Raw genomic sequence first — 72,089 nt, 5'->3', positions numbered from 1 at the left:
ATCTAGAACAAACCAAGTCATGACAATTATTGATATAATATATTACTTTGGCAGACTTGCTCATACCTAAGTCTTGATATTAGAGGTAAGCCAATGCGAGTTTCGTTGAGGTCAAAGGCAATGTACTGTTTAGACAGAGGATCTCCTGACATCCGTGGTTTTCTTGGAGAATACGTCTGAAACACACAACAATGTTTCCGTGAACAACTTAAAAAGAAAGGAAAGTAAACAAAGGATTTTAATTTGAAAAAAAATAATCGTGTACTAAAACAAAAACAAAAAAAAAAAGAAGAGGAAGAAATAATCGTACTTGGCACCAATCATCATTTAAGTTGTACTTAACTTTAAGTATCTCTTGAGCTTCAAAAGAAGATGTAAGGATAGAGGTGATATGCAATCAATGTGAAGTAGCACCAAAATAAAGACTCGCATGATTCATGAGACAAACGCCACATTTATATAAATAAATAAATAAACGAACACCAATGATATCAGCTAAATTTGGACAAACCATATGTAATAAGCTCAGCCTATCTTCCCAAACAGACCCAAAAAAATCAAATAGAATTCAAAAGTTGTGAAGTATTTTTTTATTCATATCTCCAGAATACCAAACAAATCCAATTCTTGAGAAAGCACTTTGTATTTACTATCTCTTCTCTTTTCAAAATGAAGAAATTAGACCACTCAAAAATCACAAATAATACGATTGCCTTACAAACGTATGATTGTTCAAAATGATTCCAAAATTTCATGTCAAATCAACGTACTCGCCACTTCCTCATAAACAATATCATTTTATACATAAGTCAAACCCATCAGGTAAATACTTCTAAAGTAAACATCAAAGCTGACCACCATTTCAGCGCCACAAAAACTGAATACTCAATTCCAATATCAACATAGGTTATATAATCAACATGCCCTACTACATACATCTAGAATTCAAGTAACCTTTTAAGACCTCATTATAACATAAATACCAAAACAAACAACTACAATTTTATTATAATAGTAATTACTAAGATTGTCCAAAACAGCTATAATAACTTTGACAAAGAGTCCCTCTAAATCAAAACCCCATTCTTCACTATTTATAAACACTCACAACAAATGGTCTTAGAAAATTACTCCTCATTTCTTTTGATCGAATCTGATTGATTTATGTATTTTATAGTATTCTAAAACTGAAAACACTATAAAAGCTTACAATTCAGAATTAAAACAACAAAAATATTAAGAACCCAATTATTTTTAGTTATATAGTTGAAATTTGGTGTATGCAACATAATTATACTTACACCCAACTCAACATAAAAAGAAATTGACACAAAATTACATCTTTTATAAAACCCGATTTATCAAATCCCGCCCGTAGGGCGGGCCTATCCTAGTATAAAGTAAACTCCAGAGCCAACTTAACTAAAATGTGAAAATGGAAGCGTCCACTTGAAGAAAACATCAAGTGTAACTCTTATTGTCGTTTTATGGGAATGAATATTGAATTAGTAGCTGCTTGTATCAACAAAAGTTTGAATTGAATCCCTCATACCTTATACTAGATGACTTCCTGCAATATCGCAGGATATTATAATTTAAATATTACTTGCATAAGTAAGTTTTGTATATATTTGAAATTTACAATAGTTTCAATAAAATAAATTTGTTGACAAAATATAGATAGAAATTTTGATTAATTAATAATGTAAGAATAATATTAAATTTTATTACATTATACTAATCATCTTAACACAAGCATCTCATAATTATGAAAAAAACAAAAACTACCATATATGAGGTGTGATATATATCTAATATTTATGTCAAATTCAGAAAATAATCAGTTTGAAACAAGTATATTATATTACTTGGATATAATAAAATTTAATTTTGGGATTTTAACAAAAACAATTCATCAACAAATATTAATTATTAGGTATATTTTAGTTGTGTACACGATTAAAAAACAATATAAAATTAATTTCAAGATATTCTGAAATATAATGGAAAATAGTTTCCTAGCTACATGAAGTTTACACTAATATGGTGGAAACCATACACTAATATGGTGGAAACCATCCAATATATGAGAATGTGTCAATAACTACACGAAGTTTATGTTAATACATGTCACATGTACGAAATAAATAATAATATGGTGGCAACATCACATTCGGGTTTAATTGATTTTAAGCTAAGTTAATGGGTCAATCTGTAATTTACTAAACTTAATTGATTTTATTAATAAACTTAGTAATTTAATAAACTTTAACTTAATAATTAATTAAACTTAATAAATTTATTAAATTTATTAAACTTAATAATTTAATAAACTTAAACTTAATAATTTATTAAACTTAATATATTTATTAATTTTATTAAGTAAGTTTAATAAATTATTAAGTTTATTAACAAAATCAATTAAGTATATTAAACTTAATAAATCATTAAGTTTATTAACTTTAATAAATTACGGATTGACCCCATTAACTTAGCTTAAAATCAATTAAACCCGATTGTGATGTTGTCACCATATTATTATTTACTTCGTACATGTGACATCTATTAACATAAACTTCGTGTAGTTGTTAACACATTCTCATACATTGGATGGTTTTCACCATATTATCGTAAACTTCGTATAGCTAGGAAACTTTTTTATATAAGAATCTCGTAAACATTCTCAAGACATCTATATGCTTATTTATTTTATATTAAATAAAATACATTATTAATAAAGTTAGGGTTGTAATCAAAGTATATTTATAAATATAGATGATTTGAGGAAACTTCAGGAGATAGAAAATTTTGTTTGCTTATGGCTACAGATCCATATTTATGATAAAGATGAAAATCATGTAATCTGCAATCAATATAATATCATTTTCTTATAACAAACTTAAATTAGCTATTAAAGTATAATAATACAGATTAAAACATTAAACCACATATTTTATAAAAAAATACTATTTTAAAGAGTGGCTCAAGCATAATATTAAATATAATATAATACATAATTCTTTTTGAAGATAGACTCATATAATTTTGTTCTAATCTTACTTCTACTTATTAATTAGTTATATATGTAATAAGAATACAATACGTATTATACTTATTATATTTAAAATTAACCTAACACAATATAAATGGAACTTAGTTTATTGGTATATTTGTATATATATTTTATTTAAGTAAGACTGAAACATAATGATTAAATTACGAACACTATATAGTATTTTCATATGATAGATTTTCCACTAATTAAAACCTCTTACAAATTGATTGATGTATATTATACTACATATCTTATAAAAATATGATTTAGGGTCGAGCAAAATATTTTGATTATCATATTTATTATTTATACTTATTTAATTAAGTTCAGATAATTTGATAAATTATAATTGATGATTATTCAGTCAAAATCATAAGAACATGACAAATTATGGAGAATATGACAAATACGTAAAATCACTTCTAATAATAGTATCGATACTATTAAAGCAGAATTTCTTATAGGATTATGTCCTTAGTTTTTGGAGTTATTTACAATGGTATGTCATTTTTTATATTACCATTAATATTATTAATTAAAATCGGCCAGCCTAATAAACCGATCAAAATGCAAAATATATTGGTCTTCTATACTATTAAAGAAGAATTCTTTATAGGATTATATTCTTAGTTTTTGGAGTTATTTGCAATGGTATGCCATTTTTTCATATTGCCATTAATATTATTAATTAAAATCGGCCAGACTAATAAACCAATCAAAATGCAGAATTGGCTAATAACATTGCAGCAGCATTTATCAACATTACATATTCCAGAAAATCAACCGAAACTCTATGATACAATTATTAATTTTTTTTTAATGTAAAAATTTCTAACTATACAAACCATAAAAGCATAATTCTAAACTATCATTATTATTTAACCTTATAAATTTAAGATTTATTGTTTGACTTAGTGGTACTGGTTAATGATATTTTTGACATGTTTGATGGCAACACTCTATAAATTTTTGTTTTACAAAGATCATGAAATATTAAAGTAGTCCAAATAAATATATAATGTGATTACGAAATAACGAATACCAGTCATCATTTTAAGATATTTTCATAATTTTTTTGTTTGTTAATTCATGACTTTAAACCTTGGGTAACAAAAAAATCAATAAATATTGCCAACAAAATCATAAATATCATAAATAATAATAAAAACAATTATTTTTATTTTACTTTTCATTTTTTACCAAAAAAATCATTAATATCAATTTCAAGTTCCTTAATAAATGGAAACTAAGAATATTCTGGAGTTTAATTTAATAACCTTGGCCAACAATCTCAATTGTATTTAGGAAAAATGGAAAGTATGAAAAATATCTAATATATGTTATCAGAATAATCTCACCCAATTTGCTCATTATTAATATAGGATACGCAAAATATTGTCCCGAATAACAATACTAACTATATTTTGATTTCATAAAATAAATCAATCATTATTGAATATTTTTATTATAATTTAAATATGATGAATTAATTAAAATATGTATTGCAAAAAACGTAAATGTTTATACAATCTATAATATAACAGTTTATTAGTAAGTTAAAATTAAAACATATATATATTTATTGACTAGAAGTATATCGTTTTAAAATATTTAACAAAATCAATTAGTATTTTGGAAACATGACAATCATTTATAAAATAATATAATACAAAAGAGGACATGTATATTGAAATTGATATAAAAACATAAAATATATTCAAAATAATAATAGTAAAGAAAGAAGACGGTTTATTGAAATTAACTATAAAAAAATAAAATTTATGAAAATATTAGATTAGACAAATATTATCAACTTTAAAATAAAACTAAAAATGATACGAAAAGAGAAACATCACAAGGCTTATGGGTTACTTTTGCATTTGATTCAAGTTTAGGTATACTTTTGCAATCAAAATCAAGTTTTGAGTCATATTTGGTAAATTCCCCCTAAATATATGCTATAATAATTATTAAACTAAGCATAAATTAATTATTAATGTACAAAAGGAAATTTCATTCTTTCCACAAATAAAATCTACAGAATTTCTTAATATGATTAAAATATATACTGAAATTAATGATTTTGAATAATAAAGATTTGGTAAAAAAATTTATATAATCAATTTTTATTTATTTTATATATTAAAATAAATTGAACAATAATATTTAACATATAATAAAATTTATAATTTTTCGTATATGTTATATTTTGAATTTTTACAAACAACTTTAAATTACTAAAATTGTTAACAGTCTATGATTTAAGAATTTGTGATCAATGGTTTAAGTTTTTGTTATAATAAGATACAAATGATAATAAAACTATATGAATACAAATTCTCATTTAATATTTATTCATATTAAAAGTATATATTTTAAAATTGTTTAAATTAAATTATATACCATATAAAAATAAATATTTTAGTTAAATTTTCACTAACAAGTATTGAAGACTTAATATTTTAATTTTTCAATTTGCATTGAATTTTTAAATATGATTATAAATTACAAAACTTATTAAAAGACCACATTGAAATTTTTCTTTCCAGCAGTTTAAAATTTTTGTTATAAAAAATACAAATGATTATATAATCAAGTAAGTATGAGACCTTATTTAAATATAACCATATTAAAAAGTATATTATATATGTATGTTAACATAATTTAAATTTACTATATAACATAGAAAATAGGTAAGTATGATTTTTTAATTTTTTATCATAAAAATATTGTAAATAAAAAGAGTGACTATTTTAATTTATGTTTGATGCTAATTTACGTATACATGTAATAGTTACTTGCTTCTCATTTATTTAATATATATTTATTATTTTATAATATATAAAAATGCAAAATAAATAATCTTACACATAGTATTATAGCTTACAGTAATCTCCATTTGTAAATGTCCATTATTCTTTGATTAATCAATATAAAATTTAATCAAAAAAATAATCTTATACATACCAGATTTGTAAACGGAATGTTCATTCCGCACAAGGTGTAGAACTCTTTTTATTTTGTATTTGTTAAGTCCCACTTACAATTATTTTTGATAATATATATCTTTATACAAAATATCATATATTGTTTGAAGTAGAATCTTTATATTATATAACTTATATCATTACTTCAATTGTTTATCAATGTGATATATTTTCTTTCAATGGTGGTATATGTATTTTTACTTTAATGGTGATATATTAGTTCGCAGTCATTACTTTATTTCAAAAATTTTGCCAAAAGTAAATCTTTACAAATGTAATCTATTTTGATGGTGATATAGAATTTTTAGTGCCATATTTTTATAACCTTTCGAAAAATGCAAACCCTTTTTTTTTATGATCCCGGTATCTGGAGCCTCGAAAGGATCCGATTAGCGCCAATGATCGTCCACCGGAGCTTAGCCGGAGAGTCCGCCGAGGCATCCAGGAGGGCTGGTGATCACCCCATGTAAATCCCACCAGTAGCCACATGTTAGGCTTCTTCGTACTAGGTCCGAAGGTCCCTCAAGATAATCACCTCCCAACAGCACTCGAACCCATGACTTCCCAGATTGAGTTTAACCACTGGACCACTAACACGCGGTTAAAAAATGCAAATCTTTAAAATCAAATTGTACATGCCACAATTAGGTTGCTGTCATGTCATTTTTTTTGAAAGCAATGTTATTGTTTTTCTTGTAGTGAATGCTATAATGATGACACATATAATTTAAAAAATCACTCCTCGATTAATATTTAAGATATTTTATTTAATTTTTTTTAGAAAACAATTCCTTCAAAAAATTGTTGGGAATAATTCTGAACAAACATTTTTCCGACAAACGTTGATCGTCAAGAAATTTTTGATGAAATGCATAAATTATGTTAACAACGAAAATTTCAGATTCACAGTCGTCCAGGCGGATTTATAACGTTTTTCGACAATATTAGAGAGAGCCAGCGAAATCTTAAGATATAGCCTATTTTCTTGTAGTGGTTTATGTTACTATTTAAAATTACTTTAATCTATTGCTGAGGTGTTTGGTTTAGTGTCTAGCATGGTGCGGGTTTGAATCCTTTAAACAACCCAATTTAAATATTATCTTATGTTAAAATGATGCACTATATTGTTACAATATAATATGTCCTCAACCGAATTAACGGTTGACTAACTTATGATATCAATATAGATTTAAGCATTTAGAAAATTCATATATATATATTTTTAATTATAATCGGGCTGAAGTCTATTCAGTACAGATATCTTGTTTGATCGTATAAAGCACGATGGAAATTGTTAAGGTAGTAATAATTTTTTTTTCTACCAACATCCATCGGTAATATTATCCTTTTAGTACACGAGCAAGAACATTTGTGGGATACTGGGATATATAATGTAACAGCTGCCACTTCACAAGTAATACAAGACTAAATTTTTAACTAAATTGTAACTAAAATGTAACCATAGCCACCATTTTCACTGAAATGTAAAGAAGTTCTTGGTGTATGTCAGATCAAGTGCAATATGAATAAATTTTGTTGTTGTTTGTGTATCTTTGACATATTTTTGTGTGCTTAGATTAGTATAGGCTTGTGATAGTTGTAGGGTCTCGTTCAGAAAAAAAATGTGATAGTTGTAGGGTGTTCCTGTGTCGTGACAAAGTCCATGAATGCATTCTCGTTGGTAACTTTTAGTTACCCAGCCTATAACATCTTTGCCTTTTTTTCTTTGCATGTGTGCGGTAGATGAGTAATGTTGTGGTACGAGTTGGTGTGGTGTTTCGGGCCTTTTTCTTTCTATTTTCTCAAGTTTTAAGTTGGTTTTGCTTGTTTACAAGTCAAAGTTGTTCTTTCTGATTTCAAAGTTCAATTTCAGTTTATATAAGGTATTCTAAGTTAGGAGTTCAAAATTAATTATCTAAGGGTATTTCAAAAGTGTAAGGATTATGTCCTTGGCAAGCAAGGGGCATGTGTTACACTTTTTCTATCAATGATGTAATTAATCAAAGATGTCTTCTTCTTGCATAAGGCATTGCCTGTTCCTCGCGGTGGCAGCAAACTTGTGTCTTTCCACCCAAAGTAGGAGACATCTGCATCTCATATGACAGTGGCTATGCTTCTTTTGCTATCTCCTTGCTTTTTATTTCCCAGCAAAGAAGGGGATTAATGCCGTTTAGAAAAAGAACGTTAGAAAGCAAAGTTTTCTTTATCAAGTTATTCCTATTAGATAATAAGATAAAAACGCAATTCAGAAGAGAGCCCATTTATATTATTATGTCATATAATGAAACAAATTAAGGATTCTACATGAACATAATTATGAAATGGGAAATTTAAAAGAACAAATATAGGCCAAAATAAATTCAGCCATTATTATTGTTATAATAAAAACTAGTATAGTTTTAAGAATAGAAAGAACCAGCTACATTTTTGCACAATCTGCTGGCTTGAATGAGACCGTTTTAGAAATGGTATCGTAACCAACAAGGAAGTTCATCTGTGCTATATTCCCGTAAATGGCCAACTGGTCGTCCCCACGGAAGGCGAAGCAAACCAAATCCTCAGAGATTTGTATGAAGGCATTGGAGGAGTCTAACTTCACATCTGCTCCATCGAAATGCATAGTAATGACTGGAACATTCAGCTTAGCGGTTGCGCTGTAACACAGACTCAACACGTTTTGTGGATCGTTCATTCTCTCAGCATCGATTGAGGACGCAACCGCATCTTCGAGTTCGGAGTAAAAGTCGGTTGAGAACATGGTCAGAGTTGTGCCAGAGTCGATGATGATGTTCCCCTTGCCGCTGCTTCCATAAGAATCTGATACCGATGGGTATTTGATATTCTTGCTACCCACACTAACGGATTCTAGGGTTAGGTAATAGAAGGTCGCTTGCGATTTTGTGATCAATGGAGTTGAGACAGATCCATTTCCCGACACAACCGCATTAGTTCCAAAGTTGATCTTGCTTGTTTTATCATTTTCTGAAGATAGAGGGACCAAGCAGTATGAGAATTTGCCATCGATTGAGTCTCCGAGTTGCGAAATGAGCGAAACCGAACCGCCACCAAGTCCAATTATTCCAGAGCCCTTCTTGCTGAATGTTCCAGCGTTATTGTGACCACATCCAATGACGATATTTTTGAGCTGCACGGGGCGGTTATCAGTGGAGCCAAGCGTTACGGTATCGGCGGCAACATTACCCTTTGTGTAAGACTTGTCCCCGTAAGACAAAGTGTAAGAGCAAGTGTTGTTTTCTGTCGAACAAGTGGCTTGACTCTCAAGGGCAGTACATTGGCTGGAGGAGCAAGAAACGTCTTTGTATGTAGAAGATGCTTTAGGGTCAAAGAGAGGATCATCCTGAGTGTAACAGTCATCGCATGGCTTGCACTGGGTCCATAGGAGATCGCTTCCCGTGTCAGCGATCGCCATGATCGGGAAGGGAGGAGTCCCCAGTGATACATTCATGAGATATTCACCTCCATCTGAGGTTATCTCAGTTTGAGGTGAGTTAACTGATGCATCTTTTCCGTTGAAATGGACAACACGGTTTACGGATCGGTGAACCGCGTTTCTTAAACGCTGAGCAGAGGTTTCTGTCGGATTGTAGAAAGGCGATTTAGGAGAGTCGCGGTGGATCAGATCCGCGCTGAAGCCAAGTTTTGAATGAGCATTTGCGTTTAGGAGAAAGGGTGAAGAGAGTACTGATAGAGCCAAGAGAACTGAAAATAATATAGAGGCCATCGTCTTTGTATTTGAAGTGAAATGATGAGTTCTTTGTTATTCGTTGGCAATCTAATGTGTTGGTATATATAAGATTTGTGGGATAGTGGTAAACTAATTGCAACGCGCATGCTGAGATTTTTTTAAAGATTTAATACAATCTACAAAATTCATTTCCCATTTAGGCCTTATATATAAGGCAATGAAGAAATAAAATCTAAGAAATAAACACAAAGACTTGACCAAAGACTAAGCAGAAACTATTATAGAAGAGATTTTATCATTTTAATGCACATATTTTATTTTATTTTATCTTTCATTCATTACCAAGAGTGTACCATTCATCTCATATAGACTTGTTTCTTGAATATTTTAGTCTGTGTTTTCTTTAAATGCTAACATATATTCCTCCTCTTTGGTTCCTATATTATTCTTCAAAACACTCAATAAATCTAGACGGATATTTTCATACATTTGTGATTTACAAAACAGTCAACATTTTAAATGTTCTCATTTGGATCATGTACCATTTCACCAAGTATGAATTAATTTTTTTCTTATAAAATTTTCAAAATAAACAAATCGACAAAACACTCAACATTTGTGTTCTCATTTGGGTTCATGTACCATTTCACCTAGTATGATTTTTTTTTAATTTTTTCATATTAAATATTCAAAATTTTAGTTCAGCTATATTTTATCAACAAAATTATCAAAATAAATAAAATATTGATTATCAGTATCTTACAGTTTACTTATGATTAGGAGCGAAGCCAAACCTTTCTCTTAGTGGGTGCAAAACAATTAACATAATAGAAATGTGAGAGAATCGAACCTGGGTTGTTTGAAAGTTATGGGTGCACCCTTGCCAAATATGTGATTTCTAACTAATATGCATAATGTAAAAAATAAAATTTCTAAATACTAATGGGTGCACGTGCATCCCTATACCTTAACGTAGTTTAGCCCTTTATGAAGCGCATATTTTTGAATTTTTTTTATTTTTGAAATGAATTGGTCATTATCTTTTCATGATAAAAACCAATACATTAAGATATATAATCTAACACAAGTCAACTAGTTAAAAGAGAAGTTAATGTACATTTTCACTCATATAATCTTAAGTTAATATTCTACTAGGTGACCGGTCCGCACTCTGTGCGGGCATAACAAAATTCAAAATATGGAATAAATAATGTATAGTTTTAGAAGTAATGGATTTTACATCATAATATCACCGCCTTTGCGAGAAAGCATCAGCCATGGAGAAAAGCTGGTATTCAATATTTGACATGGACGAGAGGGAACAAAGTAACTTCAGTATCAAGAGGCAGTTATTGTGTGTATGTATAATTGCAATGTCTCTAATTTGTGTGTTTAAGAAGAAAATTTCAAGAGGGATTTTATATTGTAATAAGGTAAGTCATTACAAACGAATTAAGAATTTAAAAACATTAAGGTAAATTGGCATTTAAATTTCAATAAATGTGATAATAACTTGGGCAAGAAATGTTTAAAATAAATAAAGTAATTTACATTTAAACTATTCATAAGTTACTTTGCAACTTGTACATGTCAAATCAGAAAACGACATGTGCAATAGGAAAAGAGCTGAAGAAAAAAAATGATGATATAGCTCACCTTCCCAAAGAACATATAGAACCTCTTATAATAATTTAAAACATCTGATAAGCCAATATAAATAATTTTATAAATTTATTTATAATTTAATAAATGATTTATAAAGCATGCATAGAATTTGTTAGACATTAATAGTTATTATGATACATTATATACAAATATAAGGCTGTCTATACGTATATAAAATCATTATATCAATTCAAATAATCATTTTTGTTTTTTGTCTCCTAGACTATATTTGCGAAGTGATTTATATACATGTTGTCACTACAATCATTCTCGCTGAAAAAAAGATGACATGACACTTGAAATAGATGACATGGTTTTAGAAAATAATGACATGACATCATATTAATTGTGAGATGTAAAATTTCCTTATAAAAATTTAATTTTTTTTTGTAGGGATTTTAAATATGGTAATAAAAATAACTCTTATACCATCATTAATGTCAATTTTCCATATAAATATTTATTTATGGTAAACTATTAAATATATTAATAATTCATATATCACAATTAAAATAATTGTATATATGTATATATGTATCTCACATTAATAAAAATAAACTAAATAAAGTAATACTAATCCAAAAAAAAATTGATAGTTAAATATTTAAGCATTATTTAAATTTATCTTTTCATCTTTATCATTTAAATTAACAAAAAGATTTTTCAGTTTAACTAAAACAAACAAAGTCTCAAAGAATGAAAGATCATAATAACAAATTTGTATTACTATTTCAGATTTGTATTACACAGTTAAAATCTCAAATTTATATTAAAAATTACTATTTCTGCGCATGGCGTAGGAAAACTCCTAATTTTATGTAATTTATAAATATATAAAAAATTTGATCACATTATTACTCTTTCATAGTTTCAACAATTAGTTACCATAAATAATTATTTCTAAAATTGTAGATTATTTGCAAAGTGGTAATTGAATTATCATTTCCTTTTACATATAATTATAATAAATAAATTTAAATATCATCACCCAATTAAATTATAATAATTTGAAGAGTTCATTTATGATCGACACGTAATAAAAAATCACTTATGTGACTTCTCAATCAATATGTAGTAGGTTTATATTTTTATAAATTATTTATAACATTTTATAAATTATTTTAAAATTCTGATAAATTTATTCTTTAAACAACGATAAATAATTTAAAAATAATATTAATAAACATGTTTGAAATTTGTTATATTTAAAATAGTTATTACATAATTATATTCGAATATAATTCATCAAGTAGAGTATAAAACTATTATAATTATCTTATATAAAATTTCGTTCATTATATTTTATAGTTTATAAATATTGAAAGTAATAAATAAAATATTATTAATCTTTCTATAATTTCGAGAATTAGTTTCCATAAACTATTATTTGTAATATTCTTTAGATTATATGGCAAGTAATGTTAAATGATTTTAGACTTATCTTAAATTTTTAGATCTAAATTAAATAAATAAAAATTAAGAACAATCGACCAATCAAATTAGAACAATTTCTTGAAACTTCACCTATGAGCGACACGTCACCAGAAATCACTAAAGTGACTTCTCTTTCAAAATATGGAATAAATAGTGTATAGTTTTAGAACTAACAGATTTTATATTATGATTAATTAGAATTGTATTGTATATGTGTTGTAATTCTTTATTTTAGGTGAATAACTGGACGACCTTCGCATTGCCCTCGGTTAGTTTCCCTTCAAATTGTTTGATGAGCTGTTCACCAACTGAAGCATGAATTTTCGTCCCCTACACGAAGATGAGATAAAGTTATATGAGTTGGATTGAAAACAAAAGACTAAAGACGACTATGAGTTGTAAAAAAATATAGTAATCTACTTCTTTATCAACAAAAACCATTTCGATGGTGTTTCCGGAATCTTTGTTGTAATTTCTCCACAAGCGAAGAATTCTAACCTCAATACGCCATGTATCTTTACATGGTTTTAATTGCCTGAAAAAAGACACTCGGTTTTTGGGAGCTTGAACCATTGCCACACTGTTTTTAAAAATTTGATATCTTCACAACACTGTATTGTATTGTATGTAAGACCTTGAGAGTATCTTTATATATAGTCGACTTTTCATAATAAATGATGTTTGAATATTTATTTTTTGCAATAAATATTGAAATAGATTAAAGAAAGATATTAACTCTACATTGTCATAAGCTAGTTTGCATTTAATATATAAGAACTTGCACAAGTAATGCATATTTAAAATAAGGTAAGTCATTAAAAATGAATTAACAATTTAAAAAGTTTTAAAAGTCGAATTAATGTGATACTAACTTGCGCAAGAAATGCTTATTCTCAATAAGGCAACTTTATATTGTCGATCTTTTAAAAATAAATGATGTTGCTATATTTATTTTTCACAATAAATATTGACATAGATTAAAGAAAGTTATCCCCCTATTAACTATTTCACCGGGGATTTTATATTGCAATAAGGTAAGTCATTACAAACGAATTAAGAATTTAGAAACATTAAGGTAAATTGGCATTTAACATTTTAATAAATGTGATAATAACTTGGGCAATAAATATTTAAAATAAATAAGGTAACTTACATTTAAACTATTCATAAGTTACTTTGCAACTTGCGCAAGAAAAAAAAATTATTCATAAGTTACTTTGCAAAATAAATAAGGTAACTTACATTTAAACTATTCATAAGTTATTTTAAACATGTTTGGATTTTGTTATATTTAAAATATTATTATATAATTATATTCGAATACAATTCATCAAGTAGAGTATAAAACTATTATAATTATCTTATATAAAATTTTGTTCATTATATTTTATAGTTTATAAATATTGAAAGTAATAAATAAATCATTATTAATCTTTCTATAATTTCGAGAATTAGTTTCCATAAATTATTATTTGTAATATTTTTCAGATTATAAGGCAAGTGATGTTAAATGATTTTAGACTTACCTTAAATTTTTAGATCTAAATTAAGTAAATTTTAATTATTATCCCCATAGCTATATATGGGCTTAACGAAATCGACAATAGTTTTGGACCTGTCTACATAAGCGATTGATTAAAAATAAAGAAAAAAAAAATTCTAAAAAATCAACCAATATAATTATAACAATTTTCCTGAGAAACTCTATATGAATGCCATGTCAGCAGAAATCACTAAAGTGACTTCTCATTTAATTTATAGAGGGATTTTATAAAAAAGGCAAACTCTCTTCAACTTTCTACCACGTTGGAACGTATAAGATTGATACGTATAAAATATAATTTTTGTTTGCAAGCATTTAATCATCCGTAATATGGATAACCCACATGTCAATTTCTGAAGTAGCAGTCAAACCGAACCCAAATATAAGACATTGTGAATCGATGACATAGATTTTTTGTAGAAAACATGGAAAATGTTAGCACATATTAAATATTAAACGAAAATCCAAATTAAGTGGTTTAATTGGTGAAAATGGCTTGTTTTTTTTTGTTTTTACTGTCATTTTAAATTAAAAGAGACATTGCTGCTTTGAAACTGAACTAAGGTTAATTAAGTCCCGAGTAGGGGTTCGGTTCTGATGTATATAAAACTAAAAATATCAAAATAACTAATATATCTAAAACGGATTCAAAATATTTGTACCAAAAAATAACTATATTATTCGATTCAATCTGATCTTTTGAATAAAATTAATTATATAGCGACACATCTAACATATATAACACTAATCATGAAAAATAAATATTAATTTATAAAAAAAAAACAATACTATCGCGGACGCGCGGGTCAAGCTATAGTCTATCTTATTAAAACTCAAGTAAAAATTAAGTTTGTTTGGAAACATATATAGCAATTTTTCAAAAAAAATTTGTTTGGAAACATAGATTGTTGTTTAGAAACATATGTCAGAATACATAAACTTAACATATAAATTATTTTAGTTCAAATATTTGGATAGAGAATCAATAATTATTTTAAGTATTTTTGATGTTTTAAGTATACTTTTACAATTTTATATATTTTCTATTGATTATTTGTATATATTTTCAGGTATTTAAACCAGTTTAAAAGTATCATATATATTTTAGATGTTGTTATATATATTAAATATAAAAATAATTAATATATATATAAGTTTATAAATCTATTTTGGATACATTAGGGTACCCGGAATACTTCGGTTCGGATCGGATTCGGTTTCCATTTTCTAAAATTTCAAATAATTCGGATATTTAATCAATTTTGGTTTGGGTTTGGTACTACTTTTTCGGACAGAGATCGGTTCGGTTCTTCAGATTCGGGATTTTGTCTAGCCCTTATATTATTGACATGAAAAGCAAATAGAAACATATTTTTAAAAAATATATCCGCGCGCCGGATATTTAATCAATTTCGATTTGGGTTTTGTACTATTTTTCGGATCGAAATCGGTTCGGTTGTTCAGATTCGGGTATTTTATATAGCCCTTATATTATTGACATGAAAAACAAATAGAAACATATTTTTGAAAAATATACCCACACGGACGCGTGGATCAAAATCTATTTTTAATTAAAATTACATACAAACAAATTGAAAATAAGCCGGAAGCCCAAAATCTTACTAACCATGAACCTTTAAACCACGAAATTAATATAAGAGAAGAAACCAAGGAAAATTCAAGGAGATACAGAAGAGAAGGGAAGAATGAAAGAAACCCTGAAACCGGAAACCCTAGAAAATATTTTTGGGGGAAAAACTAAAAGAATTATTGAAAAATGTTAACATATTATTAATTTAAATATTTAATTAAAAACAAACTAAGCGTTTTAATTATTGAAAATGGCTTGTTTTTATTTTTACTGTCATTTTAAATCTCGATCAGGGTTTTTCAAGTCAAATTTAGACTCATTATGTGAAAACCGATGGCTTAAGGCGATTCCATGACAATCCGTCATTTCAGATCTCTATAAGAGAACATCGACTGATTTTTTCCTTACAATTTCAATTTTTATTTAAGATGTGGTAGATATTGGAGTAATAGAGATGTGTACCATGACGGTGAAGTTCATGAACTGAAGTATGAGAGCAGCTGATGGTCTTTCCTTGCAATCAGCTTGCGGAATACATCGTTTATGAAGAAAACATGAACAAAATTTCACCGTTTTCACCTGAAACTCTTGAGAAGAAAGAAGACAGTATTAAAAACATGATACTAAGAAATTTGGTTCACTATGAAATTGGGTATGGGAAAATGACGTTGTTTATCGTTAGAGAAAATGATTCTTATATATGTAGGCATCATAATATGAGTGGGTTGTTAAATGATGATGAATATGCTAGTGGAATGAGGGTGATATTTAGGATAGAGCTGGAAGATCCTTTTGGTGCTAGTGAGTAAATTTGGTGCTTCTATGGTTGGTGATAATAAAAAAAATATTCATGTTGGGGCATTAGCTTTTGAGGGATATCAACGTTAAGAAGTCTGATAGCAAGCATGTTCTTTGTGTGAACCGAAATTCACACCGTCGATTTTTGTTAACGGAAAAAAATAAAGAAACCTCTACTTTCCTTGAGGTTTGGATTCTCTGCGAAAGCCGACGACATATGACCAAATAAATGCAGAAAATATGAAAAGATAACAAAATAAATTTAAAAAACAACAGTTCTTTATTTCGAATTTGCGTATAAGCATTTCAGAGACAAAAGCATACATGAAGCTTGTCTGGAAATGGGATTAAAATTGTATAACACAAACAGTGAAATGAGTCTAAGTTTACCATCATTACCACCTATATGAAGAAAACCTATGTGGCCGCAACTCGCTTAGCAATAGACGAAAAGACCAAAAAGGTTTAAAAGATTTCGGACTGGACCTTATGAATGGCTGCCTACTTACCCCTTTCGAGGATAAAACCGAACATAGTTCAATTAATATAATGGAACAAAAGATTGAACTGCATGGGCGAGTTCGTCTAGTAATCGAGTGTCAGTCATAGAAACCGAACTTGTCGAGAATAAAGCCTAAGGTTTCTAAGTGCAAAGAGTTTGTGGGAGTCAGCCCTCTTTTTTGCGCCTCTCGCCTTAACATCCCTTATATACTCATCCTAGGTCAGGTTTTGGCTTTCCTTTTCCGCTCCTAGTCGAGTTTATCTTCTCACAGAAATATTCTATTTCTGTCGATCTTCATGATTATCCTTTGAAACTTGACATTTATCTTCGAAACTTGACATTTATCTTCTCCTCCGAGAAAATATAAGCCGTCATAGTAGTCTTGGGCTCATTCTCGTCCAAAATCGCAAATGAGCTTTGTAGCAGCGTTTTTAGACCTCTGTGGCCATTTAACAACTTTAAGCAATTTTACGATTACTTAGAGAAATTGCCTTCGGTACAAAGTTGGTTTTATGAAAGAGTTTAAATCAATCGTATAGTCAAGGCAGCTGGTGTTTTAAGTTAACTGTTGCCGTTTTATATGATCGAGTCGAATTTATACAAAAAACAAGTCTTCGCAATTTTTATCGTATAGTTCCAACGGTAACTCCAATCGAGCCAAAACAAGAGACAGTGCGTTCACGGTTTGAAGAACGGAGCTACGAGGATGAGACGGGAAAGCATGATATTTATATGATGAGGTCGTAGTAGCCATACGGCGATTTGGCCAGGATCAACCCAACTCGCTATGGCGAGCTGGTCGGGACACTCCGACCTTTGGCCTTCTTCAGGTGGTTTCGCACGGTCGGGCAGTGTTGGTAAGCCTTTTTCCCGTTTTTTGTTTGTTTCCCAAGAGTTGTTTGTCAAAGAGATTCAACCTTCTAATTCGAGAACTTGTCGTATAACTTCTTTTAAAACTATACGAGACTTTTTGTTCCGAATAATATTTTCCAGAGCCTTTCAGCCATTGATTCCATGGTGACCGATTTTGAACCCAACAGTTAGTCCTCCAGCTCGTTAGAACTTTTACGATGTTCTTGCGAGCGGTAAGACAGGTTAGGTAAGTTAGGCGGAATTAATGGTTGAAAAGATCCATTGAAAAGGTCCGTTGAAAGTGGTATGAAAAGAGTGGAATGAGGTAAGACTGGGCCTGCGCCTTTTGAAGGATGCCTACGTACCCTTGTTGAAAGGATCAAGCTTTTTGTAGTTCGTGTTGGAGCTAAAGTTCTTATGACCATGTTTTCCAATGAAACCTGTGCGGTTTGGTTATGTATCGCATTGAGATTATCAAACAAGTTGCGGTCGATAGCATTTTGTATCGGACCTTTCTTGGCTTTGAGACTAACCTTGGACGCTGCATTGCTTTGGCCAAGTGTGGCAGTATTTATGTATTCGGGACTGGCCGCTGGTGGCTTCGAATCCTTGCCCATTAAGGGCTTTTTTAACAAAAAAATATTTAGCTCGAATCTATATGATTACGGTTTTATAAATCGAGAGAACTACCATTTTTCGGAGTTAGAGGGACAGGGTGTTAGTTGCCATCTCATTCCTGTCGCTCAGACGATCATAATCTAGGGTTTTTTCGGGGTTTTAAGGAGAGCAAGTTTTATTTTTCCGAAAAGTTTTTGAAGAACGTTTTTTGGTCAAACCCTTAAGCGTTGAGATTTCTTCAACTCGGTAATGAAATGAATTTTACGGGGTTTGATAGTAATTATCGTTGCCCTTTCTGTTTAGACAGAGAAATCACGATTTCGCTTTTGTGCTCTTCATGTGGTGAAAAGTCCTGAGTAGGTTTTTGATTTTCTCGAGCACTGCGGCGTTTGCGTAAGTGTTGGCCATAGTAGCAGTCGCTGCTTGAGTTGTTTTACCAGTGTTTTTGTGATCTGCGAGTTTGTCTTTCATATTTCCAGACGTTGCTTTGATCAAGCGTTTCGCGGCCATGTGAGTAAGAGTAATCTCCCCCCCCCCCCCTTTTAGCGCCGAACTGTGGGAACCGAAATTCACACCGTCGATTTTATTTAACGGAGGAAAGCAAAGAAAACCCTACTTTCTTTGGGGTCTGGATTCTCTGCGAGAGCCGACAACAAGTGACCAAATAAATGCGGAATATGGAAAAATAACAAAACAAATTAAAAAAAACAACAGATCTTTAATTTGAATTTGCATATGAGCGTTCCAAAGACAAAAGCTACATGAAGCTTGTCTGGAAACGGGATTACAAAGGAAATCGTATAATACAAACAGTGAAACGAGACTAAATTTACCAGCATTACCACCTATGTGAAGAAAAACCTATGTGGCCGCAACTCGCTTAGCAAAAGACGAAAAAACCAAAAAGGTTTAAGAGATTTCGGAAACTTATGAAAGGCTGCCTACGTACCCTTTTCGAGGATCAAGCCGAACGTAGTTCAGTTAATAGAATGGAACAAGAGATTGAACTGCCTGGGTGAGTTCGTCTAGTAATTGAGTGCTAGTCATAGAAACCAAACTTGTCGAGAATAAAGCCTAAGGTTTCTAAGTGCAAAGGGTTTGTGGGAGTCAGCCCTTGTTCTTGTGCCTCTCGCCTTAGCATCCCTTATATACTCCTCCTATGTCGATTTTGGCTTTCCTTTTCCGCTCCTAGGTCGAGTTTATCTTCTCGCGGAAATATTCCATTTTTTTCGATCTTCATGATTATCCTTTTAAACTTGACATTTATCTTTGAAACTTGACGTTTATCTTGTCCTGCGAGTAAAAGATAAACCGTCATAGTATTCTTGGGCTCATTCTCGTCTAAAATCACAAGTGAGCTTTTTCTGCGTTTTTAGACCTCTATGGGCCGTTTTTTGACCTTAAGCGTTTTTACAATTTCTTAGAGAAATTGTGTTCGGTACAACGTTAGTTTTATGAAAGAGTTTAAATAAATCGTATAGTCAAGGCAGATGGTGTTTTAAGTTAACTGTTGCCATTTTATATGATCAATTCGAACTTATACGAGAAAACAAGTCTTCGCAGTTTGTATCGTAAACTTTCAACGGTAACTCCAATCGAGCCGAAACAAGAGACAATGCATTCACGGTTCAAAGAAGGGAGCTACGAGAATGCATGATATTAATATGATGCGGTCGTAGTCGCCATATGGCGAGCTGGTCGGGACGGACCGAGCTCCCATATGGTGAGCTGGTCGGGACGGCCCGAGCTTGCCATATGGCGAGCTTGTCGGGACAGACCGAGCTCGCCATATGGCATGCTGGTCGGGACAGACCGAGCTCGCCATATGGCATGCTGGTCGGGATATGCCAAGTTCGCCATATGGCGAGCTGGTTGGAACAGTCTTAGCTTTGCCTTCTTCGGGTGGTTTCGGACAGTCGGGAAGCGTTGGTAAGCCTTTTCCCGTTTGTTTCCCAAGAGTTGTTTGTCGAAGAGATTTGATCTTCTAATTTTATAACTTGTCGTATAACTTCTTTTAAAATATAGGAGGCTTTTTCCGAGAATTATTTTCCAGAGACTTTCAGGCACTGATTCTATCGTGTGACCGATTTTGACCCAAACATTCTTCCAATTTGATAGAAAATAAATGGTCGAGATCCAAGTAGCGGCAACACCAGAGTTTTTGCTAGCACATACCAAGAGGAGCACAACTGCACATAGAATGGTAAAGTCTCTTGCTGGCGAATAGTAGGATTAAGAAAATCTACATTGAAGAATTCAAGATTCATCCCCTGATCTCAACTAACCACTTGCAGTAGAAGCTTCAAAGACAAAAAAAATTTAATGTGCCATAAAAATTGTGAAAGGACAATATTGAGATGCTTACAGAATTTTGACGATTAGCAAGTTGAGTCATTTGCAAGTTTTTGTCTTTATGGAGGTCTTGAACATCACAAATCCAAGATCTACAGCTGAATGCAAGGTGAGACAGACAAGATTTATACGATATTTACAGCAAACTTTAACTTAACAACATATGACGCTAGAATCCTTGCACCTCTTGCTACTTTTTTTTTTTTTTTTTGAAAATGACCTCTTGCTACTTTATCGGCCATAACGTTTGTCGTCCGGAGGATACGTGACATGGTGAAAATATTGAATAACCATTTGCATCTTTGAAACTCCTCTATATGGATTAAGAAGACCGGCTACTGTGTTGGTGTCAACACTATCTTCCCGCAATTTCATGCAATTTGCTTCAAATGCTACTTCTGAATGCCAAAAAATAATCCTAATTCCATTGCCCATGATAGAGCTCAGAATTCTGCATGTAAAGGAGACAAAATCCTGTGTGTATTCATTTATTTCCAAAAGCCCATCAAACTCTTCTTGTTTGGTTGTATAATAACATTTTACTAAAATTGAAAAAGAATCATTTTTAAAAATTTAATATGTATAACAATCTCCTAAGATGTAGGAAATTTTTCATAATTGTTTATTTTAAAACATTTTTGAAACTGAATTTAGGAAAGTATTCATGCAATAAAAAATATATTTGAAATTTTTTTTTTGAATTTTTTTTTAATAAAAACTCATCTTCTAATAAAATAGTTATTTTCTTCATTTTACTATTATATAAATGTTATTTTGATGAAATTTATCATTGGACACTATTTTTGGTAGAAATCTTCAAAACGTGTTACTATGGAGATTTTTCCTATAAAGTATTCTGATGTTAATCTAAATATATTTTCAATAAGTTATTTAAAAGAAAATATACATTGATTGTCTTATTTTTAATTTAAAATTATTATCAAACAATTTATGTTTCTTTTACTTCAAAATTAACTTCTTAAGATAACTTTTGGTTTTAATGATCAAAAACAAAGAGGTATATAGTGTACAAGGAAAAGAGAATATATACTATTTTTTCCTAAGATCCTCAAATCTGTATATATATAATTGAGTCTGATCCCTCCTGAGGCGTCCACATCACTAATTAAGTGTATGAGATAGTGACACATGGTATCATACCTTTGATGCATCCATGATCATATCACAGCACTGAAAACCATTATACAACACTCTTTTGGATTGGTATTCACTAGTGGCAGAAATTCTAGCCTCAAAGAAATATGTAAGTGTACCCAATCGCCCGACATGAGTATTGTATGTGGCATTTGTCCAAAACGTGATGAGAATAGCGTCCGGTGCTAAAAAAGATGTAATTGAAGATCTATTCAAAGAGTTTGGTAAGATTTACATGAGGGAGTGTGTTTTTGGTGATTCTAGGAAGACTTATTCTTGGGTTCACCCCCTAGGTGAACATGTAGGTTCACCAACCAATAAGATTTAGTTATTTCAAATCTGATATCTTTTAAAAAAAGAAACAAAATATTGTCAAATTATATTACTTTTTAAAATTAAAAAAGTATAAATAAATAAAAATAATAGTAGTTGCAAAAAAAAGTTTTCAAAAAAAAATTAATACCATAAACAAAACACTAAACTCTAAATCTAAACCCTAAACCCTTTGATAAATCCTTTGGTAAACCCTTTCGTAAACCCTAAACCCTTTAATAAATTTTAAATTCTTGAATTTAAAAAAAAAATATTTTTAACACAATCAACAAAACACTAAACCCTAAATCCTAATCCTAATCCTAAACCCTAAACCCTTGGGTAAACCTTAAACCCTTGGATAAATCCGAAACTCTTGGATCAAATCTTAAACTTTAAGATTTATGATTTATTCAAGATTTTAGGGTTTACCTAAAAGTTTAGGGTTTGATATTTGTTGGCAGCGTTAAAAATACTTTTGAAAAACAAATTCTTTTTTTTTGCGATTAAAAAATCTTCTTTTTGTGATTAATACAATTTTTATTTTAAAAATATAATATGATTCGATAATATTTTGTTTCCTTTTTTTAAAGATACTGAATCTAAAATGACATAATTCTATTGGTTGGTGAATCTACAGGTTCACTTAGGAGGTGAACCCAAGAATAAGTCTAAATTAATTGTATTACATGGTAAAAACATTTAAAAATATGATTTCTAAATAGTCTAAGTAAACAAAAATCACATATGAAATAAGTTATAATTTATGTGCAAACTAGATAAGATATTTTATTTTTAAATTAGAAATAGATATTAATATTTATTTTTTTAAACATCTTTTAAAATATTTCTTAAATTTAATTTTAAAAAATTATTAATTTTTGTTTACAATCAAAACCAAACTAAAATTTAGTTTTAAATTATACTTTGTGATAATTAAAATTATAATTAACTAATTTCAAAAATATATTTTAAGCAGATTCTAAAAGATATTTGAAAGATTTTGTTGGATATTCTTTGAGATATTTATTATTATTTCAAATAAAATAAAGATATTATAATTTAAGTTATGTAAAATGTAATAAATTTTCTAGGGATGATCCAAATAAAAATATCACACATGAAAGAAGTCATGACTTTTATTTTAATAGTATAGATAAATGTGAAAAATCTAATGTCTTAACTTTAGGGAGGTAACATCTTTGATCTGGAATACAATGTCAAAGAGCTAATGACAAGTGATATTTTGTGATCTTGATGAGGAAACGATACAAGTATTTTGATCAGATAGGTAAATATCCTTGTGAGCCTGAAATTTCTTCTGCCATAGAACTTATGAAACATGAAGATAGAGTATGAGATTGTCATATGCCAGATTCTTGCTCAAGATATTATTGGACTAAGAAGTGGGCACCGACATATTATAGGATAATTTATTAAGTATCGGCTAAGTTTAAGTGAGTTATTGGAATTTCATATTTTACCTAAGGCGTACTCCAAGGGAAGAAATTTTTTATTTTATTTTGGAAGGTTCACGGTGCACACAAAAAAATAGGGATGGTAAGATGATGCTTGAGTAGTTGGTTTCAGCTTGTTAAGTGCCACAAATTTCATAAATGCCTTTGTTTGTGTTCTAAAATATGTTGTTTTGAACTTTGTTTGCGTGTTTAAAATTTATTGTTTTGACATTGTCGTATTAATTTGTAGATTTGGATAAACTGGTTTCGTCTTGGTAGAACTATGTGAAACAATATTTCATTGTATTATAACTAAGACTACTTATATATATAAGTTCATCTCATATTTGTAAAAATAGGTAAAACTGGTTTTGTGTTGGTACAACTGCGTACCATATTTGTATTACTTGGTAGAAGTTGATTTCTTAGTGGCATAGCTCTGAACAGTTCATTTTTACAAAGCTCATTTTGTACTTGTACAACCAGAATGATAATTGAATTGAACAGACTCAAAAACAATGAATCCAAACAAAACCACACATGAAATAGATACCTAGATAAGTTCTATTCTATGGTAAAAAAAAAAGGTTCTATTCTATGGTATTTTGGATTTTATCCGAAAGCGAGCGAATATCGACAAAACTCAAAAAGTCAAAATGCCAAAAAACAAACTTAGCAAACCCAAACTCAGTCCCAAATAAATGCTCAAAGATTCTAATGAAAATGTAAAATAAATATATACAAGATCTTAATCAGCACGACCGTGCGGGTGATTATTTTTATTGGTACACACATAATTATTTGCTTTACGTAACTAATTGTAATATTTATTGTTTGATATAATATTTTAGAATACAACAATTTTATAATTCACATACAATAATTTAATTTAATTTTTGTTTAATTTTCAGTGATAGGATATTTTATATTATGTGATACAAAATTCTGAATTGAAATATATTATTGTTAAGGATGAAAATTTTAATTGAAAAGTATTATATTAAATTAATATCACAAATTTAATATAAAATTCTACATGATTTTAGTTATAATTACAAAGTTAATTAGATATTTATTTTTTTATTTAAAATGAAATATAATTTAAGTTTTAAATAAGCACGAAATTAAAAAATATTTTATAAAAAATATTAGGTCAAAAATGAAATATACATTTATCTAAATAAATACAAAATTAATTAAATATTTAAAAGGTGTATTTTAATGAAAATAAATATAAATAAAAAGATATAAAAATATTTTATTCATATACAATTTTAGAAAAATATAGAAATATCTATTTAATTTTTTGTTTTAGAATAATTAAAAATAATTCATATATTTATAAAAAAAATTAAACAACTTTCTAAGTGGGGGTCCAAATAAAAAAAAACACACATAAACTAAGTAAGGGTGTTCAATCCGGATATCGATTCGGTTTCGGTTCGGTTTTTTTGGTTTTTCGGTATTTCGGTTAGTAAAATATAACTACTATTCTAAATTCAAATTTACTTTGGTTCGGTTTGGTTTATATACCGTCGGTTTTTGGTTTATTCGGTTTATACCAAAACATAATTATTTAGTTTGGGATCATATTATATAATTTTTAGAGTTATATTGTCATCGTAGTCATTTATTAAAAAAATATTATATTTTCAAATAAAAGAACAAAAAAAATAAAAAACGCTTATACCTTCAGATGAAATAATCAAATCTATAATTAAAATCAAAGTTCAAAATTTTGAAAATAAAAACAAAAACAAAAGAGAAGTATGAAAGAAAAGTTTTTGCACTCTTCCATATTTAGTGTTTATCAAAATCATGCTTCTTCGAGTGAAACACTGTTCGTTTATAAATAAGAAAAAAATTGTGAAGAACTTTTTGTAGTTATTATCTATCAAATTGATAACCTTCACTTCAATTTAATCAATGCTAAAAGAAAGCAAAATGATTAAAAGAAGAAGACTAAGAAAATAAGAAGCCTTAGTTGAGATGAATTGTTATTTAATTATATTTTAACTGTTTTTCAAATTAGGATTCTTTATTACTATAAAAATATGGTAATAATTATTAACAAAATAATAACTTATATAAAAAATAGATTTTCATGTAACGTTATAAAATATGTACATATTTATGTACATATTTACATGTTTCTAATTTTGATCGGTTTTGTTCGGTTTATTTGGTTTAATCAGTTAAAAACCAAACTATATCTAAATGCTACGGTTTTTATAAAATCATATCCATCCGTTTATATGGTATATACCAAAACCACACCATATTGTCTATTTCGGTTCGGTTCGGTTTGGTACGATTCGGTTTTACCATATTAGACATGCCTAAAACTAAGTCATGACTTCTATTTTAATATATAAGATATTACATAAAGAATTAACTCAAGTATTCAGTTTTGGCATTTGATCAAATATTGAAGTTTTACTGTTTTCACAATTACATTTGAATTTTTAGGTTTTTCTAAAGTTTAAACAGTGTTTATTTATTTTTGAAGCTTAAATAATACTTCCTATATTTACAGAGTTACCAGTTTCTATTTTTTTATTTGTTTATTCTCTTCTCTTTCACGACAATCATCCTACCAAGCCAAATTGTTTTAACTTTCCTAGTTTATCAATTAAGTTTGCAATTTTGATTCACAAACAAGCATTTGAGTAACAAAACTACGAATTAGAACTGGGCCCAAATTTTAAAACAGATACAACCAAATTTTAATGTTTAATATATCCAAACTGTCCATAGGAAACCAAAAATGAATCCGAAGTAAACCATAAAAATATCTGAATGGGACTAGTTTTCATCCCCTAAATAACCTAATCCCTAATGAACCAGAACCAACCCTGATTACCCTGATTGGACACCAGACACCCATACGTAAACTAAAAATGTGCATTTATGGTAAAAGAAGTTAGAATACTAGAAAAAAATGTGCACTTGGATTTTTTTAAATTCCCACGTTTCCAATAACTTTTTTAGTTTTTCCCCAACTTTTTATCTAAGGTTTCCGGTTTCTTTCATTCTTTGCTTCTCTTTTGTATCTCCTTGAATTCTCCTCTTCCTCCTTCTCCTTTCGGTAAATAATTAAAGTTATCTTGGGTTTAAAGGTTCAATGTTAGTGATACACTAAAATTGGATCATTGTCTACTGTCAAGTTAATAGTGTTGTTGTAATATTTTAAAAATCAATTCCAGAAGATCAGTTCACAACTTATCTTTATTGGATCAATACTTAGCTAAAACAATGAGGGTTTCGATATTCAAGTAAGCGTAAACATAAGTAATACGGTTGGTTTGGGTTTTCAGATTAATTAAAGAGCTAGCCTAAGGTTACGTCATCGGGTGTTAACGCTTGTGAGCGAACCAATTATTCAAGTGCAGCTAAGTGCACGTCTAGAACTCGGATCTCAGTAGCTAGATCAGTCCACTCTCGTAGAACTTCTCCTGTCACAGTTTGATCCTGATACCTAAGCTCTCGCTTGGATCAAGATGCGAATGTGAACCTTAAGATCGGGTCAATATGTTCACATAACACTCTAATATCTACTCTCACTGATTAGGGATGCAATGCTTATTTATAACATGTCTAGCAACCTATTTCATGATTAGTGAATAGATTAAACCTAAGTTCATTCATTAAGTGATCAGTTTAATGCAAGCAATAACAACAGTTATGAATGAAGACAATCAAATGATTGACTTATTTATGTTTAGCTCAGTTGATTAACACCCTAGAACCCTAGACTAACTAGCCGACTACTCAGTCATGGCACAAGACACAAAAGACATAAATTCTGAATAATCCTAAATGTAAATAATAAAGATAAAAAGAGGGTTTAGTGTAATCTTCTCTAGCCGAGAGAGATGGAGCCGTCTCCCTTACAAGTTGCAAATCGCAAATCCAAAATCTAAGGTCTATGGTATCATGCAAAAACTAGCGTAAAAAGAAATAATAGATAGATGGCGTTTTTATATGGAGGCGCAATTAGGTTAGAAGAGAAGATACGGTAGTTAGGGAAAATCTCAAAATATCTTTAAGGTTTCCACAAAAGCCGCGATCAATCACCCTGCTGCTCCTTGTGGGATCATCCGTCTGGCTACTCCGCAGGAAATACTCCAATTATGAAACTTTTTACATGCACCCTCTTTCAGCTCTCCTCTTTCAGCTCAGCAACATACTCCAGACCTGAAATGACTCAAAAAGGACTAGAAAGATTCGAAAGAAGACCAAAAACTAATGAGAAAACATATTTACAATGATGTCAAATAGGGCTGGGCATTTTATCCAAAATCCGAACTCGTATCCGAACCCGATCCAAAGAATCCGAACCAAGATCAGAACCAAAGTAGCAAAATACCCGAATGGGTAAATCCAAACCCGAATGAATATTCGAAGGTAACCGAACATATGTGTACTTAACTCTATATTCTACTTTACTTCTCTCATTTTATTCAAAATGTTTATATTAATGATGCACATTTCTCAAAATTAAATAATATACATATACTTATGAAAAATTTCATTTGCTATTCACTTAAAATACATATCAAGCTCTTATTTCTTCCATTAACAAAAGTTGAATCCAAAATTTCAAAAAATAACTAAATTAGTGTCTTTCTGTTTTAAAATGTTTTATCTCCAAATCTATTACTAGTTTAATCTATTAAAAATAGAAAACCAGTTAAGATTAAACGTATATGTTAAATACAAAAAAATCTTAAATAATGAATAATTTATTTACTTTTTATTCAAAATCTAAATATCCGAACTCAACCTAAAATTCTGAATCTGAACATAATATACCAAACCCGACCCGAAGTGTAAAAATACACGAACGGATTCTATACCTCTATACCGAAATATCCAAAAATCTGAAGTACCCAATCCGAACCCGAACGCCTATCCCTAATGTCAAAAACACCATATATCAGTTAATCATATTTTGGGTTTCCGACCTATTTTCAGTTTGTTCGTTTGTATGTAATTGTAATTTGAATAAGACATTCTTTGTATATGGAATTTGAATTTTGGATTCTAACTCATTTAATAGGTGTGCACATAATTTGTAGTTTTCATCTTGATTTATAGGTTACTTATTTTTCAGATACTATATATACTATTGATTAGTACTTTGTAAAACTAGAATAAGAATAATAGTGTATTCTTACTTAACAACATTAACCACCATCTGCATCTCGCTTTAACTTCAAAGGTCGTCAATATGGTAATACGGTACTTTGAGTCGTTTATTTTTGTGGTGGTGCAATAGTACTGCAAATCACAAAGGCCTGCTTGAATAATGAAAGACTGTTCTACACTTTGGAAATAATGAGGTAATAAAAATTGTATTTTATCATACTTTGATTAAATTTCATGCAGCAATGGTGGATGCGACCTGTAACATTAAGTACCAATTATATATCTTATAGGATCAATCAATGATTATGCTAACCATCTAATCATATGGAATAATGTTTTGCATTCTCGGGTGAGATGTGGAAGTCTGCTGCCAAGTCTAATGAGCTTAAGGAGGTTGCTCCTCTTGCAAAGGCTGATAATGATATCAATGATCTGATGGAAAAGAACAACTTTAATCCATGGTTTATGTAGAAATTAGATGATTGTAATAAGAAGAATGGTTGTTCCCTCCATTCAGTTGCCATCTTCTCCATCGCCTATTTGATTAAGTAGATTATCTATTTGTAAAATTATGTTAAGCTTTTTTCTCATAAAATACCATTCACATATATTAAGCCATCGGTTTTCAAAAAATGAATCCTAATTTGATTTGAAAGCCTCTACTCGAGACTTAATCAATTTTATTTCAATTTTAAAGCAGCAATGTCTTGTTTTCGGATTAAAATCAAACAAGTGATAAAAAGAGGATATAAGCCTTAGATAAAGTGTCTACGTAGGCAAAAATAATTGGCCAATGAAAAACTATATTTTTGCCATGTCACCTCCTCTATTTGTTTTTTACAAAATGATCCTTTAACTTTATTTAAACAATTATAACCGAAAATATTTTCTTAGTGAAATATATTATTTATATAAATATAATTATATTTTTTATTTACATAATAGTTTGTAAAGAAATATTTAGTGTAAATAATATCATAATTTTATAAAACACTAAAATAAATTGGGTTGGTTTTCAACTTTCACAAATAAAAGTATTATTTGTAAACTTATAAAAGAATATATCAAGAATATTCTTTTTTAGGAGAGAAAATAGAAAAAATAATCGGAGACAAATCCATCTCTATTATAAAATTCCTCTATTTTAGAGAAAAAAATAGAGGAATACATTGGAGATGGTATAAGGCATGGCCGACGTAAATGATCCATGTTGAGATTTCAGCTTTTCTGATTTTTACTATTCTAATGTTTCAATATAATTTGAATATTCTCTTTGTTTTATAATATAATGCTTTAAAAATATTTTTTGTTTCACTATATAAATTGTTTTTATATTTCAATGTAACTTTATAGTTTTGGATACTGTGTGGCCAGTTAAATTATGTAAATTACTGTGTAATTGATTAAAATTATATATTAAATGATAGTTTTCTAAAGTAATAACTTTTAAATATTACAGATTTTAATTAAAATTGATTATATTCTGAAACAGATAGAGTAATCTATAAACTAACTCTATATAGATATGAGGACACAATTGTAAAGGGGTCTCACCTTGAATTTTTCTTATTTTGTGCATTCCTAATTGGAATAAGATAATCAACATCTAATATTATGTTACTCTCAGTATATTAGAAATGGTCGAACTGTAAACCAATTAAAGATGATGTAAGGAAGACATAAATATGTATTTCCAGTTATCACAAATATAGAATCAATTGACAACAACTTAATTATGTCCAGCGTAGGACAACAAAGAAAAGTTTCCATAACTTCTAATATTATAATATCTCACTATATTAGTGGCTAAATCAGTTTTCTCTAGCACAAATACTCACTTCATTCTCAGAGTTTAAACGTTTCTATTTGATGGTATTAGTAGTTTGATCCCAAAAAAAAAAGAAACGGTCGAACTGTACATTGTAATTGGAGAAAAAAAACAAACAAAAATCAACCGAAGACTTTTAAGGTATATGAAACAAAAATTGGAAATAGCAATTCTCTGCAATTAAAGAATAAGACAATAAAATTGTAAAAATACAAAATAAAACAAAAAATATACAAAGAAAGAAAGATTTAGTAAAATAAAATCATAATATAATTTCCATAATCGATAGTGCTCAGTTACACTAAAAAGTCTAAATTTACAACATACACAGATTTATTTACATCTTTAAACTTATTACCTAATTAAAATGATTTTAAAAAAGTACCAGCATGAAGAGTTAGTAAATATAAGATAAAATATAATACATGCATAACGTTAAAAATACATTATCACTGATCACTAAAAAATCATATTAGTAGTAATAAATATGAAATGACAACACATTTATTAAAACCATAGAACGGCATGCAACAAGGTGTTATTAAATATACAAACCAAAAATTAACATTGCTCAACGCAAACACACATAAAAATGAGACATCATATTTAGATATATTTAAATAAATAATTTTAAATATATTATATTCTTGATAGTTTTAAAATTAATTAAAAAGAAAATAAATTATTAAAAAATTAATATAAAAAAATAAAACTAAAGAAATATTTTGTAACGTCAAAATAATAAATGAATAAAACATATATTATGTTAATAAAATAGATTTTAGATTTTAAAGACTTATAATTCATGTAATATTACTAAATTCAAAATTTGTTTATTACAATTAATATTTTACCATTAGATATATTAAAATAATATTCTAGATCGATATTCAATTGTCAGTTTTCAACTATTACACGTAAATAAATATTATTAAGTACGCTTTTTTTTTTGAAAAAGGGGTTTTATATTTTAAGTAGGTTATTGGAGTACTTTTTCTTTTCGTGAATTAATTCGAGATGAGATTTCGATCTTTTAAACTAAGATAATTTATGTTCTATACTTTTTTTTTAACGACAATTTATGTTCTATACATAAATATATTTTTTCTTACATAACTCTAAAATCTCGGACTTGATTCTTCATATTTTATTAGTTAATTGTGTTACATATAATAGAAATACTTACTTCAAACTAAAAAAAATCAAATTTAAAATGAGTTATATATAATTTAATATACAAAAATTCACATACAAATAAAAATGATAAATGTAACAAATTTAAATATATTATCCGCGCGTAGCGTGGAGAAAGGATCTAGTGACAGTAAAAACTGAAGACAAGCCTTTTTCAACAATTAAAACACTTATTTTGGATTTTTGTTAAATAATTAATATATGTTAACAGTTTCTATGTCTTTCTATCAAAAAATATTTTCCATATCAGCCATATCTTATATTACGGGTTCGGGTTGAATTCTACTTCATGAATTAACATGTGGGTTATCCATATTGCGAATTAAATTACAAAATAAATCATTGAGAAGTTCTTTTTGCAGGAAATGCTTGAACTTTTTTTTAAATATGAATTTAAACAGTAAAATTGTTTTTGTTTTTGTTACTTCAAATTCTTACAAAATATAATATTTTGTATGTATCAATCTTATAAGTGCCAAGTTGGTATAAAGTTGGAGAGTGTTTGCATTTTTATACAATAGATTATTAGGATTATATGAGTAAAAATGTATCTTGACTTCTCTGTTGACTAGTTGACTTGTATTAGATTATATAGCTTAATGTATTGTTTTTAATCATGAAAAGATAATCAACAATATAATTCATTTCAAAAATGTGTGTTTCAGAAGTAAATTGTAAGATACTGATAATCAATAGTTGATTTATTTTGATAATCTTGTAGGTAAAATATATTTGAATTAAAATTTTGGATATTTTATATGAAAAATTAAAAAATAATACTAGGTGAAATGTTACATGAATCCAAATGAGAACACTTAATCACAAATGTATGAAAATTTCCGTCTAAATTTATTGACTGTTTTGAAAAATAATTTAGGATCTAAAGAGGAGGAATATATGTTAGCATTTAAAGAAAATACAGAATAAAAGATACATGAAACAAGTCTGTATGAGATGAATGAATGAAAGATATAAAATATGTGCATTAAAATGATAAAATCTCTTCTATAATAGTTTCTGATCTATATAAATCACAAATGGGCACTGAATCTGTAGATTGGCTAATAAATAAAATTAATGAGAAAATATCCTCTATCATAGTTTATGATCTATCAGATTCTCTAAACACAAATGGAAATGAATTTGGTAGATTAGAGTTTTTTTTTTAAATCTCAGCATGCGCGTTGCAATTAGTTTACCACTATCCCACAAACCTTATATATACCAACACATTAGATTGCCAACAAATAAAAAAGAACTCATTATTTCACTTCGAATACAAAGACGATGGCCTCTATATTCTTTTCAGTTCTCTTGCCTCTATCAGTACTCTCTTCACCCTTTCTCCTAAACGCAAACGCTCATACAAAACTTGGCTTCAGCACGGATCTGATCCACCGTGACTCTCCTAAATCGCCTTTCTACAATCCGACAGAAACCTCTGCTCAGCGTCTAAGAAACACGGTTCACCGATCCGTAAACCGTGTTGTCCATTTCAACGGAAAAGATGCATCAGTTAACTCACCTGAAACTGAGATAACCTCAGATGGAGGTGAATATCTCATGAATGTATCACTCGGGACTCCTCCCTTCCCGATCATGGCGATCGCTGACACGGGAAGCGATCTCCTATGGACCCAGTGCAAGCCATGCGATGACTGTTACACTCAGGATGATCCTCTCTTTGACCCTAAAGCATCTTCTACATACAAAGACGTTTCTTGCTCCTCAAGCCAATGTACTGCCCTTGAGAGTCAAGCCACTTGTTCGACAGAAGACAACACTTGCTCTTACACTTTGTCTTACGGGGACAAGTCTTACACAAAGGGTAATGTTGCCGCCGACACCGTAACGCTTGGCTCCACTGATAACCGCCCCGTGCAGCTCAAAAATATCGTCATTGGATGTGGTCACAATAACGCTGGAACATTCAGCAAGAAGGGCTCTGGAATCATTGGACTTGGTGGTGGTTCGGTTTCGCTCATTTCGCAACTCGGAGACTCAATCGATGGCAAATTCTCATACTGCTTGGTCCCTCTATCCTCAGAAAACGATAAAACAAGCAAGATCAACTTCGGAACTAATGCGGTTGTGTCGGGAAATGAATCTGTCTCAACTCCATTGATCACAAAATCGCAAGCGACCTTCTATTACCTAACCCTAGAATCCGTTAGCGTGGGTAGCAAGAATATCAAATACCCATCGGTATCAGATTCTTATGGAAGCAGCAGCAAGGGGAACATCATCATCGACTCTGGCACAACTCTGACCATGTTCTCAACCGACTTTTACTCCGAACTCGAAGATGCGGTTGCATCCTCAATCGATGCTGAGAGAACTAACGATCCACAAAACGTGTTGAGTTTGTGTTACAGCGCAACCGCTAAGCTGAACGTTCCAGTCATTACTATGCATTTCGATGGAGCAGATGTGAAGTTAGACTCCTCCAATGCCTTCATACAAATCTCTGAGGATTTGGTTTGCTTCGCCTTCCGTGGGGACGACCAGTTGGCAATTTACGGGAATATAGCACAGATGAACTTCCTTATTGGTTACGACACCGTTTCTAAGACGGTCTCATTCAAACCAGCAGATTGTGCAAAGATGTAGATGTTTCCGCTCCACCTGCCTAGTTTTTCTTTCCTTTCAAATTATATAGTTTTATTATTATTATATTAATGGCTGAATTCATTTTAGCCTCGTTTCTTCGTTTACAATTATGATTATGTAGAATCCTTAATTTATTTCATTATGATATAATATTATTGGTTCTCTTCGTAATTGCATATTTATCTTACCACTATTTAATAGGAATGATTTGATAACTTTAGAAAACTATGTTTTCTAATATTGTTCCTCTAAGCGGTGTTAGACCATCTCCACTGGTCAGAACCTATCATGGGTTCTAATGAATAGTTTAATTATAAATTTTGTAATTTGTGAAGTTTAAAACCCTTTGTAATGTAATTAAATTTGTAGTGGTCCAATGGCAGAATCCTTTTGAAGTTCTTAAAAATTAATTTTTAAAAAAAATTAGAGATTCAGTTATTAAATTTAAATTTTATAAAACTTACAAATTATTGGATTTCATAAAATTTAAACAAATATGACATAAAAGCATATTAAAAATAGAAATACAAATTTATAATTAATTTTTTTTTAAATTAAACATGAAAGAAAAGCATAAATAAAATTTTAAATAAACATGACACAAAAGTATATTAAAAATATAAATTCAAAAAGTTCAGCTTTCAATTGTTGATGTACTGTTTTATAACGAACTCGATTTCGAATGCTCATCATATTCCCGAGATTTGAAGGCATATATGTAGAATACGTGAAACCCACTTGTAAACTTCGGTTTGATTATACATGTGCAAATTTTGATACATCAAACTGACCATCTCGTTCGTCTTCTACTATCATATTATGCAGTATGATACATGTTCTCACTATCTTTCCAGTTTTTACTTTATCCCACATAAGAGCTGGGTTTTTTACTATGGCAAATCGAGCTTGCAAGACTCCAAAAACACGCTCGGCATCTTGACATACAGCTTCTTGATATGTAACGAATAAGGATGCTTTCGGACCTTGTGGAAGTGGAATAGATTGGACAAAAGTAGCCCATTTTAAATAAATACCATCTGTGAGATAGTAGGCCAAATGGTACTCGTGTCCGTTGATAATGTAATTCACTTTTGGAGCTCGGCCATGTAATATATCATCAAAAACTAATGACCAATCAAGAATATTGATATCATTTAATGTACCTGGAGGTCTAAAAAGTGTGTCATATCCAGAGATTTTGTGAAGCTACAGCCTCTAAAAACATTGTTGGCTTTCCTGATCCACATGTATATTGACCTTTCTATGAGGTCTGGCAATTTTTCAACTCCCAATGCATACAATCAATTATTCCTATCATCCCGGGAAATCCGTGTATCTCTCCAATATTGAGTAGTTGTTGAAGATCTTCTGACGTGAGTATTCTTAGATACTCATCTCCAAATAAATTTATGATTCCTTCAACAAAATGTTCCAAGCATGAAATCGCTGTGGTGTCATCAAGTCCGAGGTATTCATCAACCGCATCAGCTGGGCAACCATATGCCATCATACAAATTGATGCCATTTACTTTTGTAAAATAGTGACCAAACCTTCCGGTAGCATCTCTTCTTTGTTGAAAGAAGGGGACTTCAGTGGAGAGTCAATCAACAATACGCATGAACAAGGGCTTGTTCATACTAAAACGATGTCGAAATATTTGAGAAGGGTATGTTACATCTTCACTAAAATAATTGTTCCATAACTGGATGTGTCATTGTTCATGTTGTCTTTCAATGTAGATTCATTTTTTTGTTGAAAGAAGGGGACTTCAGTGGAGAGTCAATCAACAATACGCATGAACAAGGGCTTGTTCATACTAAAACGATGTCGAAATATTTGAGAAGGGTATGTTACATCTTCACTAAAATAATTGTTCCATAACTGGATGTGTCATTGTTCATGTTGTCTTTCAATGTAGATTCATTTTTTTTACTTAGCCGATTCTTGACGACCACTATGATGAATGAAAAGTTTTTGAAATTGTTGATCGAAAATTTAGTTGAATTTTTCATCCATCATTTCTTCAAAATTATCAGAAAAAGAAGAAGATGATGTCATTTACAAGATGTTAACTCTTGCTATTTTGGTGAATGTGAAGAAAGAGTTGTGGTCAGATGAAATTACTAAAAGAAGGTGAAGAGAAACAAAATCTTAAAACTTAGGAGAAAAATAAAAAAGAAGCAAAATGTGGTTGTTGGAACAAATGATCATAGTTTTTACTTATGAAAAAAACATGGAAACACATCTAAGAAATTTTGATTCCAAATATCTATGTATGTCAGATGTAAAAATTATTTTTCTTCTTGTCTTCTTCTTTTTCTTATTGTCTTCTTCTTTTTTAAATCATGTGAAATGGACTGTTTATTGTCTTTTTCCACGAGCTGCAGCAGAATTTGCTTGGTTAAAATTAATGCATAACTTAAAAATTATAACAAAAATTAAAAATATGCCACAGCAAGTACTGTTTACTCATGTTGTCTGCTTTTTGTCTTGGCTCTACCTGCAAAAACTGATCAGAAACATGGTAGAGAGTCTTCTTGTTACACAATACACACAATAATTTCTTGGTAAAGAATCAACTCATTTACCGTCAATTTAGATGGTCACAAATAGTATAATACCAATAACTCAAAGTTTCTCTTCTGAACATTAATAATCCATGATAAGTTTCTCTTAAATCGACACAGTTTCAATAAAATTAACTCAAAATACGACAAATTAAATAATATAAACTCAGACACTGATTAAATCAAAACAGACTCAACAATGTCAAAATCTAACTAACTTGTCAACATGTTATTAATTAGCTTATTTTTCAAAGTAATTTCTATTTCACTAAATGGCTCTTTCTTTATAATTAGGCGTTAAGCAATTTTTCTTGTTAAGTTTGTCCTTCAAAATAAAGTCATTTTTACCTTATCTCCCACATGCTCTGAAACTCCACAAGTGGCTTCCCCTCCTCTTCCAAAGTCGTTGGCTTGCTCACATAATGTTTACCTTTGGCCTTTGCTAGTTTAACGCCACCAGGCCGAGCCATTATCCTCTCCATCGCTACATGGCACAAAAGTTGATGACTGTGCGGATTGGTCATCAAACTTTCTTCTTTTTTACTTTACGTTATCTTTAGTAGAAGAAGCTCCACACCAATTTTGATCATGGTGAAGTTCTAACCATGCATGCTCAAGTGTGAACTTGACCTTGTATTCATTGAAGAATATTTTATGGGTTATTTTCATAACATCATTCTCATTCTGTCCACTGGATTTCTCTTTCGTTGCAGCATCATAACAGCCTACAAACTTACATACACCCTCATTAATCTTTCCCCACCTTTTTTTACAATGACTTGGCTCTCTCTTTTGCAAACCAGCAAGCTTTGTACTTGATGCAAAATAGGCTGCAATTCGTTTCCAAAATGTCATTGCTTTTTGCTCATTCCCAACACCAAGATCTTTTGAGGTGTTCAACCAAGCACTGATGAGCACAATATCTTCTATTGGCGACCATTTCTGTCTTTCTTATGGTCATAAATAGTGTGTGCATCTACGTTTGCATCTTCAGCCCATTGTGTACCAAAGACAGAGACATCTGACGCTCCAAGTTCCATACTAGGTGAACAACTCACATACTAATTAGGGTGTTGACTGTTTGGTTGTTGATTGTTTAAGAGGTTTACAAGGGTAGAAGATTGACTATATGAATCCATAAACTTGTTTAAAAGTTATAAGGAAATAGCAAAGGAGAAAGGGTGAGTTGTTCGGTTTGAAAAGGAAAGTTAAAAGGAGAACTTTTAGTTGTTAAAGTTTCAGATTTAAGTGTTAATTAATGGCAATCAATGACTTTACCAAAAATTAAAACAACCAAGAAAAGTAAATGTAAAACACTTCTACGCAACTATCAAATAAATGACACTAAAGTCCATTTGATTTCCAACCTAATCAATATCCAACACGCATTAAAAGAAAAGTCTATTACCCTCTTGCACTGAAATGAAAGAGATATGTTTTGATGATGTTTGATCCGTTTCTGAGAGAACTGGCACCATAGTGAAATCTTACACAACAAATAAAGAATGTAAAATTAAATGGCACTAAACCATAAACTGTAAAGAGATAAACGAAAACGAAAACCAAAAAGAAAACATATGGAGACTAAACGGTATGAAAATAAAGAAAACACAAGCTTGGTGTAAAGCATCATCTTGTCATCAAATTTTAAAAAGAGTCCAAGTAATTCATGAATACTGATTAGGACCGTAGATGATAATGCTAACCTATCTCAACAACCTAATTTTAAGTATTAATTCGTGTCATCATGTCAACCAAAATTCCGATACTACCATAGAGCCTTAACCAATTTTATCTGCTTGTTAAGCCTAATAACTAAGAAGCTATTACGAATCATGCAACATATGTTTAAGAACTAAGCATATCAATTTCCTGAAAACAATCATTCCCACCATCACTTAGCTTATACAAAACACACAAAAACTGATTTAACACTTATAATAGAGTTTTTTTTCCTTTTACCTTGTAATCACTATTAACTTTTGCTAATGAAACTATTTGTTGTATCGTTGATAGCTCCAACATGCCATCTTAAACTGCTATGTGATCCTGACATTTCGTTTCTCCCTCAATAGAAACCTGGAAAAAAAACTCAAACCAAATCGGCTCTTTCAATTACAACGAGGTTTGGAAACTGGACAAAGACATACAAATAATAAGATAGAACCAAATCGATATAATAAGAGAGAAAAGAGAAGAGATGGACAGAGTCAAATGTAATCTCAAATCTCATCATTAAAACAAAATTTTTGATTATAATCAACGGAATTCAATTCACGAACTTCAAATCAATACAAAAAAAATTCAAAGAATCTGAACCATGGCGGTGATTTCATGGACGGATTTGGAGGAGGACGTAGCAGCCATCAAGCCAGAGAGAAAGTGATTCGGTGAGAAACATCGATGAAGAGAGAGACATGGGCAAAAGTTTCCCACTTTTGTCTAAAATTAATTAGCCAATACCAAAAAGGCACGTATGGGGTGTTCACCAGTTCTAAAATGGCTATATTAGACACCGGTTCTGATATTTTATCTCATTTTTTATTTATTTATTTATTGGTTTTTTTTGTTGAACCTCTTATTAAACCCTCCGTTAGAGGTGCTCTTAGTTTTCATCTTTGATGAAAAAGAAAAATAACAATAAAGACAGAAAAAAAGCATATCACTTTCATATAAGACACATATGTCTTTATGTAGAATCCTTAATTTATTTCATTTTGATATAATATTATTGGCTCTTTTCAAAATTGCATATTTATCTTATTACTATTTAATAAGAATGACTTGATAACTTTAGAAAACTCTGATTTTTAATGTTTTTTTTTTCTAAACGGTATTAGTTTCCTTCTTTGCTGAAAAAGCAAGATAACAATAAAAACAGGAAAAATGTATATCACTACCACATAAGACGCATATATCTCCTACTTTGGGACGACAAACAATTTTACTATAACACATGCCTCTTGCCTGCCAATGAAAGAATACCAAAGACTTAAATTGGGTTAGCCCATGTCTATTTTTGTCTATATTTATTTGTCCATTTTTTGTTTGCAGACAATTAGTGACGATGTCGGTTAATGACTGAATCCATTAAGTACCAAATCCATGAAGTCCATTACAGGACCATATAAAAAATACAAAGTTCATAAGACTGAAATTCATATGTAAATTCATAAGTATATTAATACATAAGTTCAAAATCGTAACTAACATAAGTTCAAAAACATAAAAAAAACATAAACACATACTACATAACTTCATTACATTAAGATGATAGCAAGATAAAGATGGCCGATTAGAAATACCATCAAGAACTCAAACTTAAACTCTTTTCATATGTTTTTCTAAGACTTCCTCCATGAACTTCAACTCCACTTGATCACCTATAACAAGCAAACAAGTAAAACCCATCAAATCCAATTATAAACACAAGTAAAAATCTGATTACAAACACAAGTAAAACACGAGACAAATATGAAAAACACTTATGATCCAAAGCTTCAAAACCCCTTAACCCATTTTTTGCACAGAACAATGCTCGCACATTCGAAGGAAGAAGACAGCTTATATACTTGTTTAACACATAGCTTCCTATGCTGAAGGATAATTCTGAAGAAACCGTAGTGATAGAGACACATCAGGACGTCATATGTCGTATATGAGAGCTCTTTAAACCGGTTGACATTTTCTATCCAATAGGAGAGAACATCCAAGATCTTGAAGGCAACCATGTCTAACACCCACTCATCTAAATATTTATCCAAAGATGACTATCCAATACCACGAACATTTGTGAAAAGAAAGCATAAAACCCCTAAAAAGAAAGCATAAAACTCATTCATATCGGAATGAAAGAAGCACACAACCAATGAAGCAAGAAAACAAGCAAGCAAACAAGCAAGTGAACAAGTAAACCCATCAAACCCGTAGCAAGCAAACACGTATATGAATAACTAAACCCATGAAATCCGTAGCACGCAACCAATGAAACTGTAACAACAAGTAATCAACATGTCAAACAAGTAAACGAATCAACATCTATGAAACCCGTAGCAAGCAACCAATGAAATCCGACCCCCGAATCATAATCTATGAAACCCATAAAACCATAGCAAGCAACCAAACCTGAAACGCATCAAACCCATCAATATCCTCTGCATGTCTCTCAAAATCAATGATATATGAGGAAACAATTAAAATCCATCCATTTTTATACAATAAAAAGATGAATCGCAAAATTTTGAAACACTAACCTTTTTTGTTTTTTTCGGAGGATGTCCGACGAAAGGAGACTCGAAGAGATGAACGGAGAGATGAATGGAGAGAATCGAGAGATCAACTGACAACGGCGAAACGAAACGCCAAATGAGTCGCCAAAGGAGAGAACTCGGACTCTTAGAGGCAAAAAAGATGAACTGATTTTTTTCTCGAATGACAAAATCCTTTGCTTATTGGCCGACCGCGTCCAAAGTAACCAAATGCATTAATACTCATGGATCAATAGGTTTTTGATTCTTGACCAATTAAAGCTCGCGTAGAAACATAGGTGTAACCAATTAAAATCCAGTTAGATTTAGACATAGATAACTAATGGTCAGCCCAACCATTTGACATCTTTAATCTTCATTAACTGAGAACGTGAACATTACTTATAAAAACTTTAGGATTCTCATGCAGTACATAACTCAAATCAAAGCTTAATAGTCTTCATATATATATGATTAGTTTCTTGGATATTTATGGCTCCAAAACGTTGTCCGTTGAGCTTCATGTGCTGCATAACCATTCTTGAACCGTAAAATATCTTATTCTCTCCAATCTTCATCTACATAACCAGACCATAGCAGTCCATGTTAATATGGGTGTTAATTGATTTAGTTCTTATAGATTTGGTATTTAATGTACATGCTCACTCTTTATCGACAAACAAGAAATAGAAAAATGTAAATGGACCAACAAACGGGGTTAATCCAATTAACAGTTCTAATGAAAATAGTGTGTATACAAACGGAATGACCAGTTTTCACTTCTTGATGAATTCATCTTTAACAATATACGAATTTCCTATTTGGATGAATTTCAACAATATAACGAATCTTTCCCAGCTTTACAATCCAACATATTCTCAGCATAAAGAACACAATAACAAACAAACTTACATAGAGGTGTTCAAATTTCTCTTTAGAAGTAGTATTGGTATTTAATTCGAAGTAGTATAGTTATTATTCAGCAAAGAATGTAACCTTTTAGTTTTTTCACCAAAGTTTAATTTTATCAATAAAATTATTATATAGTAATATAATAAGTCGCTGATAAAATATTAAATAATCTTGAAAAAACTTTAATTTAATAATACAATAATAAATACTGTTAGGTGACATTTCACTATGATAGTGTAAACTCCACTATGAAAATAGATTTGTAGTTGGAAATGCTCTGACGACAAATTATTGTTGAAAAAACTGTAAAATATTTCAAAGAGACAAGTCAGCAAAGAGAACACATAATAAAGAGAAGAAACGTATCAAGAATCCGCAGAAGAATAAAACCATCTATCTGAAAGAAAACTTCAGCTCAAGAAAATTGTATTACATATAAAAGCAGTAGCAGATAGTTTTGCTTAAGCAGTCTTAGGCTTTGGCTTGATACGCTTCACTCTGGAGTATAAGAAAACTCCCGCAAGGGCGATTCCGGTTCCTACAGCAAAGCAAAGAAAACAACAGTTAGTGAGCTTCAAAAGATTGTGTAAGAGATGGGGTTTAAACAAGAAAAGAGACTGGATATTACCAAAAGCATTAACAGGCGAGACCGGTGTCTTGAAGAAGATGACAGAGCTCACGATGACCACCACACGCTTCACACAGTTTCCTACAGAATGTGTTACGGGTGATACTCTCGCCAATATCATGTACGACACCTGTATTTTTAAGGAAAAAAAAAATCAAATTCAAATCGAAGCAACGAAATCAGCGAGAAAAAAAAAAAAAAAGGCTTACCTGCTGGTATGCGTGGAAGCAGAGTGCAGCAATAAGAGACTTGGTGTAGATTTGTTGAACATTCACACCCTGAAACCAAGAGACTTTGTTAGGGACTGGTAACATTTAAAGGTTGATTTTGCAATATATAAACAAAACTTACAGCTGATTGGATGTATGACGGAGTGAACTTGATTCCTTCGGAGAAGAAAGTCACAGGGGCCATCAGAAAGAGAGACATCAACGTTATTATAGAGAAGAGGGTGATGTTGTCCAAAGAATCCTGCAGAGAATAAAACAAGAATGAAGTTTTGTATTTTCTTGTTTTCATGCACAAGACGTTTGAGCAATGCAGAGGGAACTTACATCTTTCTTGACCATGACTTTTTTGCTAAGCACGTTACGGGATTGGTTAGTCAAGTTTGAAGCCATTGCACTCAAAAAGCCAGCCCTGCCACACAGAAGAATTAAACGTAGTTAGTATCTGCCACTATCAGCAGAAGAATATATAACAAAAGAAGCTTACCAGTTGAATGAGACCTCTGTCACTGAAGCAAGTGCAACTCCACCAACGATTGGAATAATGGAACCGATGACCCATGGAGTAGGCACCTAATAAAGATTTAAATAAAGCTTAGAAAACTTAAAATAAAGGAATGAGAGAGAGAGGGAGGGGCTCACCTCGCCGAGAAACATAGCAGACAAGACAACGGAGAAGAAAGGCTCCATGGCTTTAATGGTGTGAGTAAAGGAAACAGAGACTTTCCCGAGGCTCATGTTAGTAAAGAGATTACCAAGAGTGTGCACAACTGCAAGTGGCAAGATGGCCGCAAGCTATCAAGAGTAAATCAAATATCCATGAGTGAGTAGAGTAAATATTCCTCCAGAATAACAACAGCTTCCAAGAAAAAGAAAAAAGGGTAATCTACCTGAGCAGCAGAGATCTTGGGCCTCTTGTAAAGGTTAAGAGCCCACATGAAGGTAATGAGGACACTACCGACGGCAAACTGAACTAAAGTGACAGTCATTGGGGCGTGAAGAGCTTTCAAAACCTGCACGAATCAAATAGAATCAATCACTTGGGACTAAACAAGCAAATCTGGAACAATAAACAAAACAAACTTAGTATTGGTTAAATCAGCAATCAGCGGGACGAGATGAGAGATAATAATAATCAAAATTCTCCATTTCTAAACAAAACACTAAAGTAAAACATGTAGAGAAAGCGATCTCAGAATAATATAATAAACTAATCAAGAATCAAATCAGCAAACAAGAGGACGAATCTCGCTCTAGATGAGTACCGATATAACTTAATCTACGTTCATACCTGCTTGTTGTAGATGTTGAAGTAGATATTGAAAAGGTACCACATCGCAAACAACAAGCCAAGCTCCAGAACCTTAGTCATCTTTCCACTTCCTTCTCCTTCCTCAGCGTTCTCCGGAACTGCCGTAGCTGCAGTTTTGAAGCGGTTAGTGTCGAGGGAAGGGGAGGAGACGGAAGGGAGACCGGACCAGGCGCGAAGCGGCGAGTCGGAAGAGGCCAGACGCCAAGATCGACGAGGTAGAGGAGGAACAGAGACGACATTCGGAGGAGAGACGTTGAGGTTCGAGGAGGCGGTGACGGGATGGCGAAGGGAGAGGCGGCGTGGTTTCAGGAGAGGAAGCGAGGGAGAGAGGGAGAAGACGGCGGAGCTCTGCATCGTGGGAGATCTGAGAGAAGGCGTTGGAGACTCCGTCGAGTGGGTGGGTGGGTTGGTGGGGGCTGATGATGAGACTCTCCACGAGCAACTATTGCAAAGGAGGCGAGTTATGTAAATATTTATATATAGTGGAATGAGGAAATGAGAAAGCGTTGTTTCCTACTTTTAACCTTACTGCTATGAGCAAGGAATCAATCTCTCTCTCTCTCTCTCTCTCTCTCTCTCTCTCGCTTCCTTGAAAAGTCCGCCTTTTATAACTTGACTCGCTTCTTCACATATTTGCTTTACTCCTAAGATTTTTTTACGAGAAAAAGACCAAAATAACATTAAATCAAGTTTTTGTTCCCAAACTAACACTCAAGGTCAAAAGTCACAAAAATAGCATTTAATGGGTGGGGTTTAGGGTTTAGAATTTAGGGTTTAGGGTTTAGAGTTTAGGTTTTAGGGTTTAGAATTGAGAAGTGAGGTTTCGGGGATAAGATTTCAAATTTTGAAAAATAAAAAAATTTAAATTTTTCAAAAGATAAAATGCTATTTTGGTCATTTTAGTTTTTGAGTGCTATTTTTGTGATATAAACTTAGAAATGTGTTATTTTGGAGATTTGCCCTTTTTTTATCCCGTTTCTAATAATTTTTTATTAAGTATTTTTTAATTAATGTCCATCGAGTTTTTTTGGTATTTTTCAGGTATAATGTCAAATCTTTTCAATTCATTCGATTAAAACGAACATAACATACAAGTAAAACTCTCTTTTTTTTTAACAGTTTTGAACAACTAAAAGTTTGATATGAGCTAATAAGACAATTTCACCATTAAATTATGTTTACTTTTTATGGCAAGAAAGAGCCATGTACTATTTCACATATAGAAGTGAATAAAATTTTAAATTTAAACCAAACATGTTAAGCATTAAGCAATCTCGTTGAAGTGCAGAGTCACCCTCCCTCCGACTAGGATAAAGGATGCTATTGAAGCGGCCAATCAAGTCACGTACCATGGCCTCAATCCAGGAGAATCACTCTTCGCCTAGCCTTCAACTTTTCATATCCAACCAATTCCACAACACAAATCTTAACTTGAGTTAGTTACAAAAAAAAAAATCTTAACTTGAGTCTAAACTTAGAGCTTTTTTATATCCTTGCATAATTTTATCAGGGACACACAGCATAAACAGTTCCCCCAGCTTTTCCTTTTATACCTCTTACCAGAAAATCTCTTTTTTTCTTATCATTATGCAATATATCCATTTTTATTTCTTTCTAATTCTGCTTCATCTGAGAACCTTAATTGTTAGGTTTATGAGTGTGTATAGCTTAGACAGCTGAAAATACAATATTTTTCCTACAAAAAAAAAATCTTCATTTATTCAATTAAAATATGTCACTATTTTTATCACTATTGACAAGTCATACTGAAACCATTTAATTAATTAAATCTAACATATTTAATTATTTATATTAATCAATCAAATCTATAATATTTCTAGAAAAAATTAATAATTCATAAGGATATTAATAACAAGTCAATTTTATTTTAGGCTAGAACAAAATCTTGTTGTGAAAAAATCTAGAGATTCTATATTTAGTATTTGAGATTATGAATTTATTGTACAGAATTTGAAAATATACGTGTATATAACAACAATTAATAACAAAATAAATTATGTATAAAATAATTATATATTAATAATATTGAATAAAAAGTCTAGACAATAAGATTATAGAGTTACACATATATAACACTAAAAAGTAAATAACATATTTAAAATGTTTACTACAATATCAAAAAAAAAATATTTATAAAAGGATAAAAATACCGGCACAAACATGAAGGTCAAACTGTAGTTATTTTTATTTTTAGTGCATGGAGATATTGATTGATCTTAGACATACAGAAATCAAATATTTCATAACAAAATAGTTTTTTGTTTTATAAAAAAAATTAGTTGCTGCATCTCGTTTGAAAGTATAAACTTAAAGCCTTGTAGCAGAAAAGTATAAGGAAAAAATGTGTTAGCATAAGTTAAATTCTTAGATATGTTAATATATGTTTTATGTCCATGTTTATTAACTAAATGTCTAGAATTTATGAATTAGTATGAATGCTTTTAAGAGCAAAAGATAAATAAATTCATTTGGATGGATACAATTCAATTATATATAAAAAAAAGTTTTGGTTGATAGAATAACTAAATAAACGAAAAATATTAATGGATGCAAATATATAATTCAAATAAATTATGTGGTATGAGGCAATAAAAATTAATCATCTATAATTTTTTACACTAATTTATTTTATTTTATTTTACAGGGGGCAGCTCGCTTCTTCCCAACAAACTTGACTACGCCAGTAGCGTTGCTTAAGAATATACATATGGCAATGAGAAAAGTGGGTAGGTGGTGGTGAAACATGGAACAAACCACATGGGTTGGACTTGGGGGCCCACATTCCCACCTATATTCAGAATCAAGCCCTTATTTTGTATACTATCAAACTAAAGCTTCACTTTATGTCTCTATTTTGATCGGGTTATTGCGATATTTTTAGCAACTCATGTTGATCTAGATACTCATGACAAGCAATATCTTTAGTTGTTTATTGTTTTATGTGTTGAACCTTTAAATAAAAATTTAAAACTCACGCTGCCAGCTAAAATTTAGACCCTAAATCCTAGACCCTAAATCCTAAACTCAAACTTTAGACCATAAACTAAAATCCTATACCATAAACTCAAATCCTATACCATAAATCTAAACCGTATACCCTAAACCTAAATCTTAGACCATAAACCAAACCGTAAACCTTGAACTCAAACCGTATACCCTAAACTCAAATCTTAGATCCTAAACCCAAATTAAAAACCCTAAACCTAGACGCTATAGAGTTTAAGTTTAGAGTTTACGGTTTGAGTTTAGGGTCTAGGATTTGGGTTTAGGATATATGGTTTGGGTTTAGGACATAGGATTTGGGTTTAGGGTTTACGGTTTGGGATTAGGGTATATGATTTAAGTTAGGGTATATTGTTTGGATAGTATTTGGGTTTAGGGTATAGTATTTGGATATAGGGTCTAGAGTTTGTGTCTAGTATCATCATTAGTATTGGAGTCATTCTTGTTTAGCTATTTTTTAATTTAGTATTTTTTTTATTTAATAATCTACTTTGATTGATCCTAGAAAATGAAGTGGGTTTAATGGTTCACTCTGAATTTAAGGGTTCATTGTACGGGTGAACTTTGTTTTGTTCGAAAATGTAATATAAGGTCTTGATTGATGAAATCTAGGGTTCAATTCATCTTTGGTTCTCTAATTTAAGATGTTTGGAAATAATTTATTTTTTCTCAAAAAGTTAGATATTTATTAATTGATTTGATGTATATATATTCGAACCTATTTACTATTTCTCATACGCATTCATATTTGAATAATTCATGTAGGTCTGGCCATTTCGAGGTTTTGATTTGTTTTGACTCAGTTATTTTGGGTAAGATATTTTATGTTCAGTGAACCCATTTTTGGGTTCGGGTCGATTCAGATAGTTTCAGGTTAAAGTCGAATGAGATAGTAAAACTAGAATAATGTGGATAAAATATAGAATAATTAGAAAGATTTGGATAAAAATATCAAATTATTTTATATATTTCGGATAACAATATCCGAATATTTTCAGATAAATTTGGGTAGCTCAAATAATTTTTGATAATTTTGTTTTTTAATACTTTCAGATATTTTAGTAGATTTTTAAAATTGATATATATATATATATATATATACACATTCGGGCACCCATTCGGTTTTTGGGTTTGTTCGGTCCCAGTTCGGTTTGGTTCGGCTCCAATTCATTTTGGTTATTTTAGATATAAAATATAAGAGTCATTTAAATGTTTGAGGGTTCTTATCTTGTTTCAGTTTTGGTTGTTTTGGTTCGAGTTTCCAGATCCATATAAAACGCTTATGCCTAAATCCAGGTAGTAACTTTATATTAAATTTAGATTGAAAATAAATATAAATCCACGTAGTAACTTATGCATGTGCGGACATTAATATAAATACATTTGTATGAATCATTATGATCAAAAAAAATTCTATGTTAACATAGTATATATGTGTATGTAATCAGTCATTAATGCATGTTTATATGCTCAATTGAGACGGTCATATATAACTTGGTGAAAAACAAATATAGTAATATTATTGAAAATATAATGATATTCAAAATATCAAATCTATTAAAACAAAAATACAAATAAAAAATAATCATAACATTTACCATTTATTTACAGTAAAATGCCACTGAAATAATTAATAAATTTACTTTTTATTATTTTTTCTCTTTTCCTGTTTTATTAATACATTTCCTAAATTGATTATTAACTATAAAAAATTGAGAACAATAATTATATTTGAACTGACTCTCTATTTTAACGTCGGCAAAATCTACACGTAATATATATGATGGAAGTAAATATTTCAAAAATATTGAGTGCATCTTTTTGAGATCATCGGTGGACTTTAAATCTCTCGTGATGAAATCGTCGGAAGCTCGAGTAAAAACAATGGCGGCCGCGAACAGAGAAAACAAATTAGGTATGGGAAGAAGACGAAAATGAAATTACGATATTGCCCTTTTAAAATAATGAGTAAAAAATTACATAATAAGCAAAGCACATATAAGAGAATCGAACTCTGTACGTTTCGGATACGGGTTTGGGTAACTGGTAAAATGCCCACCCCTACATACAACTCATAGTTTTCTATTTCTTATGATCTTAATTCAGTATAGTGTTTTGTATATCTACCTTAATTTCTAAACTCCCATGTAATATAAAATTTGTAATACTTTAATATTAGATTTGGAAATATTTTATTCATTTACTATGGCTTTTAATAAGCCTGGGCAAAAAAAAATGGAACTGAAGAATACAACCGAAATACCCGAATCTGAAATTTGACCGACACTTATAAATAACCGAATGGTTCCAAAATTTATATATCCAAAATCGCCGAACCAAACGGATATCCGAATATATAAAAATATTAATTATATATACATATAGCTAAATATATATATATATATATATAAATTTAAAAACCTATTAAAAATATCTAAAATATATATGAAGTATCTGAAACTATCCAGATATTTTTATCCAAGGTAACAAAAAATATCCAATTTTTTTTCTAAATCATCATTATTATTCAATATTTTATCCAAATACCAGCTATTTATTCTAAACTATTCAAACTATCTGAAATAACTGAACCAGAACCAGCTGAGAACCAAATCTTTCCAGATATTTTCTGACTCCTAATTTTATTATCTGAACCGAACCGAATTCAAAATTATCCGAACCAAACCCGAACTAAAAATACTTGAATAAAAAATGGATCCTCTAGCCTCCTATCCGAATTACCCGATATCCAAAATACGCGAAACAAACTGAATTGATATCCGAAATTTCCATGCTAACTTATAAAATAATAATTTTTTAAACCTTAGCACATTAAATATCTCACATCATTTATTAGTAATAAAGGAAAAAACTTATATAACATCAAATAATCAATTTATATACTATTAAATATAAGTTAGAATAATCTATGAATATATTATTGGTATAATATTTACATATAAATATAAGTCTAATAATTTATAAATATGGAATTAGTTTATATGATATCCATGTTGGTCATAAAATTGACCGATAAAATACAAAATATAATTAGTCAATGTAAAATTTATATGTGAATAATGTTTTAAAATGTTATAATAATACGTTTAAAATTATAAGTATATTACATCATTTATACAAAGCAACATTTTACTTATAAAAATATAAAATTAAATATATGTGCGGTTGCGTGGATCAAAGTCTAGTTAAAGTCATTATGTTAAAATCATTAATTAGAACAATAATATGATTCTTAGATAGATATTTACATTTCTATGATTTATCATTGATCAATTGTATTCTCCTATGCTAACATATTATATATGTGTATTAAATTTTATATATATATATATATGTATATAACTTAATTAGTCTCACCACTCGTTTGACCCTAGGTCAAGCCCAGAGATAAGTTGGCCTCAAGGCCCCAATTTGGCAGGCCTATTTATTGTATAAAAATCAATATATTTTATACAATTAATTTTTTTTTGGCTCAATAAACAATAACAAATGAAAATAACAAAGCTCAATCATTTTAAATGCATAAAATAACAAAATATTATTCATACATTAGTAGTAAAACATCTTTATTTTTAAATCAAAATTTTTGAAATTTTTATAAACTAAGAAGAGGTCCCTATTTTTTATTTTCTCTCCAGCCTCCATCATTTCATTTTTGTATCAAGTCTCAATCATTTCGACTTTGTTTCAAGCCTCCATAGTTTCAAGGAGTGTTCTAAAATCATTTCCCTACCGGTTCTGGAGGCGCGTGAGTCTTGGAGTGGGCTCAATCTGCATAGATCTGGTTCTTTTGGTCTGTGTCGGTGAGGGGTGGTGATCCAGAGTTTTAGTTTTCTGCCTTGGTGTCTCGGCGACAGCTAATCCCGTTCATGCCCAAGTAGGACGTTGTGGGCTATGCTCACTCGACGCGCGACGGTTTTGAAGTTTCTTGGCGGTGCCAAGGGTTTTCTCCCGGCGGCGCGTGTAGCTTAAAGGACGGTTTAAGCGCGTGGAGGTGTCTGGTACTCAGGCGTCGGCTGTCTGGTCAAGCTTCTCCTGTCTTTGTCCTCTTCGGTTCATGGCGATGGTGTTTGGAAAGCTCGTATCCCGGTTCTGATCATTCCGGGTTTCAGGGTTTGCGGGGCTTGGTTCTTCATTTTCCTGGGCATTTGTTCTGTCTCATTTGTTCCATTTTATCAAGAAAGGAAACTCCCTCTTGTTCTAAGAGAAGTATCATGGGAGGCGTTCACGGGTTCGTGGTCATGGAGCTCGGTTTTCACCTCTGTGGCGGCATGATTAGGGCTATCTCATCCCAGTGCCGTGGTGGTTCTTTTGATTTACCGCGGCAGATTTGGTCCTTTTCCTTTCAGTGCAGGTCCCGTGGTTTCTTTGATCTAGCTGCCTCCTTTTCATCCCGTTCTTTCGGCGTTTGGTGTTGAGTGCGTACAGGTTTGTTGCTCCTCACCTTCCCTGCGCTTAATTGTCAGTGGTAGTACTTGTTTGGAAGCAAGTCAGGATGCTCCGGCTCCTCTTTGGATTAACAGCAATTGGTTGGTGAATAGGATGTAAGACCCGGAGTTTGCTAACGCTACTTGCCTGTGTAGTCAAACCATCTAAAAGCTGCCGTTGTATGTCGTACCTATTTTACTTGCTTATTACTTGTGAGCCACTGTTATCCCCATCTCGGGTTGAATATATTCGGATTGTGTTGTCATGTTTTCCTTTTAGTTTCAAGTTGTATTTTTTTTTCCTTTTGTTTCTTATTTGTAATCTCTGTACTTTTTTCTTTATTTCAATATGAAAGCCAGTTAAAAAAAAAAAAAGGAGTGTTCTAAAATACGCTAGGTGATCATGACGCAACAGATGGACATATAATGGTTAGACGTGTACGTGGACACCTAAATGGAACATATACATACTTATACTTCTACATAAAATATAAATTTAAGATTATTATATATTCAAACTATTTTTGGAAAACATAACATATATTTTACATGCAGTTTTTATGTATAAGTATATAGTTTAACATATATAAATAGTTTCGAATTACAGAAGATGAAAAATTTAAAATCTTTTTGCAAAAAAATTAAACTAATATCTACAATCATATAATACATAAAATAATTAAAATTAATATAAATAATAACATTAATAAAATATATAATAATATTAATAGTTTATTTTTTAAAATATTAATGTTTAAAATTTGCATAGGCATCTGCGTAAAGACACTATTATAGATCCAAATTATATAAATCCAAATAAAACATTGTATAAGGTGAAAACAGTACAATTGGCTATTGTATAGCACCTAAACGCTGTCTAGGCGGATGCCAAGACCGTATTTCAAAACACTGGTTTCAAACCTTCATAATTAATTGTATTATAAGTAATCATGACAAAAAGCTGCTATGCAAAAGAGATTTTTTTAATTAATTATTCTTTAATAGCAAAATACTATTTAAATAAATAAAAAATTTTATGATATCTTCCTAACCTGTAAGAAAAGAATGCATGCAAACAAGAAGGCAAGGGACAAACTAAATTTGAACATAAATAGATTATTAAAGCCAGAAATAATATCCCAAAAAAAAAGAGCATAAAAACCGGAGTAACAACCAGAAACATGATCCCAACAATCTTTGAACAAAAAAAAAACAGAAATGAAAATGAAACTATTTAAAGTTTTCATTTAGTTATCCAAGGTTTTACTGAAACATATATGGTTCCCCAAGCTTAGTCCAATCAATATGTGGGACTTTGACTTCGTATAATTCCTCCTCTGTAACGAGGAGCTTGGTTTTTAGTTTCTCCTCCACACTCCACAGCCTTTGAATCGAAAGATTTTTTCTCAAAGTCTTCTAGTAACTTTATTTGTGCAGAAATAGAGGCTACTTGAAGTTGCGCTATGTGCCTTGAATATTTTGCTTCCATTTGATCCTTTACCATAAGAAGGATCGCTTTGTAATGCTCAAGAGTTGCCATCTCTCCCATCTTAAAACCTTCTTCTGGACTTGATCTATAATCCTCTTCCATTGGACGCTTCCTCTTCAAGTCAATCGAGCTCGCCATCGAAACCTGGCCAGTAAACATCGATTGTAATTTTAAACTTTTATAAAATATGATATGAGAAGGAGAGCCTGGGCCGGTCCTGGACTAAATCCCATAAAGCAAGGACTTTGGCCACCAAAAAATATAAAAACTTTAAGGACACCATTTATCAGAAGTTTCGCCTTAGTCTAGTGACCTAGGAGCCTTGTTTTTCCTCCTACAGTTGCCGGGTTCGACAACAGCGTCCCTCTCTTCTTTTTGTTGATAAAAACCTTTCCTTTTTTTTTTGTATATATCAAAGATACGGGAGGATTTTGTTACTCTTTCTAACATCATTAGCTTTCTTTTCTTGACTAAACATCTCTAGTTTCTTTTCTTATGTGTTACAGTAAATTGTATATTACTATATAAGAAATTTATTTTTAAAAAATCTAATTAATATTTTTACTTATCAAGACAGTTTCCCCGTTTTTCTTTTCTATCTTTGTCGGCTAATATTTGCTAGAATAAATGTATGAACAAGAAATATTACAATAATTAACTTGATTTATAGATTGTTCATATTCCACAATGAATTTGTGATTGGTTATGGTAGGAATAGCTGCATCTTTTATTATGCTTTTTTATTATTTCTTCTTTCTTCTTTTTGTAAATTTTTTGAAAAACTTTTGAAATTCAAACACCTAAAATTATCATAAGGTTCTAATAATATTCAATGAAACTCTATGAAATCTCAATTAAAATTTATAAAGTGAAGTTGATGTTAAAGTGATTTATAATATATTTTGCTTTATTTTATAAATTATATATATTTCTTTTGTTTCACAATTTGTAAGAAAGTTATCAAGAAACAAAATTAACAAAGTGAAACTGTAAACATAATGGGAACAAACTTACGAGAAGAGTTGCAGATAATGTTTGGATATTTTTATTTTAAAAAAAGTTTTAATAAAATTTGTGTTATTGTGTTACATGTTTTAAAGTATTGTAAAACTCTTAATTATGCTTAAAGGGCAACATTTTTGTCATCCGCTTTAGGCGCCACACGAGTCCGGACCGGCATTGAGGAGAGGAAACACTTATTTGTTTTTGGATATTGAAAAAAAAGATAAAGAAAAAATACGATAGAAAAGAAGTATAAATAGTGCGTAGATCAATTTTACGAAGATTTTTTTCTATTTTTTAATATTCATATACGGCAGTAAATATTTGATTATAAATTGTGGGTAGGTGAAATCTAGTCTAACCTTTTATCAAGAAAAAAGATCTTATCTAAGGTAATCTAACCTTCAGTATACGTGACATGTAAAATGAACAAAATGGTGTTTCAAAACAGAACAAAAAAAAAAGGAACAAAATGTGGTGTAGAAGGTATAAGAATAAAATGGGCTTTAGTTCATTTGAAGCCCAATAGTGCAAACAAAAGGAGTACCCTGCACTCGGCACCACCCGATCATTTAATTTTGAAATAGGAAAGAAAGAGAAGAGAAGAGGGAGCGTTACTTGTTGGATCGAGAGAGAGAAGCTAGCCCTTGGCCTGAAAATGACGAAGCGGAATCTCCGATCGAAGGAGTCTACACTCGGCGAAGACGCCGAGCTACTCTTCCAGAAGAAGATTCGAGATCTGGAGTCCGTCAACGAATCTCTCAAGGTCTTTCCTTCTTCACATCATTTCGTAATGCAATTTTTCTCCGATTTTAAGATATAGTTTCGTTTTCTGAGCTCCGTAGCAACTGCGATTATATGGTTTGGCGTGCATTGAATCAGTGGAGCTATGTATTGTGAATTGTGTGTGTTTAATGATTCCGTTGGTGGCAGCGTGATGTGGAAGAGCTGAGGTCCAAGCTTGCTGATGTTTCTGTCACTTCTTCTGGTCAGTCAAGTAGAGATTTCTCCAACAAGTCTATTGCTACAAAAGAGAAGGTGAATCATTCATTCATTCATTCATTCATGTTTCAATTAATGTTGTAAGTTTGATACTTGTGTATAGGGTATGAGCTCAAGGAGCAAGTCCAGTCCACGTTCTATGTGCTCTACAAAGAAGCACATAACTGAGAGTTGTGTAAAGCAGGTTGATGGTGAAGTCCAAAAACTCAAGGCGCAAAAGGTAACCCCATCTTGTCGCAAGATATGTGAAGAATTTTAGTGTTTTGACGTTTTTTGAGTTGTGACTACTCTCTTCAGGTTAAGTTGCAGTGCAAGATCAAGCTAGACTCTATGCAGTTCAGGCTATCTAAAGCTTCCCTCGAAAAGGAAACTCTTCAGGTTTAAGCCAAGAGATGCACCATTTCGTGATTGTCTTAGTGCTCTTTAGCCCTTCTTAAGGAACCTCAGGTTATTAATTATATCTTCTCTTCTCACAGCTCAAGAAGGAGCTAAGGAAAAGCGAGTTTGAGAAACATGTACTCTCAGCTTTGAACAGCCGCCAGAAGCTCGTATATGTTCTGCTGATTGTTTATATTTCTACATTTAGTTTTCAGGAGCTGTTTTGTTGCAGCTTGTTGATTCATACATTCTCTTAAACAGATTTTGCAGCTGAAGAATACACAGGCTTTGACAGCCCTTAAGCGCTTGAAATTGCTTCTGCAATCCAAAAAGACTTTTTCCAAGAAAAATAATGGTCAGATAACAAGTAGCTAGTATCATTTCCTTTTCTTCCTGTATTTTTTTTTTCATTGGCTAAACTGTTTAAGTATCTTCTTTGTGTTTTTACAGGTCCACCAAAAGGAACGAGCTCTACAAATCAGGTATGGGTACGTAATGTATTACATGTGCTTTCAACTGCAGCTACGTATTGATTTTCATAAGTTGACATTGTAAGTGATTTCTTGTTCTGGTTGTTTAGGAGTCTAGCAATGAAGTTGGGCTGCTATTGAAGTTGAACAAGATTCACTCTGGTTACGAACGGCAAATGAAAGAGTATGCTCTCAAAAGAAAGTTCATCAATGCTAATAGAATGTCCTTTTACTTCTGTCTTCTGAAATGATGGGTCCTTACTTTTTTTTGTCATCAGAATAGCTGAAGAGGTAAAAAAGTTCAGCCTAGAGGCAAGTGTGTTGAAAGCAGAGTTCGAGGGAGAGCAAAATTCATTGTAAGTTGTTTGATAGTAACTAAACTTTTGTTGTAGCCTCAAATTGTGTTCTCTAAGGTCATTTTTTTTTATATAGCTCTCCGTCATGTGACAACGGAGTCAACCAGAGCCCTGTGGACTCGGAACTAAAGGAACTTAAAGAGGAATTTAGCAAACTAAGTACTCTAGTCAGCCAGATGGAAATGGCTAAATCTCAACTCAGTCTAACAGATAAAGTTCAGGTTATCATCAGTTTAATATTATCTCTAATTAACCAATTTTTTGTGGTCTGATTTTTCAATTGTAACTTGTTCATCAGACCGTACCAGCTGAATACTCTATCCCCAGTAAGGATAACGAAGAATCAAACCTAGTACTTTCTCAGCAGAAAACTTCCGAGGGAACAATCTATGGTACCAGTGATGAATCAAACTTAATACTCTCTCAGGAGAGAAATTCAGTCTATGGTACCAGTGATGAATCAAGCATAGAGCCATCTCAAGTGAAAGAGACTGGGGAAACGCTCTCGTCTGAGGAAGCGCATTGCAAAAAGGAGCCGAGGAAAGCTGAGATGTGTTGCTCTTGCACCAAGAAATCTCTGTGCAAGACGAAAAACTGCAAATGCAGAGCAAACGGAAGTGGGTGCGGTATCTCTTGTGGCTGCATAGCTTCCAAATGTAGCAACAGAGGAGAAAGCGTAAGATCTGACAAAGCAGTGCAAGCAGTGGTAGATGGTAAGAAGCCCGTTGACGACAAAAAAGATGCAAACAAACAACCATTGCGTGATATAGGGAATATACAAGTAAGCTTCTTATTTTTCTTCTGATTTTAGACCAAACCATCTTTACATCTTTTTGTTATAACTTTGAATTCTACAGGAAGCTGGAAAAGTTGGCAAGTTGAGAAAAGTGCAGAAGCCAGTTACTAAGAAGTAATCAAAATGACAAATAAAGAGAAAGCTTCAAGACCTCAGAGATGTGAGAATTATACAATGTTAAGATTGCCAGCAGCTTGATTGGTTTCGTTTTGGTTGACGTTCTATAAATTCTTCAGAACTATCATATAGTAGTTCTACATTTGGATCTTGATCCCCATCGATTAATAGTTGGCAACATAAAAAAAACCACCAAAATATAGTTTATAACATATTTATTTCAAATTTGATCAATATGTAGCAAAAGGTAAATAACTATGCATAAATAAGCCTATATCAAGAAAATCAAACATAGAAATAGATATTGTGAATTTTCTCTTATTAATTTGAAAATCTTTGATCTTTTGTTTATTGCATTGCTTTGTATACACAAGAGAGAATTGTGTCTATCTAAAGAAAGAATACAAATCTAGTACCCATATAGACTTGCTTATACAATAGACATTTAATTTGTATTTATAACAAAACAAAAGAAAACTTATTTTTATGTAATAAGCCTAAGATTAAGTCTTCTTAACCAGATAGAGTGAAGCATCATATGCATCACGTCGTAGGGCTGAGCAGGACGGTTCAACACGAAATGCCGCTTGACTTCTAAGACTCTCTTATACATCTTCAAGTATCTAACAAGAGAGACACTCTCTAGAATCGTTTTGATCTCACTTATCCTAGAAACAGGGATTTGTATGGAGAAGGAGTCCCAATTAAGCACATCACTGAATGGTAATGAATAGTTATCCGATATGATCACAGGCACACAACCAGCGTATATAGCCTCGACCTCCCTTGGGCTAGCGACCTCCCAACCACTCGGGCATAGACAAAACTTGCTCATCCCCATTAGTTTTGTATAATCTTTACCCGGAGGAAGACGTTCATACACTTGTACTTGACTGTCCTTTTCTTTCCAATGTTTAAATAAGATTTTTCGGATGTCACCGTGTGTTCTTCCCGCGAAAAATGCTAGTATAGATCGAACTCTCGGTGATTTTCCGAGGAAAGATGGACCCAGTTTACCTTTAGGAAGATAGATCTCCGGAATGGATACATCTACGTTCGGCCTGAATCCTTCCGAGGTGTTAGCATTGCAAAGTCCCCTTATGAATCTTTCGAACAACTTTGGGTTCCCATCGATCACGTCGGGTGCCTATACACAATATTTTTTACAGAAAAATATATATTCTGTTAAAATATAAATTACACAAATGTGTGTTTTATCATATTTCATATAGACATATAGATAACAGCATCAAACTAAGAGAAGAAATTAACAAGATAAATTTTAAATTTTAAAATTACCATACGTACAATATTATAAACTAACTATTAATTAGAGTAACTTCTACATCACTTTATTTTTTACTCTAAAATAAAGTTTAAATTTTAAAGTAAAAAAAAAGGTCCAATCCTATCCCATTTTCCATTCCAATAGAGTAAAAAATGGGGTTATTCCATAAATAGATTATAAATTGGTTTATTATTTGATCATTAGTCCATTTTTCATTTTAAAATAAAGTATGATTAGAACAAAACTCAACTTCTATTATAGAGTTTTACTCTTTATGAAAAAAATGTAGTATAGTATATTAAAGATGCTCTTGTATCCCATTTATATTCTCATTTGTTATGTCTCAAATAACGAATAGCCTTTTTAGTTAGTCCGAAGAAATAGTATAAATATTAGCCGATCTACTTTCGTAATTATACGATCCAATAAGTTGTACACAACACTGAGGATACATTGGTATACATCTTTTTTTTAACAATTTACAATATCTAACAGTTGTTATAAAAAGATGCCAAAAAACAGGTGTTATTAAAAAAAGACCTAAATAGAAGGTTCCTATTTGCAGTATCTAATATGTATACACTCAATCAATGGTTAAAGAAGAAGAAAAACGTACCCAGTCATGGCATGATACCATGAAATGGTCACCTCCACGGCTTCTGTTCCAGAAAGGATACTTAGTAGCAACAACATCAACATAATCCTCTATAAGGCGGTGTAGGCGAGCCCTCGAAAACCCTTCGACAGAGGTTATGGGCTTGTAGACAAAGTGGATGACCTTGGCGACGCTAAATGGAACGAAATAAACGTGAGCATCATCAGGGTGATCTGCCCGAAAATGGCTCCTCATAGGGCCCTCCACGCACATTTCGTCCATGAATTGTCCTTCTATACCGTAAATGTCATTAACAGGGCCGTCATGGAACAGTGGGGCCTCTCCCTCGGTGTATGTCCACACCTTAAAACGATTCATCATTTCCGTGTGACTCCTGATTTAGTGCATATAGGAGTGTGAGATCATATTACAAATTTAAAGTTGGCCTCTATTATTTAACACATATAAGGACATATAGTAGCAACCAAGAGCACCATGAAACAAGTGGCTCCCACTTATGTTAAGTAAGTTTATTTCGAGAACAATTTTTAATTACGTATTTCCACCACACAGGATGTGTAACATGATCAAACCTTTCCCGTAGTAGCTTTTGAAATAATGAGCTCATGTTAAAAAGTAGTTGAATATATTTGATCTTTTTTAGTTCCATTAATCTTATAATATTCAATTTGCAATATTATATAAATTCTTTGATTTAACAAAAGAGGAATAGAAGCTCTTGCATTATGCATAGAAAGCGGCATCTTACCGGAGCCGTTACATTGTAGACATTATGTGTAAGTTGCGTAATTGTTTGTATTGATGATCACTAATATCGATGTAAAATGGTTGGGAAAATAAGAAAACCCATGTGACTATCAAACATGTCAGCGCTATCATCTTTGACGATTTAAGAAACGACTACACATTATGTACTTGTCAAGTATTTGTACTTGTAAATTACCACTTTAGTAAAGAAAAAAAACTAACTGGTGAAAGGCGGCTGGGTTCTTGTAGAGAGAGCTGCTATAGTTTTGCGTAGAGGCTGCCCTCTTAATTGCTGCTCTTGCTTTCGCTAAATCTGCTTCTAGTTTATTCAACCCACTTCTCTTCTAGGGACAGCAACAAAAAAATGAAAAAGAAAGAATAGTAATCATCAAATGTTCAAAAAAAAAAAAAAAGAATAGTAATAATGATTAGAATATTATAAAAGATGGATGGGTAAAGATTCCTTGGTTGTTTTTGTATTTTTTTTTTGCGTCAACCAGCAAATGAAATTAAAAAGCAACCGAGCTCTGTTCTTCAGAGAAAGATGGTTACATACCCTGATAAAAGTTGTTTTACTTGTAGGACTTGAAGACTTCTCTTGGTTATCTTGATCAGAGACAGGAGAAGTAAAAGGGACTGAAGCAAGTGTGGAGTTTGTTGTGTTGCTTTGTCTGAGAGGAGGAGGAGGAGGAGGACAGATTGGAGAAAGAGTAGTGTTTGCTGTGTTGTTTTGTCTGAGAAGAGACATAGGAGGAGGACTAGAGACTGAATCAAGAGTATTGTTTGTTGAGTTGTTTTGTTCGGGAAGAGACAGAGGAGGAGCAAGAAAAGATAAAGAGACAGAAAATTGGTTTTTGTAATCTATGAAAGGCTTGTTAGAGGGCTTTGTGTAGACAAAAAGTGAAAAAGAAAACAGAATAAGAGAGATTGAAAAAAGGGTTAACAGAGAAAGAAAGCATCTTCTTGATCTTGGAGCTGCCATGAATATGGTTTTCTCCCTCTTTTTTTTTTTCTTTTTTCTTTTACTCTCGAGAGGAATACACAAGAGCAGCCATGGATATGTGTTTTTTTTTCCTTCCCTTTGTTGTTTCTTGATTCTTTACTATCAAGGAAGACACAAGAGAATTTTGAAAGTGAGGAAGGAGAAAGTCATAATGATTCTGTGTTATGTCTCTGTCATATATCATTAGTGGGAGAAAAAAGAGTTTTGCTTCACCAAGCAACTTGCTGGTTTGTTTCTTTGATATTTGGCCACTTATGAATTATAATCCTACATTTAATGCAAATTATATTTAAAAAAAATATATAGAGCTGAGCCATCTCTGCACGTTTACATCAAGTTTGTTTCTATTTTGTTTTCTTTTTCTTCTTTCATCTAATATTATATTAAACTGCTGAAAATGATCATAAACTGGTTTAGAAAAAGATAAACTCTTGCGCCACAAGTCAAAACGAAAAACACTCAATCCAAACAAAGAACGCACAGCCCAAGTAAGAAAAACACGATCCAAATGTGAAACTTAAAGCACTCAAAATAAATTTGAATTTCCAAAAATATTATATTATTTAGTTTCAAAACAATTTTTATTTTTTAATTATTTTAATAATATTTGCTATTCATGTTCGGAATCCCATTAAATGCAATACATAGGGGTGGACAAAAAAACCGAACCGAACCGAGTTAAACCGAATCAACCGAACTGAAACTGATTCAAACCGAACCAAAGTTTATTTCAAACCATTTGGTTGAATATTTCCCCAACCCGAATGGTTCGGTTTGGTTTGGTTTTAAACCAAACCGAACCCAGAAACCGATGTGTTTTTATAATTATTTAAATTAAAAATATTAGTAATACCAATATACTAAAATTCTAATACTAAACCACATATTTTCCATTTTTTATTGATTAACATATATTCTTCTAACCTAATATGTAATCATCAAAATATTTGCTTTAAAATATTTCATTCATTGGAGGCTTTTTAATTTTAATGATGTTGGTTTTTTTTTTACTTTAATTAACTTTCATTTGTTTTAATTCTTATATATACTTTTGTGACTTTTTAAAGGTTTTTGTTTTGAGTTTTATATTGAATTTAGTTCACATAGTTTATGTTTACATAATTTATGTTGTAAAACATAATTTCTCTTAGAAAAAATAAACTAAGAAGAATCTAATTAAACCGATCCAAAAAATAAAACGAACCGAATACAAATCAAACCGAATACAAACCAAACCAAATATAAACCGAACCGAGAAAATAACCAAAGTGTCCATCCCTAGTAATACATACAGTTGATAATTAAGACTTAACAATTAAAATAAAAATAAGAAAGAAATTATTCAAAAAATGTAGACACTCATCAGTTTTGTTAGTTATAAACAATATTTTTATATACGTAAAATCTTCTTTCTATACCGTTAATGGTAAATATTCTTAATATTAACCATATTTTCAAACGTTTATGATTTTTTTGAAGAAAATAATGTTTTAATCAACATGTATGGTCCTCTTCTTTCTTTTCTTCTTCTACCATTTTTGAAGATAATTTCGTGATTTTTAAAATCATATATTTGTTTGCTCTTACTCCATAAAGTTTTGTAGTATATATTTAAATTATTTTCACAAACCCAAATGTTTATCACAAAACAATTCACCTTAGATCAAAAAGTAAACTATTCAGTAATAAAAAAATTAAAATTAAAATTTTAATATAAAAGTTTGATATAAATTTCAAGTATCCATATTAAAACAGTATAGGATTGGGTCATAATTATTTCTAATTCCAAACTTGTAGCACCCCTTAAAACAAATATAATAAATTTTCCAAATTCCTGAAATATATAAAAAAAATTGGGATTATAATTTTTATTAAAATAAATTAGTTAAAGAAAAATCATATTGCGGTGTTATTGTTTATTTGTAAAGTTTGACATGTGACCGTCTGAATATTTGTTTTCACTTCAAAAATTGTTTTTTGTACTAAATGGTAGAATACATATTTGTAAATTAAAATTTATTAACTAATTGATAATATAAAATTTTAAATATGATAATTTATTTATTACTTTGAATCATTATATTTTCTTTTATTTTATCGTTTATTATATCACAATGTATCATAAATTATTTTATATTTTATTTATATATATTATATGAATTGATTATAATACATGGTTTTTTACTTTATTATTTATTACTAACAAATATCGAAAAATATTTAATATGTTAATACAAAAATATATTAAGAAATTTATGGAAAAATTTATGGAAAAATCTATTTTTATTAAGATTCGATTAAAGAAATCTATAATTTAAATCAGGAAAGACATTAGATGATTATATCTATTCATTTAAATTAAGAAAAAACACATAGTCAATATGAGTCTGTGAATGTATTGCTGTCAAAAAAAAAAAATTAGGAAAAAACAAACATACTTAAATATAAGTTTAATAAATATTTCAATGGCATGCCATTGTAAATATTAGGAAAAAGCTAGGGTTAATTTTTAATTGTACATCAGTTTTAATAGATTAGATAGATATTTCCTTAATATATATTGATGTAGTAGTTAAAGCTGATTGCTCCTATTGAAAAAAAAATCTACTAATTTCTAAATTATCCTCTAATGATGGATATTTTAATCATTTGTTTTCTTCAGTAGATTTTTTTAACAATGTTAACAGAAAATGTTGGATTTTTTTTTTCATTTCTTATCGGTATATTAATTATGTTTAAATTTCATAAATATATATATCTGAGTGTTTCCGGTTGATATGTAAAAATAAAATGTGTTATGACGTCTAATTTTTTTAATTGAAATAATTAAATTTTCAGACATTCAACCGCAAAGTTTAAAACAAAGTTTATTTGCAGTATAATCGGCTAATCCGGCTTTGTTTAAAACAAAGTTTATTTTTATAAGTTTATTTTTATAAAATAACAAGATATGGCCTGCTGCATTGCAACGGATTTTGTTTGATGTTTTAATTTAATAAAAACATGGTTGACCTATTCCGGTTGCTCCTTTGTCTCTCTAACATTCCCTCAGACTTCTCTCTACATAAAGTATGTGTTTTTTTTTTGTTTTTTTTAGGTGGTTAGTTTAGGCTGGTATATAGATTAGATATGGAATTTAGTTTAGGAATGAAATTAGATCCATAATTTGTTTAGTAATGAAATTAGATTAAATAGATTATAAATATAATTTTTATAACGGATAATATTTTTTTCAAAATCACTAATTTCAATTTGTTTGTTTTTCTAATAGATGGCTGGTAGTAGGAAGAGACTTAGGAACATGAGACCCACTTATGCGGCTACGTTTCTCGGTATGGGAGTTGATCCGTCAGCTTCTTCCTCTGGTACTGCATCGCACCAGATTTTGTCCCTGAGAGCCAATCTCAGGGAAAACCGCAGACGACTCAGCAGTCTATGCCTCCTCCTCCTCTACCCCTGTACGTGTCTCCTGCACCGTATGAGCCTCTACCTCAGCAGCCTCAGCCATCTCCTCCTGATGCTGCCTCAGCTCCTGATGCTGCCCCAGCACCTTCTCCTGGGGGTATCCATCCGGATTTGATGGTGCCACCAGATGCGCCGTATGCTAGGTTTACTGTCGAGGACCTCCTCCAGCTACCTAGTTGAGAAGGTTTACGCATCCTTGAACCCGATAGACCGCCAAACACTTATTGGTAGTTTTAAATTTATTTATTTCAGTTTTGTTTTCATTTATTACATTTACATTTTTCATATTTTGCAGGTTTCTGATGGAAAATGTCGTGGGACAGAAGGTTTCGGACACCATCAAATCATACTTCCATGAAGCGCATCTGAACTGGTCTTTTACACCGGAACACATTCAAAGGGCTTGGTTCATGTGATTTGCGGTAATTTTTAATTATTTAAATTTTATTTTATCTATTTTTTTTAAATTTATTTATTTGTGTTTTTAATGAATTATTTTTGGCAGCAAAAATGGAATTGGTCTCTTGGTGTGAACGAGGAAGTGAAGAAGGCGTTCAATGCTAAGGCGATGGCCCGCCTTAAAAACATTGTTGCTGACTAAAAGGAGAAGTGGATGGTTCTAGGGGATGATGCCAAACCCATCTCTGCAAACTAAAAACACTCACGTGGGCAATAGATAGCATACTATGTCATTCAACATGTCAGACCTTTAGAACATACTGCAAATATGTAATTGCGATGATGGAGAACCACATGCATGGCCAAGCTTCTCTACAAAGCTGAAGCAGATAGCGAAATTACAAAGAAGATTCCAATTTTCAAACTTATCTACAGTCTTCGGACTCAGAATGTAACTGATGATTCTTTTCCTAGAATTATAAGATCATTTCATAGGAATCTTTTTCTATTAATAGTTCTGTTCCGGTTTGATTTACCAGATCGTTTGAACAATATAATAACTTCTGATATTAAAAAAGCATCCATTTTTTTAAAATTAATTAATTAATTAAACCATAAGATAGTGGTTTAAGTGTTGTGAATTTTGGGGAGATAAGTTACCTGGTGTCGAAAGTAACCTATTACATTTAATTTGTGGCACTTGGATATGAGATTACGCTTTATATTCATTTGAAAATTAGAAGAGCCATAATGGATTTCACGCACCTCCAATTGAAGATCAGTTTGACCTTTCTGAGATACTTTCAAATGAATAAAAGAAAAAATTATAGTTCTAGTTATAAAATATCTTTCTGTTGACCCAAATTTTAAAAACAGTCAACGAACATAAAAAGTAATAATAATACTAGTATACTACTGACATGAGTAAAAATAGTTGGGACCGAGAAAGGATTCACGAGAAATATTCTTTATCTGGAGAAAAAATCAAACCACACGAGTTAGAAAATTGATTGTCGAATAGTGTTAGGTGAAGAAAAATCCATAAACGCGGGCAGTCCGGATTCTGGACCGGTTGAAAGATCCAAACCCTCAAATAGACTAGACACGGACCTTCCCAACTTAAGCAGACATGCACTTGAGTCTAATAATTTTACAAAATTTGTTCTGTGTAAGAAATAATTTTTTAATAGGAATATGTAATGTCATAAATAATTTTTATTCAAACATTAGTGTAACCTTTGGAATGCATTCAATATAGAATGTGTAGATCGAAACACAAGGAACGGTGTAGATGAAAAGGAACTCAAGAAGAATGTTTAGTTCGGCTTTTCAATATGTTGTTCCCTCGTGTAAGGAGCACTGTCTAGCTATGGAAACCGCTGGAAGGCAATTTGTAGGCAAAATAAGAGTCAGGTTTTACAGGCAAACACAACATTTCTAAATCTCTACTTCTTTTGTATCCATCACTAATAAAAAATGGAAATGCCCTTTTATTCGAACTGGTACCTTCATGTTGATTCATATACAAAGTAGAATAATCGACACTACAAAGCATCGCAAATCTTAGATCTCGGACTTAAAGAGTTAAACAACTCTTTAGTAAAAAGGTGAAAGAATAAGTCGCTCTGTGCACACCACATGTCTGCTTGCAGTTATTATACAAAGTTGATCAAAGCGGAATTTGGCAGGCTGCTGAATCCTTTACGAGAGGAAAGGCAGCCGAATCCGAAGCCTTTTCCACCTGCTTCTAGACAAGGATGGACGCAGGCCTAGTATATGTTCTGGCATGAAGTCATGCCTTGTCAATATACCCACCAGTGGAGGTCGCTGCAATAGTCACAATGATGATAACAGTTTCCTTAACTTATCTCTTTAAACCACTGATGAAGCCCAAAAATCTCACAAACAAACCAAATGTATAAATTCACATGTCTCTAATCTGTTCTCCCTCACATCTATTTAAACTATTTTTTTTAGTATTAGCATGTTATGTATCAAGCACCTCACATTCTAGTGCCTATCAGAATCTAATAAGATGATGATGATAACAGCTATAAAAGGAGAAACCACGATCACTTACATTGGATAATTTTGGTATGACCAGTATGTGCCTTAGGCCAACTTCACGGAAGAGGACAAGAGCCTTTGCAAGTGACATCGTTTCCAAAACAGTGTAAGGAGAAGCATTAGAGAACGGGTGTAAATCCAAATACATATTCAATTCTTCCTCGCTTAATTCCACATCCTCTATCCTATCACCCCTCCCTGAACCCTTCTTCGCAAACTCATCTGCCTTGAACTGAGCAAGTGTATTGGAGTCAAAAGCCACTGGACTAGATAAGAACACTCGTTTCTTTAGCAAAGTCAGAATATGATCCCTGAGGATTAGACCGCACAGAACAGAAGCTGGAGCGAGTGGTGGCCCATCAACCACAGGGAAGCCATTGTGATTGGTGGTTTTGAGAACGTGTACAATAGTCTCGATTTTCTCGATGCCCTTGAAGACTTGTAGCGGTCCTGTAACTACATCACCAACTGTAAGCTGCCTCATGTAAGGCTCTACATGGCTGTGGAGGTACGGAAACCCTTTTATCTTCATGATGAGGTTATAGATGTTGGCATTGAAAGCATCAGCAACTGTTTTCGAAATCAAGAGGACCACCATCATCATAGGTAGAAGAAGCAGATTATTAGTCAGCTCAAGGAGAATAACACACAAGGAAACAGTCATCCTCATTGATCCGCCAAGAAAGGACGCAGCACCGAGCACAGCATATAGACCATCGTTCAGATTTTTTGAACCGAGCAGCATCCCTACAAACCGTCCATAAGATGCTCCCGTTACGATAACCGGTACAAACAGCCCCGCTGGAGCAACAATGCCGTAGCTAAGAATGCTGAGGAAGAAGCAGGTGATGAAGAACACGAGAACCGACAAGTAATGGAACTCAAAGTCTGTGTTTTTGCTGAAAAGGTTTTTGATGGCATCATCATTCGTGTTGAAAATGAGGCTAGCTAGGTCGTTGTAGTGACCAGGTGGGCATTGGTATTTCTTAAAGTTGCCAGACCGGCCAATTGTAGGGCACTCCTCTAAGGCATCTGCAGGGCAAGGCTGGCATGATGCAAGAAATGGCAATCCGAAAAGAAGGCATGACGTGAAAATTGATATCGCGCAAGCGAGGATGATTTTCCAAGCAACCCCTTTCCTGGACAGAATAAAGGAAGTTAGAAAAATGCTTGTACTCTGTCTGTATTATACAACCAAATCCAAAGAACATAGCTTACTCATAAATGTAGTTGTAAGCTCGAAGAACCTTCTCAAGGAGAAAGTTATAAATGCTACCCAAAATACCACCGACAAATCCAAGGAGAAGAACAGGAAGTACATCCCCTAAATGATATGATGCATTTTCTGAATAGACATCAAACACTATCAACCCTCCTTTACCAAATAACCCGCACTTTCCACTTAAGCACACATCGATTAGAGCCCTGAGAACGATCGCCACAACGGCCGTTGAAAAGAAGATTCTCCATAAAAGCGCACTCCTCCACCAAGACGACATCTCCTCAAGGGCGAAGAGGACACCACCTACAGGAGCACGAAAGGAGGCAGCAATACCAGCAGCTGAACCACAAGTAACAAGGTCTCGTCGGTCCCTATCATTGTTGAAATACCGAAGCCACCTCCAAGTCAAGCCATATCTTTTAGAGCCGCCCTGACCAAGTATGGAGGCAACGCAGGCACCAGTGTGCACCATTGGCCCCGCCTTACCAATGAGAAGAGACCCCGACACTGCAGATATGTTCCCAATGATCTGTAATCCAAAGCAAAATTCAAGTTGAGCAATTTTCAACCTTGAGACAAAATATATCAACTGAAAATGCTGCAGGAGTGGTGCAGTCAGGCCTATGTAATACTCCTTCCATTTCAAAATAAATGATGTTTTATGGAGTTTTTGATGTTTCAAAATAGATTATGTTTTCATATTTCAATGTACTTTTTCACTTTATCAAATACTGTGTAATCATTCATATTTTATAGTCTGTTCTGTGATTGGTTGAATAATTTTAAATTTATATTTTAATAATATTTTTTTGATAAAAAATAAGTTTCTTAATAGTTGTACCACATCTCATGTATTTTGAAACGGAGAGAGTATTTCACATAGTTTGTAATAGCATAATTAACCAACACGTTTAAAAAAGAATGCTTTACCTTGACAAGCAAAGTGCGAAGTGAGAATATCTCAGGCGCATCAACACCGTTCAAATAAGCCTTGACTTCAGGTATACCGGAACCAGCAGCAGCAGGGGCAACAAAAGCGGTGATGACGGAGGCAAAGAGAGTGAGAATCAGGTTTGTAACAGTGAAAACAAAGAAGCCCATGCTGTACCTGTTTTTCAACAATGTTTAAGCTCAACCAAACATTGATAGCATACAAAGCAGAGTTAGTTAGTTAGTTACCTTCCGGCTAACATCATGTTAGAAGTGACGACGAACTTAACGCCGGCGAGATTCTCGACGGCGAGGTTGTTGGTGAAACCGATGAGACTAACAATGATTCCGATGAAGAAACAGAGAAGCCACTTCATGAACACGTATTGGAAGATCTGCGTCTTGCTACGAGCTCTCCAGTCCTGCTTGAAGAAATCATTCTCCGCGATCCTATAAAATTAAAATTAAATAGCTCTAATATTAGGAAACAGAAAAGCAAAGTGGAATTGAGGAGATTTGGTACTCGTAATCGAGGCTTTCGACTGGGCAGAGGTTGGAGCCGACGATGGCGACTTGAGAGGAGGAGTTGGTTGCGTGACGGAGGGAAGGGAGTAGCGGAACGGCCACGGAATCCTCCCTCGTGGAATCCGGCATCTCTCTCTATCAAAATACTAATTGGGAAGATGATGATGATGATGATGATGTTGGGACTCTTCCACTGTCAGAAGAGAAGAGAAGAGAAGTCAATTAGTTTTCTCCAAAAAAGGATATGTATCAGATATAATGATTAGTTGGACCTCTTTTTTTTATTATTACCTTTTTGATAGAGAACACAAATAGGACTGAGAATTTTTGTGTCGGCCAGAGATGTATACGATGGACTACATAATTAGAAAACGGGAAAATATTTAAGAAGGGAGAAGGATTGTGAACGTTTGTTTTTTTTATCAATTACCACTCTTTGGTAAATGTGAATGTCTTTTTTTTTTTTTTTGAGAAAAAGACCAAAATAGCATTAAATCAAGTTTTTGTTCCCAAACTAGCACTTAAGGCCAAAAGTCACAAAAATAACACTCAAGAGGTGGGGTTTAGGGTTTAGAGTTTAGGGTTTAGGGTTTAGAGTTTAGGTTTTAGGGTTTAGAGTTGAGAAGTGAGGTTTTGGAAATAAGATTTCAAATTTTGAAAAATTAAAAAATTTAAATTTTTCAAAAGATAAAATGCTATTTTGGTCATTTTAGTTTTTGAGTGCTATTTTTGTGATATAAACTTAAGAAGGTGCTATTTTAGAGATTTGCCCTTTTTTTACTATCATCTACCACTATATCACTGAATTAAATTTCTTTAACTGTTAGAATGTACGAATTTACCGACCATCTACACTATTAAAACAGAATCCTTCTTAAAATTATACCCTTAACTTTTTCAATTAATTACAAAAAATTCTATTACTTTTTTCAGTTGTTTTAAATGGTTTTCGGAAATTAAAAGCCCAACAATTAGAAAAGTAACATGTTTATGTCCAATTAAATAAAACAGTCCAATAATTTAAACAATATATCCATCGTTTTTTAAGCATATTTTGCGTATGTTTACTAACCCATCCATATTCGTTTGTGTTCTAACCTTATATCCAAAAGTTCTATACAAACCCTATTAACACCATTAAAAACCCGTTGTCCAAAAAACTATACCAAATATATTGGAATTCATTATAATGCCTATGTCTTATTTAAAATTTTCTTATATGAAATTGCTGAAATATATTAAATATTATCTTTCAATAATATTAATTATACTATTATAGTATAGGGTTAGCATATTTCGAAATCATTATTTTCAATGCTATTGACCCTTTAAACAGCCAATAATATTTAAATATTTATATTTACCAAATTTGTTATATAAATATAAATATAAAATATAATAAATAGAAACTCATAAATGTTCGGATTCAAATCAAATAAATTCCAAGAATATTATCTATAACATCCATTTTTGTAATTGCTACATACAATAAATTCAAAAGATAATATATAGAAACAAGATTTTCCGATGTAACTAAATTAACTTGATGAAGACGCAGAGAATATATTATGTTTGACATGGCAACTGAATTTCCCGAATACTAATCTTAAAAGATAGAGATATTCGATAATAAAAAGAGGATCCTCCAACTTATTTGCTATTCTATATTATTTATACCTTAAATAAATAGATATGTAAATAAAATAATTTTCTAAATATTTCTCCCATTGTATTATATTGGTGTTTCACAGTATGAGGATTTTTTTTATTTTACCTAAATTATTTGAAATTATTTAAAACAGAAATGTAACCAGAACCAAAAAATTCGAAAATTTTATATATCCATACCACACAAAATATCAAAATATTCAATCACTTTAACCAAAACTCAACTTCATATATTTCTAAACCAAAAATCACAACCAAACTGAAATCGAAAACCAATAAAAAAAATTAGAATCAAAACGAAAACCGAAAATGTTTCTGGCGAAACAAAGTAGTTAACAAACAGCTATATCAATATATTTGTCAACAAATATAC

At 31.4% G+C, this 72,089-nt stretch overlaps 6 protein-coding genes and 1 long non-coding RNA gene across 11 annotated transcripts; 3 read left to right on the top strand and 4 right to left on the bottom strand.

Moving 5' to 3' along the window:
* Positions 1-8,286: 8,286 nt before the first annotated feature.
* On the bottom strand, positions 8,287-9,843 carry LOC103833755 (aspartic proteinase CDR1). Its single transcript, XM_009109826.3, has one exon. It carries the CDS (start codon positions 9,782-9,784, stop codon positions 8,462-8,464), a length of 1,323 nt encoding a protein of 440 aa, XP_009108074.1. The 5' UTR covers positions 9,785-9,843; the 3' UTR covers positions 8,287-8,461.
* A 22,295-nt stretch (positions 9,844-32,138) lies between these two features.
* Positions 32,139-40,654, top strand: LOC103833754 (aspartic proteinase CDR1). The gene has a single exon (XM_033276381.1). It carries the CDS (start codon positions 33,488-33,490, stop codon positions 34,808-34,810), a length of 1,323 nt encoding a protein of 440 aa, XP_033132272.1. The 5' UTR covers positions 32,139-33,487; the 3' UTR covers positions 34,811-40,654.
* Positions 40,655-41,969: 1,315 nt separating this feature from the next.
* LOC103833753 (triose phosphate/phosphate translocator, non-green plastid, chloroplastic) lies at positions 41,970-45,282 on the bottom strand. Of its 2 annotated transcripts, XM_009109824.3 has the most exons (10): positions 44,684-45,282; positions 44,283-44,405; positions 44,035-44,187; positions 43,880-43,965; positions 43,720-43,804; positions 43,517-43,636; positions 43,375-43,443; positions 43,166-43,295; positions 42,971-43,075; positions 41,970-42,203 (listed from the first exon to the last, which is right to left on the bottom strand). In XM_009109824.3, the coding sequence occupies exons 1-9, from the start codon at positions 45,056-45,058 to the stop codon at positions 42,999-43,001; spliced, it is 1,218 nt and encodes a 405-aa protein (XP_009108072.1). In that variant the 5' UTR covers positions 45,059-45,282; the 3' UTR covers positions 41,970-42,203; positions 42,971-42,998. The 2 variants fall into 2 exon arrangements, with proteins under 2 accessions (XP_009108072.1, XP_009108071.1); XM_009109823.3 differs by lacking the exon at positions 41,970-42,203 and having other exon boundaries at positions 42,801-43,075.
* Positions 45,283-55,222: 9,940 nt separating this feature from the next.
* Positions 55,223-58,011, top strand: LOC103833751 (kinesin-like protein KIN-4C). 2 transcript variants are annotated; one of them, XM_009109822.2, is made up of 12 exons: positions 55,223-55,433; positions 55,601-55,705; positions 55,773-55,889; positions 55,967-56,047; positions 56,146-56,217; positions 56,309-56,402; positions 56,498-56,529; positions 56,628-56,701; positions 56,796-56,873; positions 56,950-57,094; positions 57,172-57,654; positions 57,731-58,011. In XM_009109822.2, the coding sequence occupies exons 1-12, from the start codon at positions 55,326-55,328 to the stop codon at positions 57,785-57,787; spliced, it is 1,446 nt and encodes a 481-aa protein (XP_009108070.1). In that variant the 5' UTR covers positions 55,223-55,325; the 3' UTR covers positions 57,788-58,011. The 2 variants fall into 2 exon arrangements, with proteins under 2 accessions (XP_009108070.1, XP_009108069.1); XM_009109821.2 differs by having other exon boundaries at positions 56,498-56,535.
* A 77-nt stretch (positions 58,012-58,088) lies between these two features.
* Positions 58,089-61,661, bottom strand: LOC103833750 (xylogalacturonan beta-1,3-xylosyltransferase). Of its 2 annotated transcripts, none has more exons than XM_009109819.3 (4): positions 60,994-61,661; positions 60,660-60,781; positions 59,691-60,063; positions 58,089-58,933 (listed from the first exon to the last, which is right to left on the bottom strand). In XM_009109819.3, the coding sequence occupies exons 1-4, from the start codon at positions 61,417-61,419 to the stop codon at positions 58,271-58,273; spliced, it is 1,584 nt and encodes a 527-aa protein (XP_009108067.1). In that variant the 5' UTR covers positions 61,420-61,661; the 3' UTR covers positions 58,089-58,270. The 2 variants fall into 2 exon arrangements, with proteins under 2 accessions (XP_009108067.1, XP_009108068.1); XM_009109820.3 differs by having other exon boundaries at positions 60,660-60,778.
* A 764-nt stretch (positions 61,662-62,425) lies between these two features.
* Positions 62,426-67,018, top strand: LOC103833749. Its single transcript, XR_004449886.1, has 2 exons — positions 62,426-65,132; positions 65,201-67,018. It is a non-coding gene; the product is annotated as an uncharacterized LOC103833749 (long non-coding RNA).
* LOC103833748 (putative chloride channel-like protein CLC-g) lies at positions 66,772-70,364 on the bottom strand. Of its 2 annotated transcripts, XM_033276368.1 has the most exons (7): positions 70,340-70,364; positions 70,047-70,241; positions 69,773-69,973; positions 69,524-69,701; positions 68,590-69,122; positions 67,385-68,510; positions 66,775-67,131 (listed from the first exon to the last, which is right to left on the bottom strand). In XM_033276368.1, exons 2-7 carry the CDS (start codon positions 70,175-70,177, stop codon positions 67,006-67,008), a joined length of 2,295 nt encoding a protein of 764 aa, XP_033132259.1. In that variant the 5' UTR covers positions 70,178-70,241; positions 70,340-70,364; the 3' UTR covers positions 66,775-67,005. The 2 variants fall into 2 exon arrangements, with proteins under 2 accessions (XP_009108066.1, XP_033132259.1); XM_009109818.3 differs by lacking the exon at positions 70,340-70,364 and having other exon boundaries at positions 66,772-67,131; positions 70,047-70,319.
* Positions 70,365-72,089: the final 1,725 nt, after the last annotated feature.

The sequence above is a fragment of the Brassica rapa genome, chromosome A08, assembly GCF_000309985.2.
Source record: "Brassica rapa cultivar Chiifu-401-42 chromosome A08, CAAS_Brap_v3.01, whole genome shotgun sequence".
Lineage (NCBI taxonomy): Eukaryota > Viridiplantae > Streptophyta > Magnoliopsida > Brassicales > Brassicaceae > Brassica > Brassica rapa.
The sequence above is the reverse complement of the archived record's forward strand: the minus strand, read 5'-3'. Positions and strand labels throughout refer to the sequence as shown.

Bases quoted from the DNA above. Each gene is read 5' to 3' on its own strand.
- LOC103833754 (XM_033276381.1), top strand. From the start codon at position 33,488: ATGGCCTCTATATTCTTTTCAGTTCTCTTGCCTCTATCAGTACTCTCT.
- LOC103833748 (XM_033276368.1), bottom strand. From the start codon at position 70,177: ATGCCGGATTCCACGAGGGAGGATTCCGTGGCCGTTCCGCTACTCCCT. The intron at 69,974-70,046 runs GTACCAAATCTC...TTAATTTTATAG, and splicing joins GTCGAAAGCCTCGATTACGA to GATCGCGGAGAATGATTTCT. The intron at 69,702-69,772 runs GTAACTAACTAA...GTTGAAAAACAG, and splicing joins AACATGATGTTAGCCGGAAG to GTACAGCATGGGCTTCTTTG.
- LOC103833753 (XM_009109824.3), bottom strand. From the start codon at position 45,058: ATGCAGAGCTCCGCCGTCTTCTCCCTCTCTCCCTCGCTTCCTCTCCTG. The intron at 43,966-44,034 runs GTGAGCCCCTCC...AATCTTTATTAG, and splicing joins CTGCTATGTTTCTCGGCGAG to GTGCCTACTCCATGGGTCAT. The intron at 43,805-43,879 runs GTAAGCTTCTTT...TCTGTGTGGCAG, and splicing joins ACAGAGGTCTCATTCAACTG to GGCTGGCTTTTTGAGTGCAA.
- LOC103833755 (XM_009109826.3), bottom strand. From the start codon at position 9,784: ATGGCCTCTATATTATTTTCAGTTCTCTTGGCTCTATCAGTACTCTCT.
- LOC103833750 (XM_009109819.3), bottom strand. From the start codon at position 61,419: ATGGCAGCTCCAAGATCAAGAAGATGCTTTCTTTCTCTGTTAACCCTT. The intron at 60,064-60,659 runs GTTAGTTTTTTT...GCACTAAATCAG, and splicing joins AACCCAGCCGCCTTTCACCA to GAGTCACACGGAAATGATGA. The intron at 58,934-59,690 runs GTACGTTTTTCT...TATTGTGTATAG, and splicing joins TGGTATCATGCCATGACTGG to GCACCCGACGTGATCGATGG.
- LOC103833751 (XM_009109821.2), top strand. From the start codon at position 55,326: ATGACGAAGCGGAATCTCCGATCGAAGGAGTCTACACTCGGCGAAGAC. The intron at 56,218-56,308 runs GTATATGTTCTG...TCTCTTAAACAG, and splicing joins TGAACAGCCGCCAGAAGCTC to ATTTTGCAGCTGAAGAATAC. The intron at 56,702-56,795 runs GTATGCTCTCAA...TTTTGTCATCAG, and splicing joins TACGAACGGCAAATGAAAGA to AATAGCTGAAGAGGTAAAAA.